This window comes from Macrosteles quadrilineatus, unplaced genomic scaffold, assembly GCF_028750875.1.
Source record: "Macrosteles quadrilineatus isolate MER2022 unplaced genomic scaffold, UCM_ALF_1.0 Scaffold_7__1_contigs__length_78375512, whole genome shotgun sequence".
Classification (NCBI taxonomy): Eukaryota; Metazoa; Arthropoda; class Insecta; order Hemiptera; family Cicadellidae; genus Macrosteles; species Macrosteles quadrilineatus.
In genome coordinates this window covers 10617151-10672787 of record NW_026542600.1, presented here as the reverse complement: position 1 = coordinate 10672787, position 55637 = coordinate 10617151, and the positions used below count along the sequence as shown (strand labels likewise).

General features: G+C 33.9%; 1 long non-coding RNA gene across 1 annotated transcript; it reads right to left on the bottom strand.

The window, feature by feature from the left end:
• Positions 1-10319: 10319 nt before the first annotated feature.
• LOC128999129 (uncharacterized) lies at positions 10320-55024 on the bottom strand. The gene is made up of 6 exons (XR_008491237.1): positions 54923-55024; positions 35073-35235; positions 23373-23515; positions 22189-22331; positions 14288-14443; positions 10320-10781 (listed from the first exon to the last, which is right to left on the bottom strand). It is a non-coding gene; the product is annotated as an uncharacterized LOC128999129 (long non-coding RNA).
• Between the last annotated feature and the right edge of the window lie 613 nt (positions 55025-55637).

Below are 55637 nucleotides of genomic sequence, written 5' to 3'. Positions count from 1 at the left end.
TGATAGGGGGTCTCCAGAGTTTTTATTCACCCTATATACATGATGTATGACAGAACCAATCCGTTTTATCCTACAAATTTCATCTCTACCTGAATAAGAAACTGGTTGAAACGCCATCTTTAGTCTGAGCCATAATTAGACCTAAGTTATTGTTTTAATTCTCGTGGCTAAACCAACATGCCCTGTCCGGTTGAACAACTTCCATACGAAGATAGGGATTTTAAAGGTTGATTTATTTGTACGGAAAATGTTTTAAATTCCTTTACTTCAACAACATATAATTTTATGATTATTAACTTTTGTTTGACTGTATTACCTAATCAAAATTTTTACGTAGGAACCATATGTGATATATAATTCTTTCTAATCGACGACACGAAACTATAACGGCCCATTGCAAATAAATTATGGTTCCCCAATGGTATCCGGTGTTTGTGGATTTTTTCTTGATTCTATTCCGGAATTGTATACCACATCACTTCAGGTTATGTCTAGAAGGAATCGTGGCATTATTACCATAAAATATATTTGTGATTGGCAAGATTTGAACCCGAGACCAAAGTCCCATGCTCCACCTCTATGCCTCGCTCCCCATGTGTTGGTTCAATGATTAAACAAACTTTAAATATTCCGTACACCGCCAACTATACGTGAAGCAACGTCAAGTTTTTCTGCATTCCTATCAAGGGGTCGTAGCATTAGTGCCAGTGGTTTGGCCGTAACGGAAATATTGCAAAACCCTGACCTCACTACTTGTGGGGCCCGGGTCCGATTTTGCCCGGTGCCATCCGTATTGGGTTTTAAAAATCGTGACGTTATCGAAATGTTTTAAAGAGTTATCACTTTCTTGGGTGTGTTAAAGAACTGTGTCTTCTTCAGCCCTAAATTTTGTAGTCATTGCAAAAAAAAGCAGAGAGTTTTATTTATTTTATGTATGTATGAATTATTGGAGTTTTAAATCATGACGTGATCGAGCGATGGCCTGCATCGGGCTATATAAGACCTTGTTCTTCTTAGGCCCTAATATTATATCAATTGTATTTTGATATTGCTAATCATAGCCAAAGGACAACACAGTTCTTTATATATTTTATTTATGTAAACATTAAAATTTTACTTGGATTCTGCCCTTTCATTAACTATTTTCGTTTACGAGAATGTTTCGTCATAGAATACTACGTTTAGTCCAGAAAATATGTGTTTACCGGACGAGTGTGGTCGTTCCCGTGCGAGACCAAGTCGAGTGCGGGATTACCATACGAGTCCGGTACACACATTTTGGACGAGTGACGTACGATATTTTACGCCATAGGGCCTACTACTCTAAGTAGTTAACATTAAAAATCCTGTAAAAATTCTAATATATTCAAACCGACTAAAGGACTAACAATCACTACTCTTAAAAGGTTATGTTTTTATAACCACTCATTGCCAATAATCAGCTGGTGCCCTGTAAAACTCATTACAATACAGTAGTATGTAAACGAACCCCCATTTGATTAAGCTGGCAGCAAACAGCTGTTTATGGTCTAAATCCTTGCGTGTGAAGTTCGTTAAAACAGTTTAGTGTGGCTTAAAAAAATAAACAAAGTAATTTGAGTTTTTAAATAGCATTACAATACAATTTTAGGGAAAATTAAGTTGTTAAATACTGTTAACGTCTGTTAAGCAATTTTCAAAGCTATTTATACCATGGTTTTATTAGATAGGAGATCATAAGCACACAAACCGCCAACAAAATAACCAAAATCCAATAAAAAAACTTGTAAAGTGCAATTCCCAGTACGGTAAGGGGGTGAGCTGGTCTAGTGGTAGAGCGCGGAACTTCGGTCCCGAGGTCCCAGATTCAAATCCCGCCAAACACAAATGGATTTTATCTAAGATATAGTGCCGCGTCCCCCTCTAGTTCGCCTGAAGTAATGTGGAAATAATTCCTAGATAGGACCTTTAGAAAAAGAAATCACGGTTTAAATATCATGTTATCGTTTATTATCGAATTAAAGATAAGCTAATATTCAAAATAATTGTAACAGAATATTGGCTATCAGTCTCAGTAGTAGTTGGAAATATATTTACGTCAATGTATCAAAATGTTCGTTTCAATGAAAACAAGGAGACATTTTAAATACACAATAAGCCCTAATTTTTATGTGCCTGTATATTTTAGGCTGCAATATGTGTTGAGAGCGGCTATGCGTTTAGCATTTATGTTATAGAAGGCGTTAGGCACTGTGAATAAAGAATGTTTGTCCGTTAAAAAAATATGTAAACAACTTTTCAACAGTAGTTAGCAACTCAATTTGTAATAATGAAATGTCTAAGTACTAGGTATTTGATGTCATACACGTTTAATCGCATTAGCCATAGCCTAACAAATTGCATCTAAATAGTTTTTACTTCAAAATCACTAAATAGCGTTTAATTAAAATTAGGAATTATAAAAAATCCTAGTTTGTTGTGCATAATTTATTTTATTTTATAGCCACCCAGGTAAAATTAACATGAAACGTTTAAAAGTAAAATATACAATTTATAGTACTTTGGCTATAACCATTTGTGTAATTGTTTTGTATTTATTATCAGTAAATCTTTAATATTATCTCAAGAAATTAAATTAACCTTATATAACGCTTTAACCAAAGTGAATAAGTAGGTCACTGGCTAGCTTAATCATCTACCTATAGTATATAATGTACTGTTTTGTAATTTATTGCATGCAATTATATAATGTAGCATGTTTAGTATAGTATAAACCTACCCTACATGTCTGTGTATATGACAAGATAACAATTTTTCCTAGAGTTCAATTTAGGAGCTGGAACATCTTATTCTACTTGAATGCTATACAGGGTGTTCCCTAGTTACACAGCCAAACTCCAGGAAATAGATTTAAAATCAAGAATACAATTATTCAAAAAATAATCATCAGCAAGATATCTGCTATTTCGTTATTTATTTTATAAAATTTAAATATCTAAGACTATTAAACATATCTTTATGAAATTTGGTTAACTATTTAAAGTAGATTAAAACTATTTGCAAAAATACAATCATTGAAAAATATTTTGTTGTTTTTAAAATGGCGGCCATTTTACAATACTTAAGTTTAATTTAAAAATGTATATTTTTATTTTTTTATTTAATAATATATATAAATATGAAATATATATATATATATATAGAATGATATATATAATATATAGAATGGATAATATAAAGAAAAAAGAAGACTTTCATTTAGCACTTAAAATTGCCTACCAGACGAAAACAAGTAAACAAAATCCAATACCGGTAACAAACAGCTGATATATTATCACGATTTTTAGTTTTTAAGTAAGGCCCAATACGGTGCTACCACTGCTTAGCCTTATTTTACAACCAAAAATCGTAAGTCTTGATTTTGTTTTATTTTGACCAACAAAACATTTTCCAAGAGTTTGGTTGTTTTTACTTACAAAACACCCTGTAGTTTCTTGTCTTTGGATGATATTCTTTTATTTTGTTGTTGTGATAAAGCATGATCTATCAATTTTCTTTACCGGTTTGTAGTAAAATTTAGTGGAAATGTAATCCCAATAAAAATCAGGTGTACAATACAACATTTAGGATTGTTTAAAATTTTTTTTGTACCACATGAACACATACTTCAACATTAATTTTAATACTAAGGCATGAAAAACATCAGCAGGTCAATTGAAACATTGCTGACATAAATTTTGCCTCCAATTACATTAGAAATTCATGTGAACATAGCACTAATCCTTAAATTCATGATATGATTATAAATGATTCAATTTAATCATTGATTGTAATTAGTCATTTGCCGATTAGTTGATGGCAAAAATCGTTTTTGCCCCTTAGACTACCTTTAAGTTGATGGAGAAACAGTTGCATCGAAAATAGTCTGGGTAATGTTTTGGGAGAAATTCCCAAAATTGTGATTCTAGGGGGGATCATGTCACTTGCAAAAGATATTTTTTCAACACTGGTAGTGGTAGGTATATTGGTGGATATAATTCTTAGATTTAAACGGGTAGTGGAAATGGGTAAAAATAATAGAAAGAATAGTAAATAGTAAAAATAGTAGTAGTAGTAGTAGTAGTAGTAGTAGTAGTATTAGTATAAATAGTAAAAACCCACTGTTAGTGTGTTAGTATTTCGAGAATCATCATTAAATTTTCTGTTAGCAAACTCATTCAAATCAAGCTTGTTTTAAACTAAACTTTATCTGTTTAAAGCCATTGTTAGAAATAACATAAAAATAATCTACAAACAAAAAACGCAAATACTGTCAATGTGCCGCTAAACAAACGTTCTCCGTTGTGTTGGCATTGCGAGTGGTAGCAGTGACGTATGCAGGTTTTAGCATCCAAAGAACTTTTATTTAAAGAGCATTTAACTGTGTAGCACACTAAAACAATCAGAACTTACAGTCAAATGCAGGTCATCCAAGTAACAAGATAGGGATGGCAACATTCATAACACAGAAATGGGGCAAGATTTCTTTACCTACGGCCGTTTTTTAAAGTAGTCGTTTCAGTTGAGTTCTTAGAATTGAGAAGTTTCACAAAGCAGCATAGTTTTAATTAACAACAGGGGTAACGGACCAATGAGGTTGAAGGATTGAGATAAAAAGAAGTAATATTGTAATGCTTTGAACTCCTAATCAGCTGTTTACCAATTTAATTGTTAACGATTGGTGCAATTAGTGATTGGTACAATGAGTCGTTGCATGAATGTCAGTGGCAATGAGAGGTTATAAACTAAAACATAACCTCTCTTATAAGTTTTTAGTGGTGATTATTAGTAATTAAAAACAAGTTGTAGGTAAAGTAGTGTATGCAACCGTAAATTAATATTTTTTTGTACAGCATAAAACCAGCTTAACTATCTTGTGGGTCAGTTCCAGAAGGAGCAGAGCCAACAGTTCGCAGGTCTAGTCTGCAGACCTCACCGAAGGAAGTTCCTCTGCACGTTCACTTCCCCCCAGAGTCTATCCTTACCTCCGTGACGATGATTCCCCCTCCCCCGGAGAAGGACAGTGCCCTCTACACCTTCAAGAAGGTAATCTGCTGCTGCCTCTGTTGTTCTCGACCCCCTTCGTGATGATGTCTTCAGTTTGAAGTCTGACTCTTCCAGAGTCCCTCAGGGTAGCTTTCTTATTACTCAGTGATATATCACAGTTCCAAGTCGGTGTAAATATTTAGAATGTCAATTCAAATTACAATTAGTAAATGTCAAGGAAGAAAATGTTATAATGAATTGAAGAGCGTTTTTGATGCTTGTGAAGTGATAACGAGTCAGTACTAGAATGATGTTTTCAAGAGGTGCCTCAAAACACTATCCGTTAAAATTTTCACAGCTTACTCGTAAAAATATAAAATTTTGATATTTTTTTAAATTGGAAAACGAGCAAAACTATTAGGACTGGCCTTTAATTTAAAGTTGTCACTGTAATTATATTTTCAATCTGGTTTGTAAGACATTTATGTAATTTACTTGAATTTTTGCACTTTTAATTAGGTACGTCTTTAAGTGTATGCTTATAGTTTCATTTACATTAGTTTTTTGTACCATTTCAATATGGCCCTTGTTACTACTGCTACAGGCAAAATGATTCATATTGAGAAAAACTAGTTCTTTAAACATTTGTCACTAATTTGTAAGGAAAAACTTAACTCAATTTCAGAACTGTACAAATGTGCAATTTCATTATTTTTTTTTGATATTCTAAGTAAATACTTACAATGGTAAGGATCTAGTAGTTATTGGGACCTTCCATTTGTCAATTAAGTATAAAGAACTTCATTTTATGTACTTAAACTATTTAAAAATTAAATCAACACAACTTAAATGTCTCACAAATCAAAATATGAACGTCTGTTATTGGACAGTTTCCCGATGTTTTGAGGCACTTTTAAAGTGTTAAGTTTTTACTTATTAAGAATCTGAAATGGGGAAAGCTTTAATGTTGATTACCTACTTTAGAGTTTTATTGATTTTAATGTGTAAATATATGATACTGCAATGATTGTATTGCTGTTAATTTTCAGATGTAGTTTGTTTCACAAAATTTTTAATGTATCTTCAGCTAGATTATTTGTTAAACGTAATAATTTATTTATATATGTATTAAACATTTTTATTCTATCATTCTTTAACAAGTAGATTAAGAACCTATAGATTAAGCAATAGGCTGAACACAGTCAAACAAGATTCGCCTATTGAAACTCAAATTTCTAACTTTTTAATGAATATTTAAAGGAAACATGTATCTATAGTCAAAATATTTGTGATTTTTGCATTAGTTATTTACTGGATGAAGTTAGAATGAAAGATATTTCCTACTGTTTAGAGTAGAGAGATTATCTCTTTTATTTTTAATTCAGTAATTCCTCATTTTATTCACTATTTTTCAAATAGTAATTCCTATGATCACCATAACAAATGTTCGGTCAAACAGTGTGAAAATCACAATAGTAGGTTATTTTAAATATCTAAGCATGAGTGTTTTAAATAATTTTGTAAAATTAATAACCATAATTGTAATTTATATCCTTTTAATGAAAATTGGGATACACACAGTACCAAAAATACTCCATTATTACAGCAATTTCGGCCTTATTATACCAAAAGGCTTTAGTTCACTGCTTCCAATTTGACATCTATAACATCCTATTTGATAAAGAAGCAATTACACAATCAATCATATAATATTTTGGCTAAGTTCACATATTTATTGTCACCTACTATATATTGGCTGTGTAACTAGTTTTTAGGTTATAACATTAAACTTAGAGTTTTAACTATCAATGTTTATTCTTAAAATGTACCTCGTTTTAAAGGTTCAGTTTTGTTTGTTACTTTAATGTATATATGAATAGTTTATGTATTTTACTGAATAAATGCTGTAAAGCTAAAATATTTTTGTCTCACCCTATTTGACCTAATTTATCCTTTTCAGAAACCATCAGAGGCAAATGATTTTATAGTTGAGGTTAAAGAATCCCTGATGAGGAAAAACAAATTATTCATAAGAATTTGTACATTAAAAAAACTTAAAATCCTTCTTGAATCTATATATATGGTAGAAAACTACTGTTCTAAAAATAGTGATTTTTCCCTAATTAAAAACCATAATATGACAAAAATTCCTGGGCTCAAATATCAACACTGTAAGGGGACTAACATTAAATCCTCTGAACAGGCCTACTTATACCTTACAATTTTCTCTGCCTTTGATAGACTTACAGATGCGCTTTGTTTCAAATCTCAAATAGAATACAGTACTTCAGTAGACTCAGATTTTTGCTGCGAAAAAATACTCACACAAACATATCTTCTGTAAGCGCTTTGAAATTTTACACAGAATAAACCATGAGGTGATCTGCTGTGTATATTCAAGGGTTTTATTCGTTTTTAGTTGTTTGTTGGCAGTTCGTGTGCTCATGAGCACCTATCTAATAAAACTAGGTTGGTTTAAATAACTTTGAAAATTACCTAACAGACGTTAACAGGATTTAACGACTTAATTTTCCTAATATTGTAAATTGAGATGGGCCAATATATATTGCTACAGAGCATTACACCAAACCCCACTAGGTGAATAAGCACCATAAATTGTCTGAGTGAGTGGTCAATATAGCCTAGTCAGCTTCAAACCTAAAGGTTGCTAGTTTTATTAAGGGAAGTATCGAATCCGGACGTAGTTACCATCTATCTCCGTAGGCTGTCGTTTAATGATGTTTTCTAACAAAAGTTTAACCATATGGTAACAATAACAATGTGCAGGTTTATACTCTTTCTTTGTAAAAACTCATGAATTTGGTGATTTAGAAAATACACTCACCAAAAACCTACTGTTAATTATTTTTAGCATTTTTTTTATAAAGAGATTTTTGCTCAAGTCAAAAATAAGTCAGCTTAGTAGTTACTATGAGTGCAAGCTAATCTAATTCGTAATTTGAAACCTAAGCTGTGGCCATCTGGTTTAACACAAACAAAAATAAACTTTGGCCAGAAAAAATAAGCTCATTGCAGTTTTGAGGTTATCTGTTAAATCATTTGAATGTGTGCTGTTGATGTCCAAATTCTTGGTTACACAGATTGGGTCTGGTCCTGGATGGTTCAAGCACTACTTGTATACCACTATAGTTATCAAATTAATATCGTCTATTAAATTGTCACTTTTTGAATCCATGCTAGTTTTGGAAAATGACTTTGTTTTGTCAGAAAATTCTTAACTAAAACAACATGTTCTGTAAGCCCAACTAGCCCATTTTTAAATGCATTTGAAAAATAGGTCTCTAAATATTATAGTTTATCTCTGCCAAGAAGATTTTTAGACAAAGATGAGTAAAGAATGAGTAAAAGTTAAGATAGCTTTGTCCCTTTCTTAGATCAGCTGGTCCATTAGTTTATTTAAAAATGAAACGATCAAGCAAATCTCTGTTCTGTTTCAAACCATATAAAAGTTTCTGACTATTTTCAGGATTGAATAAGCACCTTCTGATGCTAGAGCACTATACCCACAAATGACTAGTTATTGAATTGAAAATACCTTTATTCACATTGTATACAACAGTACACATGAAATGGTGTGAATAGTGTTTGAATCTTATTACAACCAAACAATTGCAGTTGAGTTAATGTATAAGCTGTTCATAGGAAATAAAAATGTATGTAATTACAGCTCATTTAAGTTATATAACAGAGTATTTTTCATATTTTAAGGTTTTCTTAAACATCTCCAAGCTGTCTACATCTCTCAATTCCACAGGAAGAATAGACAAATTTTTGCACCTGCTTAAGATGAATTTTTGTTAAAAATGTTTACCCTTTCGATAATTTATATCTCTGTTGAAATATTTATGATTTTTATCAAGCCTCGAAAGTGGGAACTAAATGGTTTTTGAACAATTATTGTTTTACATTGTTCTATGGAAATGTAAAGGCTGTTGCCAGTCATTATGTTCAATTAGGAGACTATCATTAAACTGATCATCAAAATCAAAATACAACATGTTATGTGTGGATCACAATTGAAAATTACATGACATTAGAGGAACTCAAATAGGTACTAAAAAATATTTGTCAATAGGGGTCTTACACGCAAGTAGTGAGAGGTACATGAAATAAAACAATATTTAGGCAGAAATCATACAATATTTATTCAATTTTAAATATAAAAACGTGTTTTTTAGAGACTCATGACGACCTCTTAGGAGCGATTTTACGTCTAGCTTAACCGCATCATCAACTGTACCGGCTCACCCTTGCTTTCCTTGATAGGTTCCACGCACGTGGATGGGAAAATGCAAGGTTAAAAGAGGCCGCAAAAAAATTAGGCCTAATATATTAAACATTTTACTTTTTTCATAGATTTGATATGAAATGGTGTAATCTTTTCAATTCTAAGAACTGAATTTGACCTGATCCTCCCAGAATTATCTAATTAATTAAGTTTCTAAACAAATCATCACTGCCTTGATTAATATTACAACTATCCTAATCTTATCAAAAAAAAAACCATCACCTTTATTTAGTAAAAAACCATGCATTGTTAGTAAAACACAAAAAAATAAATCTATTGTTAGTAAAACACAAAAAATCAATCTTATTTTAATTGTAAAATAATTTAACTAATCTATATATTTATATATATATTTACAGGCCTAAACGACCAACTTCCTCAAACCAATTGGAGTCAGCTTCTGGTTCGTCCACCATAACATACAATCATGGCAAGACGTTTCATTCAGACTTACAGAATTGCTTATATTAGGTGTATAATTTTGGTGTTTGGCAGGTAGGACTAGTATTATAATATTATTTCACCTAAATTATTTTATTATTATACTTATACTATACTTATACCTATACTTATTACTATTACCTATTACTATTCCTATGCTTATTCTTATTTCTACTTTTTAAATATTGAATCACTAATCCTCCCTCCAATGCTTTGTATTTTTTTATTGTTGTTGGAGATATTTAATATTCTAAATTCTTGTGAAATGCAATTCCTCGGGGTAACTTGGGATCAACTTATCCCAGTTAATAACCCACTATACAACACTTAATTTATAATTTAACACAACATTTATAACTATATAACTATGGATTTATACTACTATTTATACTATGCATTTATAGGATATAACTATGGTCTTATGAGCAAATGTGTAGGCTACTTTTATTTTTTCATATTTTATCACAACACAAAGTAAAAAAAGCTGTTATGTGAAACTTTTCAATTCTAAGAACTCAACTGAAACAGCTACTTAAAACGTCAATAAGTGACGTTCGTAGGGAATGAAACCTTGCCTCATTTCTGTGTTATGAATGTTGCCACCCCCTTCTGTTACTTGGATGACCTGCATTTGATTGTACTTTCTGATTTTTTTTAGTGCGGTACACAGTTAAATGCTCTTTAAAAGAAAGTTCTTTGAATCTAAAACTTGCATACGTCACTGCTACCATTCGCAATGCCAACACAACGGAGAATGTTTGTTTAGTGGCACTTTTTTTTGTTTGTAGATTTTTTTAATGTTATTTCTAACAATGGCTTTAAACAGATAAAGTTAAATGGATTTATACTATGCATTTATAGGATATAACTATGGTCTAGGTGATCTAATGCACAAATCCAATGCTGAAGCTGTAGGTTAGACTTATAATCTCTCCGACCCAATGACTTTGCGTGGGCCCAATGGTTATGAACAAGCTCCTTGCCCATTTTGGTTTGTCATTGTCGAAACATCCGTATACACAAGTATCTGGAACACAGACACCATTTTAAGTACTATAATTTCTTATCATAAGAAAATAACTTTTTTAGACTGATGTGATTGGTTTTTCCCTTGAAGGGGTAATATGATAATAAGTTGCAAGGTTTCCTCACAAAATGTTAGCGAGTATTCTCTCATGTTTGCAGTCAGGTCTTTTCCTTACCTCCACCCACATCCCACCAACATTACATCCCTGATCATGTATAAAAATTTTTACCCACTTCTATAACAGGGTTGGTACTGATTTTGGAAAATAAAATTCCCTGACTTTTCCAGGTTTTCCAGACTGATATTATACTTTTTCCAGGTATACCGTAAGACAATATCGAATAGTCAGAATCAAGAATTATTAGAAAAAATGTAGGCCTAAATAGTTTACTCATAAAACCAATAAGAAAAGAATTAAACATCTGGATTCTGGAAAATTAAAAGTATCACACTTTATGTTCTACTTGGCCTTGACTTGACACTAGCAGATAGACGATACGGTGCTTCTGTTACTGATATATATCGATATTTTGCTTGCGATATCATCGGCTTATATCGGAAGAAACATGTGATATTGGAAAAATAACTACCATGCTTGTACCGGAGACAAAAAGTAGTACCAAACTAAACTATTAAATGTTTCAACTAACAGAATAAAACTTTTTTTATAAACTCCTACAAGTGCAGTTTTTTTAGTTTATTAAAGGTTGAATCAGTATTGGTATAAATTCAATGAGGAATTGTATTCAGTATCGTATTGAAATTGAAACGATGAATGTAGGCCTATCCTTCCGCGCATCGCGGTACTAGCCGTGTTTCCATACGTGGGATTATTATCCCGAAAACAGGATTTTTAAAGCATGAGCGGGATTTGAAGGGGATGTGGGATAAAACAGGAGTTTTGGATATGACGTCCGTTTTTATTTACTATGCTTTATTTTAGTGAAAAACTAACCCCAATCGAAAAAATTACCTTAACAAAATATAATAGCAATGTTAAAACAACTATTTAAACACAATATGTCTAATTTAACACTCAGAATTTAACATCAAAAATCTTAAGGGATTAAACGGGATTTCTTAACCCAGTGACCGGGATTATATTCTTTTGGTTGTGTAGACACACTGGGAGCTCGGTGCGTTCAATCAAAGGCGGGTCTACACGCAAGGATTTATCGTACGTTTTACCTGCGCAAGTAAATCGTTGCAGTCAAATCGTTGCGTGTGTACCACAAAACTGTGAAAAATACCAAACAGAACTGCGCGGAGACGGAAGACGGAGCGAGAAAACTATTGCTGGGAGCATAGTTTTGACAACGTTTTCAGGCAAGTCGTTGCGTGTGTACACTGTCATCCGTTTTAACTCCGTCTTCACGCTCAAAGCCCCAGTATGCAGTGTTGTCTTCACGTGCTGTCAGAGGTACAAGTGTGTTTTTTAAATTAGGATCGCAGATCTTTGCCAAAGTTCCTGTGATTTTATTGTTGAATTCATCGAACTGTACAGAAAATTTCCTGATTTATGGAGGGTCAAGAGTAAGGAACATAGTGACTGTGATAAGAAAAATACTTGAGAGTCTTTTGAAAAAAAGCAGTAGATTCGAACGTGAACAGAGAAACTATTATGAAATTGGTTGTATTTTTAGTAACGAACGTCTTGACCATAGTGAGCGCTGTCGTCGCTCAGACTTATTTCTTTGCTTTCTTGTAACACTGGTTGCAGAAATCGACCACAATAACACATCTTCCATGATATTACATGCACATACACTGAAAGTTATCACAAACCTACTGAAAGCTGGTGCTGAAACCTGTACCGTGTGGACGCATTTCTTTGCAACGACTTAACTGCAACGTTTTACCTGCGCAGGTAAAACGTATGCGAAATCCTTGCGTGTAGACCCCCCTGATAGAATGTCTGTCGATGTTCGATGTTTTTTATATCGATGGTAGGTTCCCGATGTTTTTGTTACATCGATGTTTTCGTCAAACTTCGATGTTTTTGACCAAGTATTGAGACGTAGATGCAAAATGTAGCATATCTGTAAAAAATGTAGTCTTTCAAGAGAAATTCCAGATTTTTTCCAAAATTCCCTGACTTTTCCAGACCAACAAAATTCCCTGACATTTCCAGGTTTTCCCTGACCGTACCAACCCTGATATATTAAACAAGATCTACAGGAAAACCATATGTCATAACCTAACCCCTTAAGCCAATAATTTAGTCAAAATTACCCCAACAAATTAAAACAAATTGTGAAGTGATGATGTGGTGATTAAATAGCTTGACGATGATGGCTTGATTGAGATCAAACGCCCATCTTCATGCAAAAACATGACACCGGATGAAGCAGTCATGTCCAGAAAATGCACGTTTTGGAGAAAGGAAAAGGATGGAACGATTGGTGAAATAAATAAGGACCATGATTTTTACTACTAGATGCAAGGCCAGTTGAGCATTACCAAACAACGTTATTGCCAATTTGTACTGTGGACAACTAAAAATGGAATAAAAATTGAAAAAATCAAACGAGATGATGAGTTCTGGCAAAAAACATGGTTCCTAAGTTAGAGAGATTAAATCTCAATTGTATTTTACCTGAATTAATTGATCCCCGCCATTGCAGATCAATGGAAATCCGAAATCCGTCATATATCATTAATGCCCAGGAAAAGCAAAAAGCATCTAAGAAGATAAACAAAAGCGATGGTCAAAATGGCGTCATAGCTCGTAAAATGATATAATTTATTTTTGTACATATAATTATTCATAATACACGTTTGTTTTGATTTTTTTGGAAAAGACTTTGTTTAACTACATTGTAAAAACGTAATAAATAGTTTTCTAAGGAAAAACCCTTGTATTGAATTGACCATATCCATTTCCATAAAATTATTTAGACTCAGTTACAAAAATTGAGTGTCAATGAAAACTCAGTTCGATAGAAGAACTTTTAACGTAATGTTATAAAACATATATTAAAAAAATAACAATCATGGCATTAAATCTAATTTACCGCACGCCACACAAGGAATAAAATTGGTCGTTATGCCATGAAATAAATTGCATATTTGCATGAACATACAATTTCAAATTTAATTCAGTTTCACCAAAATAAAATAGTAATAATCACTGGCTTCTTGCACTACATAAATTTTAAATTTTTACATTAAAAATTTGTGTAGCATTGCGGGCTGAATAAAAGTTTGTTTGTGTAAAAATACAGGTTCATTCGACCCGTCGGCCTCAGTATTGCACCATTTTGAAAGGTAGGCACTGTCCGTTTTTCAACACTGCTCTATCCATGGAAGTATCGATCGATAATGCTCAAGGTCAGACACTAGTTGTGCGGGTTGCGGAACGTACAATTGCAGCAGATTGACGATTTTCAACCTGACTCCTGCCGCCTCTTAATTGTGGAAACCAGGGTTAAGCCATAAACTACTGGCTAGAAGTTTGATAAAAAGCTATAGGTAACCTATCTTGAAAAGTATTATAAGCTTTATACCTTGGGGTTTTGTCCCGCCAGTATCGCCACCTCGTCCGCAGGTATTTTCTGCCGGTGGCGGCGGGAGTGGGCAACACCTGCACGATCTTCGATCTACAGACGTAAAGGAACTCGAGGAGTGAAGAACACTTGGATGGTTTGAAGTCATCTCAGCGTCTGTTGACAAACAATTCATTTGATCCAGAAAAAATATGCAAGGCCTACAACAGTAGAAAAGAGGAAGGTTATACCTTTAAGAAAGATGATTTTCCATCATTGTGATGAAGAATAGGGTTACCAACTAACATTAACGATTATTTTATTCTAGATGATAACTTTTATTCAGGACTCACGTTACCAAGAGTATGATCCAGTCTTCTGTCGACTTGTTTTGGTAACTTGGTGTTTTAAAAGTGTAACAATAGTATAGGAAGTGTTGCAAAATTTCAATAATACTTGTTTGCTTCATAAAGTAGTTCTTAGTGTCTTAATTTACTCTCTGGTAAGTCATATTAAATTTGAACCATTCTAGTACAAAACATTTTGAAAATTTTGTAGTTTAATTATTTGGGCTATGGCAATAATGCGGATATCAAAAAATTTGGGTCAAACTCGGTTAAGTTTCGACATCCGTATCCGAACCGAGCTTAAATTTTATGTCCGAAACCATCTGTTAAATTACTGACTATTCAGGTAGACTGTATATCAATCAATCATCTTTATTTGTTTTTATACATAAATACAAGAAATGTTGTCACATCTACATAGTATAACATAACCTACATATGTATATATATACCTAATATACTGTACCATCTACATAGTTCTTAGGATCACCAACCCCAGATAAACCTACACTGCTCCTAATGCAAACAAGTAACAAGTAACATACAAGTAAAGAAGTCCTAACGAGAATATAATTTTTTTTTCTATTAAGATTGTTTCAGTTTTGCCTTAAATTTGTTTGCATTGTTTTCTAATCTTAGTTCATCTGGTAGTGCTTTAAGAAATTCGTTCCCCATATAGGTGGTTTTTTTCTAATAAAATTCTAATCTGTGTTACTCTAACTTTGTTTCAAATTTCATCTGTGTGTTATAGTGGTGAGTAGATTCGATTTGTGAATTTGTGCTGGTTTTAAAATATATTATATAAAAATATATAGGCCATAAAATGTTAAAATTTTGAGATTCTCAATGATTATAGTGGAGGGTATTCTTTTACGGGTTTGTTTAGTTGAAAAAATTATAAAATTTGTTTTTCGTTTAGTCTAGAATGAGTTTATTTGTGTTCAGGAAATGATAAGAAATCATATTGGCTAATTCTACAAAAATTAAGAATTGAATTTCATTCTGATTTCCTCCTGAGACTTAGGTTTGCATCATCCGCGTATAGGCACAGATTATGTTAAAGAATATTTTGAAGTGTTTTTGAGAAACCCATCAGGTAACACAGAAACAGCAGCGACCCAAAATGGATAACTGTGGGACCCCATATGAAATCATGCATCGGTCCGATGCTGCACCTGTGACCCTATTCTCGCAGAAGATATTTATTTCTACATATTGATAGCATTCTGATAAATACTATTCAAACCATATGATATGAAACTCCTTTTACCCCAAAAACAGATAGTTTATAGTTAAGAAGTTGATGATCTACACATTCCAAAGCTTTTGTTAAATTCATAAAAACACCTATTACAGCTTTACCTCTGTCTATCGATTCTATGAAATTGACTGCTGTGCTTAGAACAGACCTCCCTGGACGAAAACCATGCTGGGGATCATCAAGAATATGATTGTTTTCCAGAAAGTCAAGCCTTTCTTTGTGCTCACTGCCAAGCGAGGACGCCCCCCCACAATTTACTCTATAATTATAAGTTTAAAATAAATAACACCAAAAGATAAAACCTTTACAACCATCACAGGAATCTATGACTTTTTCGATTTAAATTTAATTTGATGGTTCACAATGTAGCAGTTTGGTATGATGAAAAATGGTAACACATTTTTTTAGACATAGCCTATACAATAAATACATACATTGAAAACCAAAAATAACAATCAGTTCTGTCAATCTTTCAGAAGCACCAAGATCTATTAACAGAAGCAATAATGGTCAACTAAACTAAATCGACCAAAAAATATCAGACACATTTGTTTTTACAGATACTCTTTTTGGAGATAACCTCAAAAAGCTGGTGGGGAACCAAATCCGTTTAAAAAATATTGGGGAACCAAAAGATTAAAAATATTGTGCCCATCATTAACTACTAAAGGTCTTACGCTCTAAAATTGACATTTTAAAAGAAGGAGGTTTCAAGATACTCTAAGCCTCAACCACACCATTGTTTTTTGGAAAGATCTGTAATGTTTTTTCAGACAACTATTCAACCTCCAAAACAAAAAATCCAAAAATTCCTGACTTTGTTAACAATAATTCTACCAAATCACGCTCAAATGGATCGTAATAAGCCTGTGAAAGCAAGAGATGCAAGACTTGTGAAATAAACCAACCAAACACATGCCAATAGCACATATCAACCCCAATTTTAATGACTGGTAAACAACACAAATCCCTGCCTCCTCTATACAGTGTTTAAAAAAGATGAGGACATAATTTACTTAGCGGTTCCTTGGGGCAAAATAAAGAGAAAACCAAGAATAAAATTGTTTCCAAAATCACTTTGTTAACCAAATATCCGACATTTTGTATTTTTTACATAAACATTTTTATCTTTTTTATTTTTATCTTAAGTGTGTGTTTATTTTCATGTTTGTGTAAGTATGCAATGTCCAAGCGACCGACTACAACAAGATATTTCTCAAATTGGTAACTACGTGACCATGACGCAACGAGTGTCGAAACCATGGTTGTAGGATATTACATCTACTTTTGAACTGTGACGAAGGAAAGTAAAGGTAAATAAACCACTATTATTATAACACACTTCTAAATTTTTTAAACTAATGGCAGGCCTATTCAATGTCGTAAACACATAATCAACAACGTAACCTTATTCAAAAACGAGTTTACAGCTTTCAAACCATATAAATGTATGAAAATAGTTTATAAAATCAGAGTAAATGCAATTAACTTTTGAGAGAAATCACAATTAACGTTTAAAATTGTATTTGTGCCTTAGACAAAACAACGAAGGCTTGGTTTTGTACAGTATAGCTTACAGCAGACTTGGTTAGGTTTAATGCAACATTTCAACAGACTAAAAACATTTTTTGAGGTAAATTAACTATTTTACAATTAAAATACTAAATATAAAATATTTTTGTGCAAACCCAATTTTTAGAAATTTAACTTCATTAATCACCTTCTATGTTTGTTTCCAGCATTCTTGAACTAGTAGTTTGTATTCTTCCTAAAGGTCCATTTCCTATCCTGCGACTGTTACGACTCTAGCGCCGCGCGTCTAGAGCCGTACGGCTGGAGACGCTTGCCTCAATTCCTATGCCGCGACTCCTACGACTCCCACGACTAGTGACTTGTGAAATTGCACTACTGACCGTCATGGAATAAGCACAGTTGACAGCGAATATATTAATTGGAGAAAGGGAGGAAAAGGAATTATTAATGTGCATGGTAAAAAACAATGAACAACCTAATCCATTGTTCATGGTACGGTGAAAATAGTGGTTTCAGAGTATTATTATTCAGAGACATCTTCTTCAAGTATTGGGGGTGAACGTATGGGTGGTGACGAACCAGTTCCATTAACTTTGAACCATCTATGAAGGTACACACCTCAAACTTCGTATGTATAAACTATAAATTCGTTACAGCCGCGCGGCTCGAGTCGCTTCAGTCGCGCGGCTGTAGACGCTCGATAGGAAACGGTTGCATTTACTTTGCATTAAAGCAGTCATTTATTTCAGAGTCGTAACAGTCGCAGGATAGGAAATGGACCTTTACTGTCTATAATTTAGACATATCACTGATATCGTGGTCGGGCCGCGCTTAGTTAAGTTGTAGGGTGGTCTTATCTCATCAGTTTTAATTCTTGAACTCCTTTATTACTTCTAAGTACAAGAATGAAACATTGAAGGAAAAACCTCTCGCCAACATGACTCCCCTGCGTATTTATCTGTTAACGCATCACTCGTTCAGCCCGACCACAATATCAGCAACAGGTGTAAATATTTTGTATATAATAGACAGTAGTGTTAGACATGAAAATAGAATAAGAAAACTGAAGGTGCCACACAAGCCAGCAAAATGTGCATTTGGTAAATACAAATTACTACCTACCTAAAAAATGCAGACAACAAATAACAACACAGAAAATAAAGTTAACACAAAAAATATTTGTTCCAGAATCAACATCAAAAAAATTAAGTTTATTATCTTTTACCATTCCGGCTTTGATCTATCAAGACTTGATTTTGCTATGCTCATGAAAAACATGACACAATATTAAATTCAGCATTGCAATTTATTTAGCACAATTGTTTTGAGGCATTTATTTTTAACCCCTTCGCTTAAAGCGACGGCGCGATCCGCCGTCGTGCTGCCGCGAGCCATTGTGTGAAGCGACGGCGAATCGCCGTCCGCCATTAAAACCAATATTTGCCGAGTTAGTTCCCAAAAAATCCAACAGATCGCATATGCTTCTTGTTCTGCAAGCTTCAGGCTTTCATTTGGTTGTATTTTCGTCGTCCACAGCCTGCCCAATCGGCAAAAACAATCAATTGAAAATTACGATTTTACTAGCTGACGTTGGGAACGTTGTCTTGGCAGCTGTCTGCCTTGTTTGTTTATGTTTATGTTTACATCGTCATTTCACAACATTGTTTATATCATGTTGAATTCTATTTTTCGTTTGCAAATAGTTGTTTTATAAAATAAGTAAGATGAGTAACTTTTTATTTGTTGATGAGTGTGGAAGGGAATTGGACGAAAGTGAAATTGCCAAACTTATTGAATGTGACAGTGACTCAGACAGTGATTGTTATTTATTTGAAGAAAGGCTTGAGAGTGATGATGAATTAGAAATAAACAATGAACACGTAAGTGAAGCATGCAATAGTATAAGTATTGCTGACTGTGAACCTCAAGATTTAGCTGATAATGGTGTGACAGAGCATGCTAGCCCTAGGCCTGTTATAAATAGTGATTGTTTGCATGACCTGCATGTTAGGCCTAAGCCTGTAAATAATGATTGTTTGCATGACCAGCCCTCTTGTAGTTATGCCCGACCTATGTCCCCTCAAAATGTGCCTCATAGGCCTAGTCCTGTGTCCTATGAACAGCAAAGTTCTGATGATGAAAACCCTGTTGAAGTTATGGATAAAATTTACCGAGGTAGGGTAATTGCACCTGCACTATCTCCTACACCCAGTGAGGAGGCTGAGGCTGATGACCCTAGTTTTATTGAAAATATTCCTTGTCAAGTACCTGAGTATAGTAGAGGTGCAACTATTGGTAGATCAAGGGGAAGGGGAAGACAAAGAGGTAGGCCTAAAGGAAAAAATCCTAGTTTAGTGCTACCTAAGCCTACTAAACGGTCTAAGGGCCAACCTAAAACAGCTAAGAAAAAGAAAAAACAAGGTTGGAAATGAACCAACACCATAGAAGACAATAGTATTTTCAAAATACCTTTTACAGGCTGTCCTGGTGTCAGGGCAAGCTTAGCAAGAAATTTAGGTCCTTCTCCATCTGAAGTTGAAGTATTCAACGCGTTTGTCGAGGATGATTTTTGGCAACATGTTGCTACAGAAACTAACAAATACGCCGAAGAGACAATTGAGAAAAATAATGCAAGTGGTAAAGATAAACAGTTACTCTCTGAATGGTTTGAAACAACTCCTGATGAAATGGCATGTTTTTACAGTCTATGTGTTTTGATGTCACTTGTGAAGAAAAGGACCATTCAATTGTATTGGGCCCCTACTGCTACTACTGAGACTCCGTTTTTTCGAAAAGTTATGCCTTTTCGTAGGTTTTTGCTCTTATCAACAATGTTCCATATTTGTGATAGTAAAAATAAGCCTCAGAATGACAAACTGTGGAAACTGAGGTATGTCATTGATTATATGAATCAAAAGTTTTCACGGTTATATTTGGCCGATGAAAACATTGCAGTAGATGAAAGCTTGATGAAATTTCGTGGGAGGTTGGGGTATGTGCAATTCAACCCCAAGGAAAGAGCCAGGTTCGGGATCAAATTTTACAAATGTTGTGAGTCAAGCAGTGGATACTGTACAAAATTTAAAATAAACACCGGGGCTGAAGTGAAACAAGGTGAAACAGTGGAAGAAGGGGGTGGAGACACTGCAGAGGATGATAAACTTTTGGTGAGCGAGGCCATAGTCATTGAAATGGTCAAGGAATGTTCCGGTAATGGTCACACCCTCACAATAGACAACTGGTATTCCTCACCTCTCCTCTACTATAGATTGAAACATATTGGTTTCAATGTGATCGGGACGGTGAACTCTTGGAGGACAAATATGCCTGACAGTTTCAAAAGTGGAAAACTTGATGTCGGTGATTATGAAGCTGCGTTTAGCCATGACATGATGGCCCTTAGATGGCAAGACAAGAAAGAAGTGTGTCTCTTGTCTACTTTCCACAGTAAGGGAGACAAAAAAACAACTGGAAAGAGAGACAGAGTCAGCGGTGAGGTGATTACCAAGCCTGAACCCATCCTCTATTACAACAGCTCGATGGGCGGTATCGACCGAGAAGACCAACAGCTCGCTTCTTTTCCTACGATGAGGAGATATGCTAAAGGGTATAAGAAGATTTTTTTTTTTATTTTGGACATAGCTCTTTTCAACTCTTATGTTGTTTTTAAAAAAATCACCCAGAAGAAGATAGGATTTGCTGAATTCAAAAGTAAATTTACGGAGCAAGTGTTCCAGACCAGACAACTACCGGCCTACAAACGAAGAGGGCGGCCATCAACATCTGAAACCCCTCTACGGCTTCAAGCAGCTTCTTGGGGTCATTTCCCAAGACAAATCCCACCTAATGAAGTAAAACAAAACCCATCAAGACGCTGTAAAGTTTGTAGTGCACAAGGGAAGCGTAGTGACAGTCGGTGGGAGTGCGAAATGTGCCTTGTTGCTCTTCACCTACCCGAATGTTTCAAGACATATCATACTAAGTTGAACTTTGCTTGATATCTTTTTGAGTCTACAACATGTCAATCAGTATTTTAAGGCAGAAAAGTAAGATATTTTGAACTTTTATAGTAATTTTTTTTTTAAAAGGCAAAAAAAAGTTTTTTTTCAATTTTTTGTTTTTGTATTATATGGCATAAAAAAATAATAAAAATATATTTAACCAATAAAATATATGTTTTTTTAAATCTACACTCAATTCTGATTAGAAAAATAACAGTATTTGATATACAAATACAAAATTCTGAGTGCAGGTAAAAATATTGTAAATTGTGTAAAATTACACATAAATAATTCATTTTTTTGGCCCGGTTAGGTGTAAAAATAAGTTTAAGCGAAGGGGTTAATTTATATTATAAATTGATCAAATATGCCTAAAGAACTAAGTTATGTCGCTTAATATTTTTTCCTGAGTATCCAATATTCTTCAAACACAATGGATGCTACCCTGAATTTGTGTGTGAGCGGACATGAGACGTGCAGTGATCAAAAACCTTTGTGGTTATCAGCTGTTGAAAACACGATTATATGGCCTTGTGTGGAAAAAACACATATACAAACATCTTAACACTGTAATGAATACTGAAACTCTACAGATGCAAAGAGCACACCTGGTCAACAAAAATGGTGAACATTATCTGAAAATGTTTCAATTTTTTAAGTGGATAACCTGTTTACTACTTTGGCCTAAAATCTATTTAGACTTATTTCAGTTCAAAACCAACACTTATAACAGTTAATAAAAAAAACAAAGCTAAAATTATAAACAAATTGATTACTTACGGATCAAGCATGCAGCTGTTATGGCAGGCCCCCTGATTATTCCATTTTTTTCTGTGGCCATTAGGGGGCCCCCTTGGTTAAGGAGCCCCGTGGGGGGCCCTCAGCTGCAGACTTCATGGACAGCTATCCCGGGTGCGCTGACCCTAAAAAAAAGGTGTAAGATGAGACAGGAATTATGGTGAAAGATGTGATTTTGAGCTCCTCCCCTTGGCTGAATTCTTTTATCATTGTATTCTTATTCTCATCTTTTTGTATACAAGTGATATATTAAACAAGATCTACAGGAAAACCTCATGTCGTAACCTAAACCCCTTAAGCCAATAATTTAGTCAAAATTACCCCAACAAAATTAACACAAATTGTGACGTGATGATGTGGTGATTAAATGAACCTAACCTATGTGAAAAAGACTGTTTAGTATTAAAAATATGTGGCCTATATTGTATCACATTACATGCTACGTACTAGCAGAGATGTAAAAATTTCACACGCAATAAATTGAATCACTCATAAACTTATCGATCAACCCAAATTTTAATGACTGGTACACAACACAAATCCCTGCCTCCTCTAAACAGTGTTTAAAAAAGGTGAGGACATAATTTACGTAGTGGTTCCTTGGGTCAAAATAAAGAGAAAACCAACAATAAAATTGTTTCCAAATCGCTTTGTTAACCAGATATCCGCCATTTTGTAATTTTTACATAAACATTCTTATCTTTGGATTTTTTAAACTGATCTTTATGGAATTTGGCATGTATGTTAAGAAAGAAGAGACCCATGTTAGAAAAACCATTTATCTTAATTCAACTTAATATTTCAAAATGGCGGCCATCTTTAAATTTTAAACCATTACGGGAGCCGGCTGGAGAACATCAGTGTTGAGTGTTCTCCAGCCGGCTCCCGTGATGGTACTATTTAATAAATATTGCTTGTCACTGGCCTGTGTTCAGTCCTCGCGAACCTTTTGCCATAATTTTATGAGTCCAAAAACTGACTCCAAACAGAGCGCCGGCGAGCACGAGGCAAGAAGAGAGAAGCCAAACACTCGGTATAAGTTCACCGAGAACACTCTCGCACTCGCCAACGCTCGCCTTGCCTCGGCGAGAGTGTAGTGGGGGCATAAAAGTGTTATCCATAAATTAAGTCTTCATTTAGCTCTTATAAACAAATTGATTACTTACAGCTCAAGCATGCAGCTTGTATGATGGGCCCCCATATACATGTTTTTATTGCGGCCATTAGGGGCCCCCTTGGTTAAGGAGCCCCGTGGGGGGCCCTCAGCTGCAGACTTATGCGGTTATTCTGGGTGCACTTTGTGATGGCCCTAAAAAAAATAAAGTGTGAGACGAGACAGGAATTATGGTGAAACATGTGATTTTGTGCTCCTCCCCTGGATGCATTCTTTTATCTTTTATTCTTTATTTATTCTTTATTATTATTTATTTATTATTGTATTCTTAGTCTTATCTTTTATTATTTTTATACAAGTGATATATTAAACAAGATCGCCAGGAAAACCTCATGTGGTATCCAGGAGGATGCAGAGAAGGCTTTGGCTCTGGAGAATGAATGTCAGAGGAGTTCCCAAGAACAGTCACTAGTGATTAGATTCCCTGATCCTGGACTTTCTAAAGAAGAATGCTGCCAAAACCAATATAATACATTTTAGAAATTCTCAAAATAGAGAGGGTGTACTATGGCTAGCAATAGGAACCAATTATATAGAAAGCCAGAGATCTGTAAAATTATTAGGTGTGGTCTGTGATGAAAATCTTAAATGGCAAGAACACATAATGCAGTTAGGTAAGAGATTAAATTCAATATGCTTCAACATGAGTTGCCTTACCCACTGTACCAGTATGAAGACAAAATTAACTTTATACTACGCATTTGCGTATAATCAAGTTTTGTTGTAGATTCAATTTGTGTAAGTAAAACGTTTTGTTGTAACAATTTTAAGTCATGTTTGAAAATACTTATTGTTCTGCAAACTATCGCTTGCAATTGCTATCGCAAACTATTGCTTGCTTAATCGTTGAAGATATGAGAATTGACTTATACGACATAGTTTTTTGGTCTTTATATGTGTAAATAGCTGTTCTGAATTAAACTCAGTTTAAAAAATTGACTACTCGATTCCCGTGCGTTCGACTGACCAACATTTGTACATTAACTCCCTTTACTATTCAAATACTGTTTGCGTAACTGTGATGTATATGGGTTGCGTTCTGAATCACAAGGCACTGTAATTATAGATAGGGGTCAGATTATTAATTGATGAATATTGCGTAAATAAAGCAATTGTTTTAAATCCGCTTATTAAAAGTATGCTATCGTAAACGAATCAATTCAGCATTTAATTTGTTTAAATAATAGTGATATATTGTTATCAAATGCACAACAATTATTTTCAATATATGTGTTTCCAGTTGGTGTCGTTTGAGTGCACAGGCGTCAACTAAATGTTTCACCCGTATTTAATGGTAGATTGTACAAATTGTAAACACTTTTTTTTATAGTTGAAACAAAATATGGACAGGTCTAATCAGTTACATAATTATTGCAATTAATTATTTCGTTATAGTAATTTTTCCAGTTAAAGATTTAAGCTCCAATAGGACTTATCAGTCTTCGGCTTCAACTAATCAACGAAAAGTCTAGTGTGGTACCGAGAAATAAATTATGCCCCTTACCTATAAAAATAATCATATTTTGCATGATAAATGTTTAATAAAACTGGAGTAGGATCTTAAATATTCCTTTTTTAATTGCATACCTTATTCAAGTTGTTACTAGTTCTGCGATGAAATTTCTATGGTATTTAATAGAATTATATTTGTATTGTAATCAAACATGTCTGTTTAGTATATTTCATTAACAATTAAATGTAATCAACCAAACTCAGCAAGGATCAGTCCCCCGTTACTATCTTTTAGTTTAATATTCATTTATCTTTGTTTAAGGTATATCATTTTCTACTATTTAAAAACATTTATTAGAAGTCTAATTGTCTAAATGCAAATTTACTTGCTCTTATTGTCCTGCCATGTAGGTATAAAATGCAAAAATGAAAGTATTGTAGAAGAAGTTTCGTGTAAAGGTAAATTTAATGAAGAATACGCAGCCCAGTAATTTGTTGATATTGTAAAAAGTGTGATATTTCGTTATAAGTCTCTTAAAACTGTGAAGGACCCAAACAGTAAACAGAAAAGTAAGTGTTACACAGGAATTAGTACTGGAAGGTGCTGAAGACTGTACAGTATTTAGAATCATTTGTGTTCGATAACTAAAGTGAACCTCCACAAAACTACAGTAACGGTAGGCCTACAGTGGTAGACTGTGGAAGTATAGTAAAGCTGCAGTTATTTTTTCCCCACAAATAAACTTACAAATGTTACCTACAATTAATGTGGATCACTGGTTTCTAATGACTCAATTTTTTACTTTTATGCCCATAACATTTATTGTACTCCCATTGATTATGGTTGCTAACTATCGCTATATCGTCATATATCTTCATTGGCCGCATTAAAGGTAATACGATATAGATGAAATATACTTACTTTTGTGACAACTTATTTGTTATAGAACTTGCAATTAATTGCTATATAAATTACTAGCAGAGTACCCGTCCTTCGTATACGGGGTTGGCATATAAGTAAAAAAATGCTTTTTGCAGTTATATTGAACTCAAACTTGGAACTTGCAATGGGGGAGGACACATGTTGATAAAATTTGCTTCTTTAAATTTACAGTATACTATAGTATTACACATCTACCATAGCCATAATATTCCACCACTTCATCTGAACAATAGAGAAAAACAAATGATTAAAAGTTCACAAAATATCAAAAATGATTCATGAAATTAAAAACATAAACACAACTGTAAAAAATCCTACCTTGACAGTTCTCATGGCATACCACAGTTTGTTGTTGCTGCTTAGTTATAATTAGCTGTTTTCATAAATGCAAAAAAAAAATATATAGTTTTGCACCCTGTTGGTAAATCTTATAACTTTTAATGCTTTTACATAGAACCAAATTTTTAGTTGAAACAGCTGACTAAATTCTTTAATTCCCTTTCAATATGAATACTCATAAGGTTAACAGGGGAAACTACAGAGCCACTGGGGTGGAGCCCGAAAGGATTTTTGAGATAAGAATATGCCTATATGTTAATCGGGAATGTGAGCTACCATCATGCCAAATTTCAGCCGGATCCATCCAGTAGTTTATGCGTGATTGAACTTCAAACAAACAAACACACAAACTTTCACATTTATAATATTAGTAAGATTTTTGACCCAGTTATAACTAACTGTTAACAATTGTATTTGATTATTGTTGTAATGGTTGTGGTTACTGTACTAGGATACTAGTAACACTTTTATCACCTTACAAGAAGTGATACTCTCACAGGATTTTTATTCCTTCTTGTTGTTTAAACCCGTCGTTGAGTTATAAGCTCACTAATGACAGCATTAATTATGATACCAAAGTAATTAAATTAGTTTCAAAATGGGTTGTGAAAACGATTTTCATTTTTGCGCCACTATTTCTAAAGGAATTGAGATTTTTTCCTTAGGGATGTAGCATACGGTATTATAATAATGCAAAGTAAAACCCCCAGATTTAATTAATGTTCTTGGCATTTTGTTATAATGATATGATAAAATATATTTCTGCTACTGTAATTTTCCGATCTTATATACAAAGTTCAGTGCTCCATTTTGTTCAACAAATATGGTCACTGTTAAGCCATACATACGGCCAATGATCAATTGTTAAATGTGCAAATTAGTTCTGTAGTGAAATAATTACTTCACGGAGGTATTGGTAGTCTTCAAACACGTTTGTAGGCTAGAAATAATTGATTTAGAATATTTTAAAGGAAAATCTTTGAACTCTTATTTGATATTGTTGTGCAAGCAAGCAAGCATACATAAAAGCACACTTTACTCGTATATACGATGAGGATGAATGTAATAAAAGAGACAGTTGGTTTTTGTTAATATAAAAAAATTGAACAAAAGATTTGATAATCTGTTTTGGCAATCGTATGAGTACGTAAGTTTGGTAGAATTCATGAGTGTATCAAATTGTAATTAAAACCTACTACAGTTGAAAAAAAAATTACAACAGTTTTGTAGTGGATGTTGACAGCAAATACTACATTAAGCTTTTTGTACAATAGAAGTTGTTTAATGTTTTGTTTGTGCTGGGTATACTCACCAATAGATACATACCTAGCTGGATATGTATGTAGCCTAGATGGTGTTATTAGTTTTTATTACATTCAACGAAAACCAGGTGGTTTAGAGCCTAACACCTTATTAACAATATACGGAAATTTGTTAACAAGAATGCTTATAATATTAAAGCATATCAATAACCTGGTAAATTTAATCAAGGTGTAATAGTAACAATCGATAAAAAAAAACAATTTTTGGAGAGTGTTGAAGAAGTTTAGACAAGGTGCTATTGTTTTTGTGTTATTATATAGTATGTTATGAATGTTATACATAGAAGCATAACATTACATTAGATCTGCATAAAATTATACTGTTCTGGACTTATTAATTAAACTGAACCAGAACGGCCTGAATCAGCCTAGGTGTACCAAATAATGATGTCGGTAGTGCAGATCAAACAGTTGGTTCTCGCTGTGGTTTGTGCGTTATGATTTGACGAATGACGACCCCTAACAAGATTTCCTCATGTACTAAGGTGAGTAGCTACTTGTCACGTTTTGTGTACCGTAATGTTTTTATTCGCAATTGAAATTCATTTTGAGTATTAGCTGTGTTGTGGAGTGCGCTGTAGTGTTTGTTACACATTATTATTGGACAACTAGTAGTGTGTATTTAATTTAAGTTAGGTTTACATGTGCAATACAAACTTAGTGCAATCTACCGCATGAACAATGAATATTGTGTCAGAAGTAGTAGGTCTTAGACAAAACAGCACGTACTACCATGTTAATGATGGTTACTATTTTCTATACAGTGAAACGAACAGAAACACTGTATATTTCAAATGCAAAGAGAGTAGGTCGCGCTGCATGGCTAGAGCAACAATGCCGCTAACAACTGAATTGCGAACAAGTCAATCATTTATTGTTACTAAAACACACAATCACGAACCGGACAATACATTGTTGCAGGTGATCCAATTAAGGACAAGAATCCTACAACGATGTCCAGAGGAGACATTGGATCATCGAACAATATTTGACGAGGAGTGTAGGAGGTAGGCATAATGGTTGCTATTATGAACAAACTCTTCTAATATTAAGTTTTTTGATATGAAAAGTATATAAACTTTGCAATCCGTCATGGCAGAGCTTAAGGGTGTTTGGTCGCTAGGCTAGTCTGCCGGTGCTCGAAGCTATGACGGTGCACGGAATCACAGAAAACATACTACAGGTTATAGTAGTATTTTTTCTGTGACGGAATGTACACGCTCTCAACCCGTAGTGCGCCGCTAGCGCAATGCATCAAAGGTACGATATCACATCCCAAGCGATTTAACATACCAATTTTGTTTGTATACCAACTTATAGATGACTTTCACCCAAAGACAAACAGTTATTCTTTAAACTTTTAAAATCCTAAATATTTTAAAATTAAAAAAAAAATCAAAATTTCTTAAAAAAGTTTAAAATTTTACAATTAAAAATAGCAAGTGATTTTTGTTTTAATTTTGCACACCTTTATTCCAATTTCAGTTAGAATCGCATAACCCATCTCCCCTGTGAATTGGTACCAAATAATGACAAACTACTTTCAAGCTCATCTCCCTTAGTTAATAATATAAGAAGTTATTTCTTATTTGTATTTCTAATTTTTAGAACAACCGAACAATAACAAAAAATCCAATATTTAAATTTTGACCAAACACCCTTAACACCCCTAACGGGTGGGCAGACGTGTATGTTGTGACGATAATGCGCGCGGACTGTACGTCTGCGCGCGGACTGTACGTCTGCAGTCTGCACGCACTGCTTACCGAGACTGTACAGTAGCCTAGCCTACACGTCTGCCCCCTCCCCTCGCCAATACACCTAGCTTAATTAATTGTCAGAATCACAACACAACACAACACCTTGATCTAGTCTGAACCGAGTGAAACTTTAAACAATATTGCATCAGAATTCATTGTCCTACTTCTGGATATTGCTTTATATTAATTAAAACACATATATTAAATTTTATATTAATCTACCAACAATAAACGGATATTGTAAGGTAACAATAATAATTTAATCAATATTGCATAACGTCTTCAGAGGTAACACTTGAAAATCGGCAAACAGCGCGACAGTCTCAGTATGACAAAGTTCATTGACAATCGAAGACCGAAGACCGATTCACATGATTAAGATTTTTCCTTGATGGCGGGAAATGTTCATGATGGTGTGATGATTATGAAGGATGTTTACGCTTTCGTCGCGATCGTGGGAGATATTTATAATTTGTCATCTATTTCGGTAATTTGTCAACTATTTTGGCAAAGGATTAATAACAGAAATCAATTATAATGTTGAAACGCGCGCACACACGTGGTACCATTTTGAAGTTTTTAATTAACAAAAATCTGTTACTATTGTACTGTATAGAAAACTAAATTAAATCCGAAAAAGAAAATTAGGTTGATTTTGATTAATTGAAAGATAATCTTCTACCGACTTACACAAAAAGGATGGCACGTAAACTGTGAATGAACTGTGTGTGTTAGAGATAGAGCAAACCTTGTAGTATAAAAATTGTGTATTTTTAGACGTTCTTTAACTTTTGTATTTACAAAAATTCTCTAATACCAATAGTTTGGGAAATATTGTCAAAAAAGTGAAAATTGGCCGCCATTTTCCAAGATGGCGGCTGAAGCACAGCAGGGATTTCCGGGGACTTTTGACATTTTCAAGAACATGGCTTACTTAACAGCTGTGCAAAATTTCTAGGTAGTTCGAATTTGTTAGGTCGATTTTCCTAATATTCTTCCACTATACTGTAAAAAGTCGAACGCAGCGTTGAAAATACTCAGCATGTTTGCTGCAAAATTACATCACTGACATTATGAACATATATGTATTTCATTTAACAGGCATATCCCGTGTTTTTTGAGCTGATGGAGCAGAAAACCAAAGGAGCATACGACCAAGTGTTACAGAAGCTGGTTGAATTGGCGCCGGAACTACACCCTCAAGTTATCGTTTCTGACTTTGAAACAGCATTGCAGACGGCCTTGAGAGAAAGGTTCGCCAACGCCCATATCCTCGGCTGTTTTTTCCACTCGTCAACAGTAAGCATTGACCAGTGTAAATATGTAAGATGATTGTACATAATTAACATAACAGTATGTAACACGTGGAAGTGCAAAATAAGAATAGTGGAGGGTACGTTGGGATATAAATGTACTTATTACGAAATGTATATCAATACAAATTAAGCAATAATATAAACAGTTATAAATGTCATGTTAAATAGTCAAGGAAATTGTGTGCTGATATTGAATTTTATTTTGGTAATCAGTTTTCATTTATGTACTCGTATATTGTATAATTCCTTGCTTACAATAACCTGCAATTTAAGACTCGGTTCGGATCCACAATCAATGTTGGTCGTACTACATATTTTCAATCCAGTACATAAGAAACCTGGTTATTCCCCAGTGCATGGCCATACACAAAAACTATATGGTTACAATGGTTTTATTCAGGCAATGTGGAGGAAGGCTCGATCTTTAGGCTTGACAAGAGCCTTGAACACCAATCCTGCCGTGAAACGTGCCGTAAAAATGACAATGGCATTGGCATTATTGCCGGAAACCCAGATTGAAGAAGGTTTCCGGTACATCGTCACGTATGTACAGGCCAACGGCATTGAACCGATCCTCAACCAGTACATGGCGTACGTGCGCCGAACGTGGATTCAAGGTGACGTTGAATACTCAATAACGGTAAAAGTATTATTATGATCACAAGCAGTATACTTTAAACACCTGGTGGGTATAGTACTAAAATAAATATCTATATATTAATTTGAAACTGTTTTTCTTTGTCATAGCTATTTTGAGAGAACGGCTGGGTGTAGAATCTCGGTAGGGGTGTCTAAAGAAAGGTCTTGGTCTGTAGATGAGCCATCAAAAGAGAAACGTGGTAAATTCCCTAGGGGCTCTGCCCCAGTGGCCTTTAAAGTCCCATCCCATGTTATTCTTATGGAGGAAACCGGGGTTTTTGGCACAGCTAATTTGAGAGAACGGCTGGGTGTAGAAACTTGGTAGGGGTGTCTAAAGAAAGGTCTTGGTCTGTAGGTGAGCCCTCAAAAGAGAAACGAGGTAAATTTCCTTGGGACTCTGCCCCAGAGGCCTTTAAAGTTCACTCTGCAATTTTGTTTACATTACGACCATATGGATAATTTTACAATACTTTTAATGAACCAGCTGTTAATATTAAAATTGTATTCAAAGGTCTACTGAAACTTTCAAAATTAAATGTTTACCTTATTATTTATGATTTTAAATTGATTCTCCACTGCATGGCAAGTTTTTTATAGTTTCAACAAAATGATGAATTTATGATACGTTTTAAATGTTGTGATAAAAAATATATGCTTTATTGCTCTTAGAAAATTTTAAATTATGAAATAAGTGTGACATATCAATTTTAAAGGAACATAATTATTCCTTATTGGGTTAGCTTATATTGTAATTGTAAGGTTGGCACTTGCCTTTTTTTGCCTACTTTCAATTACCATTTATTTTTGAATTCAAGAAAGAACACTAGAAATTCATTTATTGGTATAAAAGTTTTTGACAATCGGGTTAAAAATTGTGTCATAGATGAGTACGTTGAGGATGAGAGCTGTGTTCAAGTTTTGGAATAGACTAACTACGGAGTATGTTTCATCTATGGTTTTGGTGAAGTAGGTGAACTAATGTCAATTCAGGTATTTAAAAACATGTGTACAGGGTTTTTACTTTGCTGTACACATGTAACAACGCATCTAAACCTCACTACATAGGTACAAAACATTCGGAAACACAACAGTGTCATCACATCTAATCGCATTTGCATAATTTGTTACCAAGGCGGGACAAGGTTATGGATTTGGTTCCGCAAATGTTCAAGATTTGTGATCAAATTTCCTACAATTATGGTTCATTCCATCCATGAAATACATGCACAGCTTTATGTGATCGATCTGGCCAAGGCGAAACTATCCCGAACTATAAGTTAATGAGTTATCAAGTAAGAACAGGATGATTAAATACATGGGTCGATGTGGCAAGAGAAGGAATTAAAATTGCTTAAATCGAAGTAAGAATCTTACTGCTTTCTAGAGAATCAGATATTTTTATCAAATACAAAAAAAAACTGATTTAATATGCTGATAAAATTCTGTATTTTTATGACCAAAGATGAAGATTTACTTATAAATCCGGATACAATCTGAATGGTTTTCCTAAAGCAGATTGAATTAGTTGTTAGTAATAAATATTGACTCTTTCCGTAACATGATAGACTAATTATATGAACTCATTCTTCCATATAGTGAAAGTGGCTTTGACATGAAACAAACTCATGAACAAACAATTTTATAAGACTCCTAAAAAACCATTTGGGCAACCTAAAGCCGATAAAAAGGTAGGAAATATTGTGTTAAACTAATTCATCAATCACTTTTTTTAGGAACACAATCGTCATACTTATTATTATGTTCATCCTCCCTTCATTTAACTAAGATTTTAATGACTTCACTCTATCTATCGCAGTTTGCTGAATTTACATAAAACCTCAAGATTAACCGTCGATTTCGACGGGGTTCCACTAGTATTTTGAATTTTGTACTTATATTATAATTAAGATATAAAGTAAGTAATAAAGCTCTATCTGCGCAAGCAAGTTGCATTGGCTGAGTACAACTGTTTCCAAAGAGGACTGTAAACGGCGACGACGCAAAGATGGAACAGATTCAAGATTCAACCGAGCCAAAAAAAAAAGTAAAAAAAGTATCTTCGTGGAGCAGGGGAAATATCGATTGATATTTGATGGGCGATGGCTGTGGTGGGAGAGCTGACGACAGTTAGAGCCGTTGGCCGTATGGCCGCTCCACTGAACGGCGCCTTGAAGAGCGCTTGCAAGCCTTTCGAGTCTGCGTAATTACATAGTTATCCTTCAACTTTTTAGTAAACTAATTGCAGGTTCTTGTTTTTAAGAATCTATTGCACATCTCCCGTTTTTTTATTTTTTCTCTAAAAATTATTTTAATGGATCAAAATTTATGATAGAAAACGCCTATTTTTACATTTTTCACCAACCTTTGAGCCTACCATTTTTTAAATTTTAAAAATAAAAAAAAAACGGTAGACCTACAGTAACATTTAACGAAAAATATGACACCAAGATCTTTAAGACCTACAGTAACATTTAACGAAAAATATGACACCAAGATCTTTAAAATCGGTTCATAATTGGGGCTACCAACAGGAAGAACTAAAACCAATGAATACACAAACTATTTAGCTAAAACCCTTACATTTGCGCGCGCCAGACGGGGTAGAAGAGCGCAGCCTTAAATTATTATATAAACTTTCTAGATACACAGCAAAGTGTTTACATAAGCTACAATGTTGTAAATGGCGCCAATCTGTTCTCAATGATACTACCCAAGTAGCACACATCGTTGGTCCAACGTTGGGAAATGGTTGGCAGAAATTTTAACGATTTGCCAACGTTGGCCCTACAAAGGAAAGAATCGTTGGGCCTTCGTTGGGTTTAAGTATAAAACATTCTAAAACGCATTTTAACGAATTGATTTATTTAAAAGAACATAAATGTTATGGCAGCAGAATATAGGACAAATATTGTAAAAATGTGGATCTATAATAAATGTAGGCAGATGATGTTGTGATACTAGATACAGTGGGGAACACCTGCTTAACATAATAATTATAATAATTCCATTTATTTTTTACAATATTCTTTAACTTATTTGAGCAAATTTTTAGTAGTTATAGGGGAAAGATTAATTAGTTATATAACAATCAATTATAACAGTACTAATCTAATGGTAATTAAATAATCTATATTCAAATACTAGTATCCTCTACAACTACCAGAAAAACAATTCAACTACTTGAGGCCTAAACAGATTAACAGAATCATATATATCAATATAAACAGATCAATATATATTACTGTAGTACAGTATCAAAAATATTTTGTATTGTGACCATTGAAACTGTCGGCTACTCTTTGACCACTTGAAAACACTCATAATCAACAAGTACAGATAGCTCAGAGGTAAGGTGTAAGGCTCACAAGGCGAAGGTACCGGGTTCGAGACCCGTTTGGGTCAAATAATTTTATCTCGTTTTTTTTCAAAATTAGGATTAATAAACTATTTAATCAATTTACTCAACTATACTAAATCTTTATTATTTTGTGTTTTTTTATGTTTAGGCCCAATGGGATGGTTGGCCCTTCTGCAAAAATTGGTTGGTTGGCCAACAGTAAGACTTAGTGCCAAAACATACCGTTGGCCAACGATCGACAGAAACGTTGGGCCAACGATTTGCCAACGATTTTTGCTACTTGGGTAGTAAAAGGCCTATTATAGCCTATTAGCCTCGTTGCGGCGTACACTCGAACTAAGAAGCTATACACACAAAAAACATTTTTTTTTAAGAGGTTGGTGGCCTCCTTTAACCTTGCATTTGCCCGACCACATAGACTACAGATCTGTGCGTGGAATGTATCCTGCAAAGCAAGGGGTGACCCGTTATAGTACGAAGGTGAACTGTAATGATAAATGTTAGTGGCAGTGGAAGTTGATAAATACATCAATAAATGAGATTCAAGGTTGAAGGGTACATACCTGCAGCGAGCACACGTGAAGCATTTGTCGTGGTATATCTGGCCCAGGAACAAAATCACCTCCCCCTTCGCCACACACTTTTTTCCAAACTTCGTCTGGACTTCTTCGTTGGCCACTGCATCCTTGGAGGATAATTTTTCCTGGGCCAGCGAGTTCTTGCATACTGTAACATAGACATTAACACTGCTGATACTTATCTTTCCATCTATCAATCAATCTTTTATCTATATAGAGCACGGGACTTCAGTCGCTGAGGTCCCGGGTTCGGTCCCCGCCAAGTCACCAATGGATTTTATCGAAGTGATAATGCCGCAACCCCTAGGTCAAGCCTGAAGTAATGTGAAAAAAAAACCTCCTCAGGGGTAAACCCTGCAAGGAGTCAAAAGGTAATGTAAGCAGTAGTGATGTGTCGAATCCGAATCTCGAATCCATCGAATCTTTAAGAAATATTCGGATTCGAGATTCGGTCAACGAGATTCGACTTTCGAATCCTTCGAACTTCGACCCGAATAAGAATCGGCGTTAGTCGGGAAACGGACTTTCGGCCTGGGCTGCCCCTGACTCGACCTGTGCTGCCCCTATTGTGTGTTGCGGAGGGTAGGTTTCTAGGGAGCAGGTACCTGACCTAAGCTTGCACTTTACCCATTAAATCCCAGAAATCTCCCAGAAATACTCGTGGGGTAGTAGTCAGGGTCGTCGACACAGGAAGCATGGGTCAAACCTTCTAAGAAATACATTACTATTGTTCTATAATACTACTGTAATCTTTGGCATTAAAGATTCAGGAAGTGATGGTGTCTACGGGTGGTGAATATCCGCCCCAAATAAACCTCGTTTTGTTTCGACCGGCTGCGGGCGCGCTCTCGACCCATGGTGGGGCTCGGTCTTCTTGCCTCTAGTGGCGAGGCTGTGAAATGGTATCTTTTGCGGAAATCCATGAATTCTGGCTACTTGGGAACCCAAGCCATTTGACATACAATAAATCACCTTTTCTCCTAATTACCTTCTCTACCAAATACATACTCCTCTGTATAGAATCCTCCCTTGATTATATTACCATTTTCTTTCATCTTTCAAGATATAAGTCACAGGCTTTGTATTCTTAACTTCTGCTATTGTAAATAGCTCCCCTGTCCAATTTGGGATATATCCTTTACTAAAAACATGTTTATACCTGGAAATTCTTACGCTATCACCTACCTTATATCTTGGCTTTTTAACTTGCACTACTTTAGAAGTCAACCTCTCATGCACATATTTACTATTCTTAATACTCACTTGGTTAGGCTTCATTCCTATAGATCTAAGCACTTTATTATTATATTTTCGAACTAACTTTGGAAGTAAATCCAACCATTTATAACTTCCCTGAGCACTAAATTCCCTATATAACCAATTCTTTAAAGTTCTCTGAAACCTCTCCACAATTGCAGCCTTAGTTGTAGAAAAAGTGTGATAATGATTAATATTTAAGTTTTTCATTAGTTTGCTAAAATATTGATTAAAAAATTCTTTTCCATTGTCAGATTGAATGTTTTTTACCCCCTTTGGTAGAATGATTTTAATGGCTTCTGTAACCACCAACCCTGTCTTATTCTTTAGTGGAGCAGCATAAGCTTTTTTAGAAAATGTATCTATTAACGTTAAAATATATTTATTGCCAGAATTCTCTCTAGCATAGTTTTGCATATCAATTAAATCTATGTGTATGGTTTCGTTTATACCCAATACTTTAAAATACCTTATAATGAAATTCTTTCTTGCAGGCTTATGAAGTTCGTATGCAATTTAATTCATCTTTTATAACATCACTCTTTCCTTTAACTGTAAATATATTACCATTAGCCCCAATCAATAGATTATCTTCCATTCTTTTAAATACATAGTTTTCTGGTATATATGGTCTATTATCTATATACTTAAATCCACTCAAAGATGTGGGGTCAGCAACTAATAAATCAGGATTGTATTCCATCAAATTAAATTTTATTTCTCCACTAGCAGAGTACCCGTCCTTCGTACGGGGTTGGCATATAAGTTTAAAACGCTTATTGCAATTATATACTCAAGATTTGTGTTTGCAATGAATGGGTGAGGGCAAAGTTTGATAAAATTTGCTTCTTTAAATTGACGGTATACTATGGTATTACACATCTACCATAGCCATAATGTTCTACTACTTCACCTAAACGATAAAGAAAATTTAATGATTCAGAATTCGCAAACATCACAAACCATTCATGACATTAAAAACATAAACATAACTGTACACAATCCTACTTCTCATTGTGTCACAGTTATTTGTATTAGTTCAAATTAGCTGTTTACATAAATGAAAAAAATATAGTGCTGCACCCTGTTGGTAAATCTTATAACTTTTTAATGCTTTTGTATATCATAGAACCAACTTTTTTTAGTTGAAACAGCTGACTAAATTCTTTAATCCCCTTTAAATATGAATACTCATAAGGTTAACATGGGGAACTACAGAGTCACTGGGCTCACTGGGCCACTGGGCTGGGGGTGTGGAGCCCGAAGGGATTTTTCAGATAAGAATATGCCTATATGTTAATCGGGAATGTGAGCTATCATCATGCCAAATTTCAGCCCAATCGGTCCAGTGGTTTATGCGTGATTAAACTTCAAACAAACAAACAAACAAACAAACAAACACACAAACTTTCACATTTATAATATTAGTAAGATATACAAATTTTGATCCATCATAATACATAGCTTGTGACATTAAACAAATATCATCTAAATATCCCCCTTTGGTAGATTTCTTATAAATTGTTTTTTGGCATCCCAACATTTTTCTTTTTTATCAAAAGTTATAGTCTGTTCTTTTGTGACACAATCAGTGTCATCAATGGCAGGTTTAACACGTACTAACCTTTTATTATTAAAATCCCAATAGCCTGCTTCCATTTTTGGAACTTGTGAAATATTCACAGCATCTTTACTATCTGTACCTTCCATCAAATCACTAATTTTCTGTTTTTTAGCATTCCAAATACCATTCTCTGATTCTAAAAATTCATAATTATTATCATCTTGTATAAATGTACCACCATCTTTTCGTATTGAAGTCTGTTGTAAAGTTGGCACATCATCTAAACTTTCAACCTTTTTCACATTAGTAATTTTCTGTTTCTTAGCATTCCAAACACCATTCTCTGATTCTAAAAATTCGTAATTATTATTATCTTGTACAAATGTGCCACCAACTTTTCGTATTAAAGTCTGTTGTAAAGTGGGCACATCATCTAAACTTTTACCCTTTTCCACATTAGTAATTTTCTGTTTTTTAGCATTCCAATTTTTATTCTTAGATTCTAAAAACTCATATTTAGTTTTACCTTGTAAAAAGACATCACCTTTTCTAGTTAATGTCTGACCCAAAGTTGACACATCATCTACAAACTCTCCATCTTTAACATTACCAATTTTACGGTTTAAACAATTCCAACTATCGTCTTTTAAATTTAAAGTAGGTTCATTACTAGCCCTGGGTTCTGCAGGCTTATTATATGGATTATATAAACGATGAAATTTATCTATAAACATATTTTATTGAATAAATAATTCCACTTTATCTCAATTCTTCGATAATAGAATCTATTTCATTATCCACTCCTGAGTTACCGGCTTGGCGACTTAAGCCATAGAGGTCTTAACCTGTCTACAAGCTCATTAGGATTATCTCAATAAATATAGTCTATTTTATTACCAGTCACTTGTCTCAAACCTTCACCAACAGACTTATTATATGCAAAAAGAGGTTTATTTATATTAAGATATTTAGTATGTCTATTACTCGAAATTGGTGCACCATCTTTCAACAAAGATCCAAGTTTGTTAACGGTTTTGAAGGACACAGTGACGTTGTTTTTGGCCATGATGATTTTTAAATTTAGTACTAAGGGATGCACTAAATTCTGTTGAAATGTATGTTTTCTTATCTTTAATTTTGGAGGTTTTTGTTTATGTTTAAGAATCAGTTTATCAATTATAATGCTCTGGTAACCATTAGCGACAGCAATATGCTTAAGAATATTTATTTCTTCATTGTAGTCAGATGGGTTCATTGGCACTGAAATTAATCTGTTTACAAAGCTGTTGTATGCATACTAACTGTACTAACAATACTACAACAATACTACAATACTAACTGTGTCAGTGTCAATAGTTCACCAATGGACTCGGGAGGTAAGCTGGAATTTCGTGGGGGACGATGAAACTGCCCCGATATTTTAGGTACGTTTTAAATGATGAAACTGCCCCGCTCATTAAAGAGGATTAAGAAGGGTCGCCTCGCCCATACTACAAATGCTGAAATTGCCCCGAGCGCACGCGAGTATTTCAAAATTTCCAAAATCGGAAGATCCAAAGAAAATATTGCCGATCGGAAGTTCCAAAATCGTAAGATCCAACGTTTATATTGCCGATCGGATGTTCCAAAATCGGAATATCCAAAGGTTATTTAGCGGGTCGGAAGATCAAAAATCGGAAGATCCAAAGAAAACATTGCCGATCGGAAGTTCCAAAATCGTAAGATCCAAAAGTACAGTCATAACTAGAAGTACAAATTTATTTCTTAAAGTAAACTTATGAAATAGACTGTCCGTTTCATTTTGGATCTTGCGATCGTATGTCGGGTCGGAAGATCCAAAACTCTAGTAATCAGATCGGAAGTTCCAAAATGCTAGAACTGTTGCGTCTCTCAGATTGAAGGCGTTTAAACACACGTCGTCACCAGCAACGTTAATGGTTATTTGTTTTGTTAATTGATGTTTTTAATTAATATTTTTGTATTCATATTTCCAAGTACACACACTTAAATACACACGCATTCATATATAGATGTATATATATATATATATATATATATATAAATATAGTGTTGGTATTGTTAACAATTTATTTACAGTCAATAGTAAAATAACTTTTTTTTTATTTTTAAAAGATGGTTTAAGTATTAACCTTGACAATAACAATACTAAAATTATCTGGCAAACATCTTAAAGAGATAATAACTTATTTGTATAGCTTATTAAAATGTTTGTTTACGCCGTTAAGAGAATCCATAATAAATCATTTGAAAAATGAAAAGATAATGAATTTGTCGTGGTTTATTTGAGCTGAACTATTAAGTTATAATCGTGTAATAGTAACCAACGCTAAATATTTGAAGTTGTTTCCGGTTGTTGTAACAAACAGGTAGTTTCAAATTTAATTTAATTGAAATTTTAATGTTAAATTATATTTATTTTTTTCCACAACTAGCGAATGTCTGCTGTTTGTTACCTAATTCAAGTGAAATGTTATTTTTTTCCTCACAAGGAATGTGTTTTATCAGGAAATGTAAAATTTTCAACTGTATATCAAGCATTTGCGTATAATCAAGTTTTGTTGTAGATTCTATTTGCGTAAGTAAAAGGTTATGTTGTAACAATTTTAAGTCGTGTTTGAAAATATCTATTGTTCTGCAAACTATCGCTTAATCGTTGAAGATATCAGAATTGACTTATACGACATAGTTTTTTGGTCTTCATATGTGCAAATAGCTGTTCTGAATTATACTCAGTTTAAATTTTAAATGACTAGACTCATATTCACGTGCGTACGACTGACCAACATGTGTACATTAACTCCCTTTACTATTCAAATACTGTTTGCGTAACTGTGATGTATATGGGTTGCGTTCTGAATCACAAGGCACAGATAGGGCTCAGATTATTAATTGACGAATATTGTGTAAATAAAGCAATTGTTTTAAATACGCTTTAAATACGCTCATTTTAGCATTTAATTTGTTTAAATAATAATGATATATTGTTATCAAATGCACAACAATTATTTTCAATAACTGTGTTTCAAGTTGGTGTCGTTTGAGTGCACAGGCGTCAACTCAATGTTTCACCCGTATTTAATGGTAGATTGTACAAATTGTAAACACTATTTTTTATAGTTGAAACAAAATATGGACAGGTCTAATCAGTTACATAATTATTGAAATTAATTATTTAGTTATAATAACCTTTCCAGTAAACAATTTAAGCTCCAATTCCTGAAGAATACTTTGCAGAGCACGTAAAGAGTTCTGAACGTCGTGTCATGTCTTTATGACTTATAAGGTCAACTAATGTTTTATATATATACCAAATAAAATGGTGCGACATAGGAAGTCGTGATGGAAAGTTCCTGAAGAATACTGTGCAGAACATGTGAAGAGTTCTGAACATAGTCTTGTCCCAATGACATATAAGGTCAACTAAAGTTTTATAGATATACCAAATAAAAAGAGTGCGACATAGGAAGTCGTGATGGAAAGTTCCTGAAGAATACTGTGCAGGGCACGTGAAGAGTTCTGAACGTCGTGTCTTGTCTTTATAACTTATAAGGTTAACAAAAGTTTTATAGATAGACCTAAAATAAGGGTTCGACATAGGAAGATGTGATGGAAATTACCTGTGGAAGAATACTATGCAAAGCGTGGGAAGAGTTCAGGATATTGTGTCTTGTCCAGTGTTGGGAAGTAGCGCGCTACAAGTAGCGACGCTACAGTAGCGCGCTACTTTTTCTGTAGCGTTAGCTGTAGCTACGCTACTTTTAAGATTTTGTAGCTTTAGCTGTAGCTAGCTACATTTTTAAAGTAGTTGTAGCGGAATTTTAGCTACTTTTCTCGCTACATTAACATTGATTGAGATAGTGATTTTTATCACAACCTTACGTGAAACAACCTTTTTCAAACTGAGATTTTCAAAAAAGTTAGGCCTACTTTCTTGGCTTCATACAGCTGGTCACAGTCGTGTCATTACCTATTAAAACGTTGCGTGGACATGGAGGCTATTATCTGAGTGTTATCCACATGTTTGGCTCTCATTTCCTTCATGTCAGATAAAATAAAATTGCTAGCTGCAGACGACGTTTAATTAAACGTTAAACGTTACCGTACCGGTGACAAGAGAAGCTATTGAATGCTTTCAAGTGATTGTCAGGGAAGGGAAATTAGTAATCAATTTAGTTTCTTTATTGTATAAATTTAGTTTAAACTTGGGTTTTAATGGAAACCAACACTAAACCTAAAAATAATGAGAAAGCTGGTCTATCAGCCTTTGCTTCATCTGTTGATTGTGGTTCACCATCACAAGCCCTTCCTTGGTTAGATTACAAAGATTTTTCAAAGGTTTACTAAATGAACGAAGAGTAAATTTCCTGATGAGATTTAAGATATGCCTAGGCCTAGAATACATAATAATTGTAACAAAAAAATCTCCATATAACATGAAACTTTATTGCATTAAAAAAGTAGCATACGGTACTGTTGCTCCTGCTAACAGCTCTTGTCAAGGACTATTCCTAGGCTATGCTATTGGATTAATACGAATATCAAGTTCAATTAATAGGAATATGTATGTTTAGTCCTTGTAAGAACAACCCTACTATAGCCAATTTGTTGTACAAAGCCAAGTAGGCTACGCCTAAATGTTATTTTTACTTAACAATTTTCAACATGTTTAAATTAAAAGCCGATTTCAGGATAAGCTGCTGAATACTGTTTTCTGCACCAACGTTTGTTGAAGCACAATTTGACCTATGCATAATTTGACAAAGGACGATTTCTTGACATTGAAAAGTGTTATTCATAGAACAAGTAACATATTACTATGGGTAAAAGTTATAGAAATGTAGTTTTTAACATTAAAAATAAGGAAAGGCAATTAACTCCAATTTCAGTAGGCTAGGCTCTGTAACACAAAAAAGTATTTTTGAATAATCGTTTTACAGTTTTATTGTTTTAATAGTTGATAAAAGAATCTATAAATGAATCCTATACTCTAATACGAGCAAGGTTTGCTTGTATGTATGCTTGCTTGCTTGCTTGCTTGCAAAGAAGATCTCGAAAACGGCTCCGACGATTTTCTTCAAATGTTGTAAATAGTTTATTTCTGGCCTAAAAACAAGTTTACTGCAGTTAGAACTGCCAACAAAAATCTAATTACGTAGAAAAATGAAACTGAAAGTCACATTTTTTTTACATTAGTCTTATGGGTTGCTAGGTAACCATCTTGGCTGAATTAAATAACAAGGAAAAGTAAACAAAAGAATTGTAAGTTAGTTGTCTATCCACAGTATACTAGCAAATTACAAAAAATACAGTACAAAAGGAAAAACATCAGTTGTTACTATTGAGCAAAGATTATACTGAAGATTACTCGATACATTGTAGTAGGACTTTTTTTTATCTATGATTATAGTAAAGGCTTGCAATGTGGAGTGTGGGAACTGTTTATGACGATTAGATTAAGGTGTCTATAATCCTAAAATGCTATGGGAAGGGAGGGAAACAGGTTCGCGAAGTAGGAAGTGAGGAAGGAAGTAGTAAAGGCGAGCTGTCCGGAGTGTGGGAACTGTTAATGAGGATTAGATTAAGGTATCTACAATCCTAAAATGCTATGGGAAGGGAGGGAAACAGGTTCGCGACGTAGGAAGTGGTAAAGGAAGTAGTAAAGGCAAGCAGTCCGTAATGTGGGAACTGTTTATGACGATTGGTATTTGCAATCTTAAAATGCAATGGGAAGGGAGGGAACGAGGTCCGTGGCGTAGGAAGTGGTGAAGAAAGTAGTAAAGGTGAGCAGTCTGGAGTGTGGGAACTGTTAATGGGGATTAGATTAAGGTATCTACAATCCTAAAATGCTATGAGAAGGGAGGAAAACAGGTCAAGGACGTAGGAAATGGTGAAGGAAGTAGTAAGGCTAGCAGTGCAGAGTGTGGGAACTGTCTGTGGCATTTATGCATCTGCAATTCTAAAATGGTATAGGGAAGGAGGGCAAACAGGTCCACGACGTAGGGTGTGGTGAAGGAAGTAGTGAAGGTGAGCAGTGTGGAGCTTGGGAGTGGATTAATGTATCTGCAATACTAAACTGCTTTCAGGGTAAGCTAATGATTTTTCCCCGAGCAAAGCTTGGTCCCCAGGTACTGTAGATTAAAGAAATGAAATGGGCTTTTAAAATATAGTTTGTTTGTATGTCCTTTGAACTTAGGCTAATGAAATTTACATATAATATGCTTAAAAATAATGCCATATTTAAAAACAAGCACTAAATATGATGGAACACCCAACTAACTTATTTTGGTTCTGTTGTTGTAACGTTAGGTTTACATAGTTGCAATTAATTTTACAAGAAAAGTAGCTAAAATTGTAGCTATAGCTACATTTCATTGTAGCTGTAGTTGTAGCTAGCTACTTTCTCGGAACTGTAGCTGTAGCTGTAGCTAAGCTACTTTTTTGGAAATGTAGCAGTAGTTGTAGCTAGCTACATTTTAAAAGTAGCTTCCCCAACACTGGTCTTGTCTTTATAACATTAGAAGTTTACAATTAGTTTATAGATCGACTATAACGTTGAATGGAAGTTTGAAGTAAAGGTATAATGACGAGCAGCGACATCTGCAGAATACTGTGCAGAGCAAATGTAGAGTTCAGGACATTGTTTCTAGTATTTATAATCCTTAAGATTAACAAAGTTTTTGAAAATAGGCAACCAATCAGTTGCGACGAAAAAAGTCATAATTAAAGTCCTTGCAAACTACTGTGCAGAGCATGTGAAGAGTTCAGGCATTTTTTTAAGTCATTGTAACCTTAAAGATTGAGACAGGTTTAAAAGATAGGCCTAATGATATAGTGCGGAATTTCTGGTCATGATATAATAAAGTCTTTGGAAACTACTTTGCACAGTATGTGAAGGGTTCAGAGAATTGCATCTAGTTTTAAGTCTTTGTAACAAAAAGTCTTAACAAGGTTAGAATGATACACATAATGATGGAATTCAACATATTTATACATGATGTTACATCTTCCAGACTACTGTGCAGAGCATGTAAAGAGATATTAAATAAAGCAAATAAATCGGTACTCCTATTTGTAAAAACGGGAAAAAAATTAAGTTGTGTCGTTAGCATTTTTTTTGTAAAAAAATAAATTCTAATGTTTCAGTGTCGTTGTAATGACACTGTCATAGATGTAATTAGTGCCCATAATCATCGGTAATGCCTCAGAGTAATAATGTTGTAGTACTACTCTGAGGTAATGCCAATGTTTTTCTGTCTTTATAGAATTAATTAATAAAGTGCTTTATTTTACAAATAAACATTCTTCTCAGAATATTTTAAACCCAATTAGTTAAACAATGGTCTTCGACCATCTGTTTGGTTAGTACGCCTTGTTAACATAAAACACATTTCTGAATAAAAAAAAACTAATTGTGATAAATTACAAATAAAATAAACAATTACATCCATTAAAAATAATGGCTTACGCTTACATAAAGTGTATGCGAGGTATTTAGTTGATCAATTAATAGGTTTAAGCAGTAATTTCTAAGCAAGTCTATGTCAAATACTTTCAATACCTAATATACAAAATTGGAAGTTAAGAAATATCCATTGTGTCTTCAATTTTGAAAGAAAAGACATAATTCTTCAACTATATTTATTCAAAATGTTATTCTTTAATTAATTCCAACCTCATTTTCACGCCTTTCTTTTTTAAAATAGTTCTCTCTAATAATGGAAAAAATTGGGTAAATAACAACCAAATGAAAACTGTTTCAAATTATCGCAAATTGCACTAATTAATAAATCTTTTTATGCATTTGTTTTGATAAATATTTTTTCAATTAAAAGTATTAAAGTAAAGTAAAGTATTGTTTGTGGTTCAAATCTTTAAGCTCTGCTTGGGCCCTAATAACCCATAAGATAAGACCTACTTCGATGTTATCAGTGAGAAAACTCCTGGGTGGTGGTCAAGGTCAATTAATGCAAGCAGCTGCTGGTGATACTGCGATGTACGTGCCCAGTTAAACATACACATTCTCCAGCTATCTCTCTCTGCCTCTATTGTCTGTAATCTCCACTAATCGCCTAAAACATCTGCTGTCCCAAAAACAAAACACAAACCATGTTTTTGCCCTAGACGTTTCCATTCTTTGAGAGGAAATACCAAGACCGTTTTGATGTTTTTTCGTCGAAGCACCGCCTGATGGGCGCTTTTCCACGATTCCATCATTAGTATTAACGTTCCACGATCCCAGTGACTAACACATCACAACAATAATGGTCAACAAATAATATCTATCATGAGTTTTTTATTGAAGTTCGTTGAGGAAATGTTTAATATGGATTGGTCGTCCATGATATGAAAAAGTTTGTTAGGTACCTAAATTGAAAATGAGGGAATGTCTAAGGAAGACGAATTGACTTTACAATTTAATTAATCGTAGCGAAATTGAAAATGAAAATTATTTACATGTTTATCTAATAAGTTATATGTTTTAATAGGTTAACTAGGGTTCCAAATAAATGTTTTTTGAAACATGTTTGTTTTATTTAAACTTACTCCAAATGCGGTTTAGTATAAAAACTACTGTCGGAGAAAAAAGTTTATAAACACTCGAGTTTGGAGCTCTACAGAAAAGTAACCAAACTAACTTAGAAAAACACGTAGTATATATAAATTGTCATTGTTTCATTCTACGTATTCCTGTGAAAACGACAATTTTTAAGCTCCTTTAGGAAGTTTTTTTATGACAATGGGAAGGTAAAAACTCCCTGTTTTTAGAGTATCAAAAACCATCTTATGACTTGGTAAATTCGCACAATGTAAACTAAAAGTCAGAACTTTATCAAACTTTAATACAATATAGAAACATATATGATGAATTTATTTGGGCAGTTTCAGAATTTTTACTCTACCCAAAATGTTTTTGTTGTAACTTTTGTAAATTAACTTTTTCTAAAAAAAAACGGCAAACGCGAGAAAACAGTTGAAAAGCTTGTTTTGAAGGTGATTGGTTTTGTATTTGAAACATTGATGATGTTCAACAAAATGTCACTCATGTTTTTTTAGAGTCACTCATGTAAATCATAAGTGCAAAACGCATATGCTCTAGACTCTTAGAGCCTAAATAAAATAAAGGCTATAGTATTTTGTCTTGCAAACCCTTAAATTTTACCTTTGAAACTATTTAATAAATACAAGCACTTGTAACTTGTATAACATTTATTCATAACTGAATAGTAAATATTATGATATGAAAATTGTAAATAATTAACACATGGATTAATATAAAAAGTACAGAAGCAAAATATATAACAGTGACAAAAACCAGAGTTTTATGGGTAAACTCTATATTGTAGACGGTCACTTGGATCCTATTTTCGGTCGAGACTGGCTACGGGAAGTAGAGTTGGACTGGAAAGAAATAGAAGCAAAATATATAACACTATTTGTTTTACTTCTTATTTGTAACACTTTTATTTGTGTTTTAATTCAATAAAAAAAAAACTTAAATTTCAACTATACCGTCAACAATCAACGATCAAATCAACGATCACATAAGACCGAATTTTAATACATTTCCAGAGTAGATTGTAAGTACGTTGGCTATTAGTGTGATATTATAATAGCCTGTACGAGGATGCGTTCATCGGCTGGGAGAGCTAATTATTGATAGAGGAAATCTGATGCCAAATAAAGGTCAATGAACTATAAACATGGCATAAAATTCACTACATCATAAAGTTGTATAATCACATTGTACAATGGCCGAGCTTAATAAAGGACTATAGTGATATGTTAATTTTAAATGCAGATATATTTATTGAGCGAAGCTCTTATACGTCGACTCTTGTGCATTTTTGAGCGGAGCGAGCGAAGATCTTATACGCCGACTCTTGTGCATTTCGTAATACGCAACTCCTCCTAGACGGCTGAAGCAATCGTTTTCAAATTTTGCGATAAATACTATATCGGTAAGTAAGTGCCAACATCTATATGGCGTCAAACATATCTCTTAGGAATCCGCCCCACGGGCCCTTAAAGTTTCAATGTAATCCTATGGAAGCAGTATTTGACACATAAACAAAGCCATAAGAACAGCTGGTGACTTTTGAATGACGTAGATCAAGAAATAGCTGATAGCATTTTTCCACGGATATTAGAACAGAAACGGATTAGATCATAAATAATATAATCAAAATGACGTCATTAGCATGAATCGTAAAGTAATAGCCTTAACCTCGTGTTTGGACGTTTATTGACAGTTTCATTTTGAATTAAAAAAAAAACAACTTGTTTGCTTTGAGTCCATCCAACTAAATTAACACGTTGACTGCGCGTGCCGACTTTAGTCGGCGTCGCCAGCGCTCCCAGGTGGCGCGCGCCGACTACAGTCGGCACCAGACCAACAGTAATATATTGAGTCAGTGTGAGCTTAGCCTCAGACGGAGACGTTATAATCGTTGCCAGCCTGCCAGCTTAGAATGCGAGCTTTACTTTGGTGTAGGTTGGTACTAAAATTTCCCGTAAAATCCCGTCTGGCAATGCTTTTGTCCCGGTTTCGGGGATTTTTTCTCTTCAACCCACATTACAAAGACACTGGATACGGATCCATGCAGTGCTGCTACCTTTGGGTGTTTCAGTGAACTACATCCACTCTCGGGGTAACGCAGCACAGTCACCACTGCTCTTTTGTGATTCGTCAGACTGAAATATTTGAATGCCAATTGCGTTCGCTGATTCGGTTGCGCGCCGGGGCTTCGCCCGCCACTGGGGAGCGCCTGTAAAGTCGGCGCGCGCAGTCAACGTGTTAACAGTTGAAGTTGTGTTTCAAGGCTTGTTCTAGGCTCACTTAGGGAAACCTTATGTAATATTTTTAGTAACCCCTATATTAGTGATGAATTGGTTTGTGAATTAGTGTATGTTTTTTTTTTTTTTAATTGGGTTTTCTTTTACGAGTTTGTTTGGCTCTTCTACCCGATAGATTTTCATGATTGAGGTCTAAAATTGAAGGTATGCACACACAGATTCCACATCAATCATTGGCATATATATATCTACAGTTCCACTCGGCTTATACGTAAACGAAATTCGCTCTCCATATATTTCTTATTGGATTTAAATTTGGGTTTTCTTTTCCGGGTTCGTTTGGATCTTCTACCCGAACGATTTTCATGATTGAAGTCTCACAGATTTCCCATCAAGCATCGGCATATATTTATCTACAGTTCCACTCGGCTTATACGTAAGCGATATCTTACGATATCATACTGTGCAATGTCACGGTGTTAACTAGTAAATAGTCGCTTGTTAGAGTAGAATTGAACAAAGTAGTTGAATATTTTAAACATACGGAAAATTATCTATTAACAATTACAAGCAATAGTTGATTTTATTAATACATTGCATATAATCCAGGTGGACCCATCAATGGTGGGGGGATTGAATATTTACATTCACACGTCGGCAATGATAGGGCCACATAAAAACGGTCCCTGCCACATCAATAATTAAATTGATAATTCGAGTTCCGTGAGGGCACTTATAAGTTGCTTGATATGATGCTTAACTTAATTGCACGATTATTTGCTTGCTACATGTAGGTGTGATTTAATATTCTTGTACTCTAACAATAAATTATTACATTGCACGGTTATATCCAACACAAGCAATACGATTTGTGACATTGCAATCACAAAAATCAGAAACAAGCTGAAATCGAAATCTTTATTGGCAATTAAATAGCCTACAGAGCCACCAAATATCAATTTAATAGTTCAAAGTATTTTGAGAATTAGTTTTCTAGAAATAATTACTACAACATCCATCACATAACTTAATTATCCATGGATTTACCTACTTTACTATTATAATTTTAATCAAAACTAGCCCGTGCTTCGCTACGGGGTGAGAATGAAGAAAAGAATAATTCAGTTTTTAAAATCTACTGAAAGAAATCGTTACAACACACTTGCCAGGAAACATTTAGGCAAAGCTCGATCGTACTTATTGATTTTTTAAATGTATATATTTTCTTAATTTATTTGCCTACTATCACTTTATAAAGTGTATTGCATTTAAAATATATGCAAAAGTCTAATTCATTGGAGGGAAATTAAGATTTCCTAAACAAATTGGGATTTGTCTACATAAATATTTTACTTTATAAAAAGATAAGTTACTTCAGATAAATACAGTATAAGCCACAAAGAATACAACCTATTTGTTCCATAATACTTAATTCTATGTTCTAATAGCAAACAATAATATGTTAGCCTACTGAGAGTATTCTCAGAAGATTAACTCTTCTATTAAATAGCCTAACAACGTAAACGAACGTATTTCATTCTATCTATGTTTGATAATATTGTTGTCATGATGGTTAAATTTAAAAAAAGGAGATGTAAAAAAATAATCATAGCATATATTTATGGCCAATACATACGCTAAGAGAATTGTAAAACTATACAAAGAGTGCTTCAAAGGGCATTTTGAAACTCCATTGATAAAATACAAACGGTATGTTAGTAATTGCCTTTACGTGATATAAATTAGAACAAAACTAAAATGAATTAAAAAATCCGTTATACGTAATGGCTAATTTATGTGACAATATTTATCTAAGATAGAGCGAATTAAAATGTTGTTTTAAAACATTGTCTGAATATACGTCTTAAATATGATGCTGAAAATGGTTTTTGGACAAAAAATACACAGATTGTTTTAATTGGGATTTTTGAAATTACTGATTGATTACAAACAATATTTTACTAAATATCTTTATGTAACATTAACAAAATTTAAAAGTAAAATAAAATGGTTTAAAAACTATTTTTCAACTTAACAGCAAAATTTTGAGTTAATGTTTATCGCAGTAAGAGGTAATAAGAACACGTGGTTTTTTTAACATCGACTAAATATAGCTATTAAATATTATTGAGGTTGGAAAGGTTTTTGATCGCTGCAGATTACTTAATGTTTTCCATTTTTTTAAATTACTTGAATAAATTGCCCGTTTCATTTAATTATTTATAACGTAGGCTAGTCCAAAGTTAATCAGAAATGACATTTTATACATACATACTATATTCATGTACGTTGCAATGAAAAGAGATTTTATTTTAAAAAATAATTCACATCACCTAAGAAACCCTATTGCCGTAGCTACTATAAAACAAACCAGCATAAAAATACTGTTAAACATTAATAATATTCCAATTACTAAATAATTAACCTTTACAACAAAGGTTATAAATCTTTTTCTATAATGAAAAATACTTGCAGTTATTTTTCAACTTACTTTACGTTTTACAAAAAAATTTTTGGGGTGAGGTAAGCATAAAAAAAACAAGCTAACAATTATTTGTTTTTACAATAATACGTAGAATAAAACAATGAAAAATCTTATTTAACCCGTGTTTTTCTAAGTAGGTAGTTTGGTTACTTTTCTATACAGATCTAAACTGGAGTGTGTAAACTTTTTCCGCGACATTAGCAACGCGGCTGGTTACGGCGTACATCGCCTACAATCTGAGAGACGCAACAGTTCTAGCGTTTTGGAACTTCCGATCTGACTAGTAGCGTTTTGGATCTTCCGACCCGACATACGATCGCAAGATCCAAAGTGAAACGGACAGTCTATTTCATAAGTTTACTTTAAGAAATAAATTTGTACTTCTATTTATGACTGTACTTTTGGATCTTACGATTTTGGAACTTCCGACCCGCTAAATAACCTTTGGAACTTCCGATTTTGGAACATCCGATCGGCAATATAAACGTTGGATCTTACGATTTTGGAACTTCCGATCGGCAATATTTTCTTTGGATCTTCCGATTTTGGAACTTTTGAAGACCATCCGTTCCAATCCCTAGGTCTAGCCTAAAGAAATGAAAAAAAAATCCCAGGCTCAGGCCTAGCGTCATAGGACAAAAAATAAAAACATTTAAAATTTGTTTTATTTAACAAATGAAAACAAAAAACCGTTTAATCCAAAATATTTGGTAATCCTAAATGGGTCAGGTCCCAACCATTTCGGACTATCGGGACTCTACTGTACCAACTTTGGCAAAAAAAATGTTTACTCAAGATTTACAGTAGAACTCCGATTATCCGAATCAATAGGGACCAGACCCCATTCGGATAATCAAAAATTCGGATAAACGGAGTTTTACCGGAATTCCGGGAATTTTAAAGAAAAATTATCATTTTCGGTAGGCTACTAAGTGAACTTTTAATTAATAATAATTTAAATCAGAACATTTTTACAGTTTACAATGCTCATAGTAGGCTACAAGTGTTCTATACATGTTATTAAGTCAATAGTGTTCCATCAAAGTCCAAAATTGGCTAAATGTGTTTAATAACAATTCTTTGATATTTTGCAAAACTTATTACTGTAGCTTTACGTTTTTAAAATTGTTGAAATAAGCGATTCGGATAATTGGAGATTCGGTTAATTGGAGTTCGGATAATTGGAGTTCTACTGTAGTTTGTACTGTATTGTCTAGAGTAGGCTAATGATAAAGGCTAAAAAATGTTCTTAATACACCATTTCAATTACTAGGCAATTTGTTATGAAGTAGTTATTGTGAATTTTCAAATAGACCACAAGTAGGCTATACAACAAAGTATTCCCAAACCACCGTCAATTGCATAAAGTTTAAAATTGTATTTATTTTTTACCATGCCCTCTTTTTTACCAGGCCAAACAATTGTTTTATTAAGACTTGGTTTTGTACAGTATAGCCTTTAGTAGGCTCAAGAAAAACACTCAACTAAATTTAATGCAATACTACAATTTCTTGGCACTTTTATTTTGAAGTATTATTTTTATTTATATCACCAATTAATCAATTAGGCCTAAACAACTATGACACTTAATATTTTTCAGGAATTTCTACAAGCTATTTGATTTGATAACAGGGAATACTATGATAAGTGGATCTATTCATCATCATCTTCTTTATATCATAAAATGTACAGATTGGTACTGTACATGAAATAGTGTCAACATAAGTTTTTCTTATATGAATTGCTAAAATAAGTGATTTTACAGGGTAGTCCAAAACAAAAAAACATTGATTTTAAAAACTTATTTAGATTCTACTCTAATTTTACAGTTTCTGGAAGGTTGTGTAAAAATTTGTTTTCTAAATAACTAATTTTTCTTACAAAATTCCAAATTGTGCTGCTCTACGAATTGGTGTGATCTTGTGTTATATTTATAAACATTGCCACTGATTGCAGTTTTATCATTCATCAAAACAAATTCAATTATCTTATTAATATTATAAATGTGATAATTAATAAAAATAAAAAAAGACTGTGGACTGTGAATATTTTAAGTATACTAAAGACATGCCTTACCGAGGCTGTTGATCTTAAATTCAACATTATCCTCATGACTTTTTTTGCTGGTACAAAACTCTGCCCAAGTTTTTTTCAATGCTAGATCCATATACACATGCCATAGGCAATATGTGAATGAATTAATGCACAACAGACTGCTTTAACGTTTTAATATTACATGATGGAGCAATTTTTCTCACATGTAAATACTGCTGGATATTATTCTAATAAGATTATTAAAATATGATCATCCCATGCCAGGATTTTCATCTATGATTATGCCTTGACTAAATATGTAGGAATTACCATTAGAGGACATACACTACTTACATATTTCCGACCGCATCAATGCAGAGGCAAGTTCTGATATCTTCATAAATTCCCTTCTTGTTTTCTTCATCGGGAAATTCACTGCCAACTGGACTTTTTTTACTTGGAGGACACATTTGTTTTTCCAGTTTTACTTTTTCATTGCTATCAGAGACTTGTGCAAGAGCAATTTTTTTGCTGACTCCTAAAACACATAACAAGCCAGATTATTTAGATACAAGATTCAATACCTAGTTCACAAAATATTATCAGTCATGTAAAAGTGTTATCTGTGAAATAAGTCTACAATTGAGTTCCTGTGGTGACTGAGCAAGGTAGCTAAAATCAAAATCTGACACCAGCACCATGCTCTTTAATAATTTGCTCATATTCCAGCCAATTTTTACCTGTGTGCGATAACTGGTTTTGTCATTGTAGCCGTAATGATATGAGAAGCCAAAAAATAAGAGAAGGAAAATCAACGCTCCCGCTAAGTATGAGTCATATTGTTTGTTTGGGTTTATGTGGTAACTGCTATTAAAGTCCATTGCAGCATACATGAATAGGGTAAAGTATTTGAGCATAAAAAATGTTGGTAAGAAAGGGAGGGTTTGGAGGATTCAATAAGCATTTGCATGATATTAACAATGTTTTGCATTTTATTTTCAGTAGGTCTTTTGTTTAAGGCAGTGACCAACGTTAAGGAAATTGTGTGCACAACATTAGTTTAACGAGTACTCTAGGTTAGCTGCAACAGGAAGGGTAAAAAAGTTTTTTTTGTAACATGTTAATATTTTAGTATGAAATAAGTGCATTTTCCAAATGTGATCAAAATATGCTCATCAACAAGCAAACAACAACAGTTTATTAACAGGTTAGGTTATTCTCCATAAGAATGACAAAGGAATTTAAAATTTACATTTTTTTTTCTCCGTAACCATTAGGCGCATAATAACGCTTCAATATACCAAATTATTTGGGGTTTTTTAAGCTCTACATAATGGTTTGGAAAGAAATTGCAAAATTTTATGTTTTAAGGGTCAAAAATGAGAAAAACCAATTTTTACCCATATGAAAGACTTCCCATCAGTGGCGTACCCCCGTTCCCATGGTCCGATCAAACTCATTCAAATAAATGTAGGTTTACACGTTTATACAAAATTGCATCAATGCCACCCCTCCCCTCGCCACACCTCATCGGTACACCACTGATGAGAAGTCTACTTGTCTTCGTTCAGTTCTCTTAGGCTATGAATGTAAAAATAATAAACAAAACTGAATGGTTCTGAGTAAAGTACATAATCTGCAGTTATTTTTTTTGGACTGATATGCAATCAAGGAACTTACCTCATGCCTCAAGTTTATGTGGTTTATTTGAGATCCAATACTCCTCAATACAATACACTGAGATTTCAGTTTAACTATGTCACTATCCAGGACTGCTTGGTGGATTGGCCTGCAAAATATTGCTCATTTTAGTTAAACTAATTTTAAATCATATAAACTACCATAACAATATCCAGTGCTCTACAAAATGAGGTGCCGGAACTGTAACCTATTTAATGTGATTAGTACCTATTTATGTAGGGCATACCAATGTATGACAATATTTTTATATTTTTGAAAGAGAGGTACCGGAACACCATTCCGCTGTGTTCCGCTAAAAATCGAGCACTGAGGATATAAATTAAAGCCTAAAGCCGCGTTTACACCAGGCCAGTTGGCGGGCAGGCTACTTGCCTCAGGTAATGTTAAATACATTAGAGACAAGTAACCTGCCTTGTGTTAAGGCAGTTTTGTGACTGTATAAAAAAAGTAGAGCAGTGTGCAGACCAAGTTAATAACACTAATACTTAAGCTGGGTTTTCCTAGGCCTTGAACCGGAGCACGGAGAGAGGAATGCAGAGAGCGGACTCCTCCTGTCTTAGGTAATTTAATGGTTACTGTTTTCTTAGAAGCGGAGCGGAATGCCATGTTAATTGCTTTTCCACTCTCCACCCTCCGCTTTCTGCGATCCTCTTCCGCGTCTAGGAAAATCCGGCTTCAGGTTCACAAGGCATCA